Source organism: Phoenix dactylifera, unplaced genomic scaffold, assembly GCF_009389715.1.
Source record: "Phoenix dactylifera cultivar Barhee BC4 unplaced genomic scaffold, palm_55x_up_171113_PBpolish2nd_filt_p 000319F, whole genome shotgun sequence".
In the NCBI taxonomy this organism is placed as follows: Eukaryota; Viridiplantae; Streptophyta; class Magnoliopsida; order Arecales; family Arecaceae; genus Phoenix; species Phoenix dactylifera.
The window spans coordinates 78,172-150,260 of record NW_024067788.1 but is presented as its reverse complement, the minus strand read 5'-3'; the positions used below and the strand labels follow the sequence as shown (position 1 = coordinate 150,260).

At 41.0% G+C, this 72,089-nt stretch overlaps 3 protein-coding genes across 3 annotated transcripts; 1 reads left to right on the top strand and 2 right to left on the bottom strand.

Moving 5' to 3' along the window:
• The first annotated feature begins 23,880 nt into the window (after window positions 1–23,880).
• On the top strand, window positions 23,881–24,792 carry LOC108510949. The gene has a single exon (XM_017841155.2). It carries the CDS (start codon window positions 23,881–23,883, stop codon window positions 24,790–24,792), a length of 912 nt encoding a protein of 303 aa, XP_017696644.2.
• A 247-nt stretch (window positions 24,793–25,039) lies between these two features.
• On the bottom strand, window positions 25,040–27,843 carry LOC103712317. Its single transcript, XM_008798802.4, is given in 4 exon segments — window positions 25,040–25,387; window positions 25,505–26,893; window positions 26,895–27,414; window positions 27,505–27,843. Coding segments are annotated over 2 exon segments (564 nt in total). The 5' UTR covers window positions 27,062–27,414; window positions 27,505–27,843; the 3' UTR covers window positions 25,040–25,387; window positions 25,505–26,496.
• An 8,856-nt stretch (window positions 27,844–36,699) lies between these two features.
• On the bottom strand, window positions 36,700–67,060 carry LOC103712318 (serine/threonine-protein kinase EDR1-like). Its single transcript, XM_008798806.4, has 13 exons — window positions 66,537–67,060; window positions 64,306–64,728; window positions 63,021–63,124; window positions 59,671–60,938; window positions 59,236–59,276; window positions 57,026–57,094; window positions 56,785–56,885; window positions 47,052–47,130; window positions 46,865–46,963; window positions 41,514–41,582; window positions 41,371–41,420; window positions 37,619–37,795; window positions 36,700–37,292 (listed from the first exon to the last, which is right to left on the bottom strand). The coding sequence occupies exons 1-13, from the start codon at window positions 66,930–66,932 to the stop codon at window positions 37,157–37,159; spliced, it is 3,012 nt and encodes a 1,003-aa protein (XP_008797028.1). The 5' UTR covers window positions 66,933–67,060; the 3' UTR covers window positions 36,700–37,156.
• Window positions 67,061–72,089: the final 5,029 nt, after the last annotated feature.

The following is a 72,089-nucleotide window of genomic DNA, read 5'->3' as shown; positions in this document are numbered from 1 at the left end:
AGAAAAGAAGGGTGGGATTGGACATTCGGATAGTGCTAGGGATGCTATAAAAGAAGTGAAAGAAAAAATAACAAATTCTAAAAACCTTATTCCCTCTGTTTTATTCCCTATAATTTTTTTAAATCTTTTTCTTTCCCATTAGCTAAATAATCTCTGATATCATTTGAATGGTCTTAATTAGTAGCTCACCAATGCTACCACCACCATCTTGAGAGAATTTTTTTTTTTAGTGTAGAGGCAACGAGTATATTGCACCAGCTCAAAATCTAGTTTGTCCACGTTGAATTGCCTCCAAAAATTTGATGTCCAAATAAAACTCTGACACATCTATAATTAGTTTAGTCTTAATTAATCTAACTCAACTCAATTAGACAAAATCCTTACTCAGACCTATTCATTTTAGATATATTCAAACGATGATCTTTTGGGTTAGAAATTGCCACTCTTGGTGCTGATATTGTTGTCATTGGTTTGAGAACAAACATGGTGCCATTGATACCTACAACATCAGCATATAGATGGCAGGCACTGATGGACTCACCTAGAGGCTGTCACATATTGCTATCACTGTGGACTTTCTAGGCTTTGATATTAGAATGGAATTCTGAAAGGGAATAAATGTTCTTGCTTTTTATCTTCAAAATGACTAAGATGTGAACAAGGTGAGAATTGAGATGGCAAAACCTATGCATGCGTAGAAATGACACAAAATTGAGAATGTCCATTTTGTTTCAAGGCAAACACATATGGTTGGTAGATGATGGAGCTAGTGATTGTGGTCATGGAATCAATTCAACCCATGTTACGTACTGTTTTTCTTCTCAAACCTAGCGTACTTCCTAATTTTGATGGCTTCTTCCATTTAAATGAGTGGGAACCTTGAAACTTCTAGTCAAAAAAAGGTTAACAACCTAATCCGATACTTCAGTGGACTCGGTTATCAGATCATTAACCTATTGTGGGTTGACAATTATGTAGCATATTGTACAATAGCCGATCGATGAAAGGTCATAATTCAATAGAGGCAAGCCAACTTGATCTGCTAGGACGTACTTTAGGAGTACTTTTTTTCGCTTATTTTGTCGTAGATAAAAACAAAATTACATAAATCATTGATAGATGCAGCCATTAGAATCCATCAAATTAAGATATGCAAAGATAGGGAAGGAATATTTTTCTAGATTGAGCTACATTAGGAGTCTGTTGATTTGTTAAGAGGTGCAAATGAGCCGAGTAGCTCATGAGTTGCTCAAGCCCGACTTGGGCCCAAGCTTGATCAACTCGACCATTGTCAAGCTTGAGTAGCATAATACTTAACTCAAAAGCATGTGAGCCTAGCCGAATATATACATTTTTAAAATATTATATTTTTTATAATATATATTATTAATTTAATTTGAAAAATATAATATTTATATTTTTTAATCTGATCTAACTTCCAACTTTTAACTATATTTTTTAATTATGATCAAGGCTCGAACTCAATTTCGAGTACGGCTTAGTTCATATTCGAATCGATCTCGAATATTACTTTTTTTTTATCGAGTTGAGCTTGAGCATGGATATTAATTTTTGATCAATCCCGAGTCGAGTTTCGAGCCTAAATATTTTGAATATTTTAGAGATACGCGACTTGTCTCGGCCTAATTGCACCCCTAGTCCACTGGCTGGTTTGCCTCCTGTAGGACAAGAGAGACCTGAAAATAATTCAGTGACTGAACGAGACGCCATATATTGAACAAGTTAGCTAGCAAGTTTTCAGATAGAAGCATTTGAATTGTCAATTCTAAAAACTAAACCTTTCAAAAAATTAACGGAGTCAGTAGATACAGTTGTCTGACTACTGGATTAAATCTTAAGTTCTATAGAAGATATGGTTGTTGTTTTTAGCTAGTTCGGAAGTGTTGACAGTAACATTCTTGTGACCACCCTCAAGCCACATGATTCACACCAAATATGTTTTGACTTCTTTGAGATGAAAAACTCTATCCAAATCAACATTCACAGCATAGGGTGTAAGCTCCAAAAAATAAAATATGACATTTATAAGCATAACTTAGTGCATACTCTAATGATGATTACGGTCAGTTGATGAACTAGTTACGACTTAATGATGTTGAAAGATTTACTTTATGAGGTCCAATAATGATCAAGTCAATGCACAGGCTCAATGATATGGGGAAAACCAACAAGAGAGCGCCATTCACAGAGATTGTGACACAGCATTAGGACAATAAAGTAAGAACCACAGTAATAAAGATGCTCTAATGTTCACCCTATCAAAGGTTGAATACTTACACCTAGCCCTTTTTCTATATAGTTCTCAATTTCCATCTTAAAGCTTCCGGCATGTCACAGACTGCTTTTAATCCTTCTTATCAAGGAGACAAGAGAAAGGTTGTGATCATTGTAGAATTGCATGAGCAGAACTGGCATCTTTAGGTGAGACTTGTCATTGTCCAGTGTCCATTAGCTTTTAAGTTCCCAATAAATCTGAAGGGCAGTGCCACACCTCTTTTTACTTCATCCATGCCTTTCCATTCTCTATAATCCAAGAGCAAGAACTTGTTTTCTCCATGGGCTCTAAAGATGGGGCAGTCTCTAGAAGTAGATTTCAGCCCCTCAGGAGTTTTAATCAGTTTTATTGAGATAAATGTGGACATCAACCAAAAACATGCATCAGAATAAAAAAATCTTTGCTTGGAAGTTGTTTTCATAAGTTTTCGATATTTGTCCAAAAAACAAAAACTAAATATTGATGGTAAGTCTATGTATCTTTAATTTTTATTAGTGAATACATTTCTATGAAATATTATGTTGTGTAATTTGTTTAGGAAGAAACTCTGTTAAAGGAACCAACTTAAGCAATAGACTAATGGCATTTCATTTCTCTAGTTCACCTTCAATAACCAAACTATCCTGATAAAATCTAAATATTGCAAAGCAAACTTAGATATCTGAAGACCAATTGTAGATGGGTGGAATTTGGTATCAGTCCTTGGAGGATTGGCATGGACTCCTAGACATGAAAATCTGCTATGGCTGACATTATTTTGACAGGACAATGCTTGGATACATAATCTAAACTTCTAGATTGATGATTCTTTCCCCCCCTTATTTTCGTTTGAGAAAATCCAAACTGATGATCTTTGATCTACTTATACCCTGTAGGATAACCTTCCTACTTCATCATGCTGTACATGAGGCAATCACAATTCTCAAGCCAAAGATCGACAATAATGAACGAGTACGAACTACTCGAGCATCGATGTCAGCATTGAGCTTGACTCCAAATGTAAACTTGAACCCAAATGCCAAGGCCAATCTGAAATGGATGGAACGAGGTTTACCATCCCATCTGTAACCCTATTTGTCTCTCTATATGCATGTTCTATATCTTATTCATGAAAGCTTTGTACCCCTCACCCTTTCTCAGGATAGAGATCGAGATGAATGAGTCACCCTCGACAATGATCCATTGCATATTATTTACAAGGTCCAAAATGGAGATTATTGGCTGCAGCTTATCTTGATGTTTGCACATAAAAGGATGGTTGTTTCTTCCTCGGAATCCTTAAACCAACCAAGGGATTATTGGCTGCAGCTTATCCCTTGATTTGTCCAAGTTGAATCAACACACGCGAGATGCATAATGAGAGAAAAACTTGCTGATTTGATTCCGAAAGAAAGAAAGCCAAGAACAATCTAAGGAGGGATTGGTTTATCCCAACCTTAGCCCAAGCCCGAAGGCCGATTATAATTGACACTAGGCCTCCCAAGCCTTTGCGGCCAACTCACACTCTAGATAGATAAAAACAATACTTCCAAGATACCTTTACTAATCCTATCCTACGCCTTATATAAACCTTATCATGGACACATGCAGAATTTTTAAATAATTCAAATTTAAATTTAAAATTTAAATTCAAAGAAAAGATGGAGAGCAACGCGTGGCATGGAATGTGGCTTGATATGTGCTGGGCGTGATCAATAGGCGTCGGTCCGTGTGGATTGCAGAATTCAAATTCAAAATTTGAATTCAAATAAAGACTGGTCGGTTGGGCGCATGGGGCAGTTGTTGTTGGATTTGATCCGCCAAGTTGGTGCGGCGCAATGCTTGATTTTAATTGCTGCAGTGCTTGATGGCTGCAAAATTCGAATTCAAATTTGAATTTAAGCTGCTATGGGGGCTGAATGCGATGTGTTGGCGTGTGCTCATGCATAGGGGGGGCAGAAATCTGGGCATGGTCCATAGTGGAATTTGCAGGGGTTCTTAACACAGCATTGCGTCAATCCCGAATCCATTCAATCACCGTAGCCGAGTCTTCCTCGTGGAGAATGCGGTCCGCACCCAAAACAAGCCTCACATAGATAATGCCTTCTCATGCTACTCTAAGCTCGGCACTGATGATCAAAGTATCGAAGATCCGCTGACTCTAAGCAGACACGTGGTTCTCCCAAAAAAAACCTCCGAAGTGATGAGCTGCGTAGAAGGCAACCCAGTCAGCAGCACTGCTCGTCTTTCGATAGATATGAGTGCTCGAAAAAAGTCATACTCTCTCAAGAGTCTGCACATGTCATAGAACAGCATCATCCTACCAATAGCGCTACGCCGACCCCGAATCCACTCGATCATCATAGTCGAGTCCCCCTTGAAGATGATGCGATCTGCACCCAAAACATGTCTTGCATAGATGATGCCCTCCCATGCAACTCTAAGCTCGGCATTGATAATCAAAGTATCGAAAATCCACCGACCCCCGACCACTACCAATCTGGTGTTGTGATCTTTGATGATAAATCTACACCTTCACTGTCCCTCTCTCGCCGATACTTCCGTCAAAGTTCACCTTAAGAAAGCCAAGAGATAGAAGCTCCTAGAAAACAAAAATAGTCCTAATCGCTGTGCAGAGTGAAAATCCTAGATGTCTCTAGCCATCCCAAAGCAAACCGTCACAGTCGTACCAATAATCTCTGCCTCATGAAGTAAAGCACCATTCACCACCACCCTCGAATACATCCTGTTATCCTCGAAAATTCGAAAGGTCCTGCTCTCGTGAATATATAATTTAAAAGTTCAAATGGATGCATCAAGTTGCGACCATATACTATGATATTTATTTGAAAAGAAATGTCAACAGATCAAACAAATGATAAATAACTTGATGTCTCCTGTCTCCATCATTAGAGGCTAACTTTTTTTTTTTTTTTTTTTTTGCATCTACATCCTTCTGTTTTCCCTAACATCACGCATACTCTATCCGCTCAAACTTCAACACGCTTGGTTACGTTTTGATAGCAGCTTTGGAAAGTTTGCAGATTATTTTGCTGACAACACCGACACAGGCTTAAACACAATGTTCCTACCATCTTCCAATACGTAGCATGACTACTTCCCAACAGGTGGCATGATTCCATGCAGTAGTCACGCATCAACATGGACACTAAAGCCAAGATTATTTACTGAAGCTGTCCAACGACACTTAAGACGCCACCAGTAAAGGTCACAAGCATTTCTCTGAAGCATTCATACCAAACACCACATAGACACCAACCAAGCCCCTAAATGATCACAATCACAATAATCATAAAAGGCGATCTAAACGCATCCATATCCAATAAACCGATTATGGGAATCAGTGCCACTGGAACACGGTTCACTTTAAAAGATAATAATAATAATAATAATAATAATAAATATTGAAAGGATCTGTGGTTTGCACACAACCCAGAGCCGGCCCGAGCCCTAGGCGACCGAGGCGGTCGCCTAAGGCCCCGGGCCAATGAAAGGCCCCCGGAAGGCTGACCAAAAGGAAGCAAAGGCCCCATATAAAACGGGATCTGGAGCTGGCTATGAGTCTTCCCCCTTGATGGAAGGGAGGTGGAGAGTTTCCTGGCCTGCGGAGGGGCAATTTGGAAAGTTGGGGACAGTAGTTTTGTTTTGGGTGGGGAGAGAGAGAGAGAGAGAGAGAGAGGAAGGAGGGGTTTGGTACGCTTGATAGACGCCTGAAGCCACTCTTATCTTTCATCCCTTCTCTTTTTTGGTTTTGGTCTTGGTTTTCCTTCCATCACATTACTCCTGATCCAGCTGGGCCATCCGGAAGAAAGATAAGGGAATTGGAGATGGACTTCTTGAAGGGTGGAGATACTTTTAGTTTTCTCCTCTCGGTTTCTTCTCCCCTCTTGGGTGGTAGGGAGAGAAAAGGTGGGAGGGGGTTGAATGGCTGCTGTGCTGTTACCTTGGCCATGAAGTGCCATGGGACGACCTTTTCCTATTCGGCTCTTGCTTGACATGGTAAACAGTATTGCCAAGCTTATTTAATCAATTTCATAGCCCTTCATTTAGAGTAATTATTTTTATATACTTCCATTCAAAAATTATAATAAATTTTAAAAATTATATTAAATTGAGAAGCCTAAAATTCATGTATCTTTTGTTGAAATAGTATACTTAATAGCTATCTATTTTTATATATTTTTTAAATATTTTATATTTATTAAAAAAATATTATTAAAAAAAAAGCTCCGTTGGATTCGCCTTAGGCCGCAGAGCCGCCCCTGACACAAGCACGTACCTGGCACACGAATCCAACTTCACTAATCCATGTAAACGATGGCTCAGGAGTGCATTCTCATATCAGTGAACTGTGATGTCCTTCTAGGTGAGTGAGTGCTTTAATTTTCGTGCGACCTTGGGCGGTCTCACAGGGATTTTCCCGAACGAGTGGTGGTCGGGGGAGATGGCGGAGCCGGAGGTGGGGAGGAAGACGGGGTCGGTGGATGGCGCTCCAACCCGTCCAAATCGGAATACCGTGGGGGGAGTGGCGAGGGGACCGTCGTGGTCGGAGGTGGCAAGAGGCGCCCCGAGGCGGCCGCATTGGACGACCCATCGGATCCCTGATCGGGAGCTGGAGGCGATGCAGAAACGTTTCGATGACGAGGTGGAGGTTGACGACGATAAGCTGGAGGAGATTAGGAAGCCATGGAAGGCCTCAGCGGTGTTGATTCGGAGCCTGGGAAAAGTCGTCCCTGCTGAATGGGTGGTTAAAGAGCTTCGGCGAGTCATGAAGCTACCTGAACTTCCCGAGATCTTCCCACTGTTGGAGGGCTTCTTTGTGGTCCGGTTCTCCTGCGAGGAACACAGGGAGAAGGCATTGAGCTGGGGGCCATGGTTGGTGGCAGGGCAGATCCATGCCATGGAGCGGTGGAGGCCAAATTTCAATCCCGGTGCAGGTGGGCTAAATAAGGTGATGGTCTGGTTACGAATGCCCGGGTTGCCATTGGATTACTGGGAGGAGTCCATCATCCTTCAGTTGGCGGCGAAGGCCGGTAAGCCGCTGGCGGTGGATGAGACAACAGAACAGGGCAAGAAGCGGGGTTTTGCGAGGGTCAAGATCGAGGTGGATCTCCAACACCCTCTGAGAGGAGGCACCTTTGTGAAGGGGAAGGCACAGGGGCGGGAGGAGAGAGTTTGGCAAGGATTCATTTTTGAGAACCTTCCAAATCCGTGTTGCAGGTGTGGCAGAGTTGGGCACGGAGAAGCTTTCTGTGCGGCGGGTCCGACCGTGTCCCCGGTGGATGGGTGCAGTGAGGCAGTAACGGAGGAGCCGAATGGTACATCGGAGATCCCTTCACAGGGAGGGGCCGGTGGGATCGAACCTCCGGTGAACCCAGGGTATGGGCCGTGGTTGGTCACCCACAGGGTTCGGCAGATGAGGGCCGGGGAAGGGAACGTGAAGACGAGGAAGCCGATGGCGTCGGAGAGTGGTCCAAAACCTGTGGGCACGCCTCCTCGGACGCAGACATCTCCGGTGGATGGGGAGACGATCCCCTCTGTCTCCCCTGTGGATCTGGATGGCTGGCAGAAGCCATCCAAGGTGGCCCGGCGGAAATCGCCGGAGAAGGACAAGGGAGGAAGCTCCAGTGGCAACTCGGGAGGCGATGTGAGTCAACTGGGGGCGCGTTTGGAGCACTGTCCGAGTCGACCAGTGACCCGGTGTTGGCTGAGAGGGGCCGGCCCTCGGGAGTTTGGGCTGGCAACGATACGCGGCCCATTCCTACTGTGGATAGGCGGGCGGGATCTGGCCCGCTTAGTCCGAAGATTGGGTCGGGTGCTACTGGGCCTGGTGATGGGCTGGGTCCAATAGTGGTTGGCCGGGACCTACCTATGTTGGATGCGGGTCGTGGACCGGGTTTGAGTCCGCTCAAGCGCGCCCGTAGTCCATCTAAGAAGGGTTGCTTCGTCGACATCCCGTGCCCAGCAGGCGGTGCTCGTCCGGCAGTGGGCTTCCGGAGGTTGGTGGCGGTAGGGCATTGGAGAAGCCGGAGCTCCCCTCCGCCGGCGGCATCGTCGAGTTCCAGGCCACCTAAGGCCGGCGGCGGGCGGGAAGCAAACAGCGGTCGACCCCCAGGCTGGAGGATCTCCCGAGCCACCTCGGTTGGGGATCTCCCGTCGGTCATGAAGGCGGCGGAAGCGACGATGGGTGTGGTGCAGGCGCCGGATGGCCAAGAAGCGTCCGCCCGAGCTGAGGTAGATGCAACATCGAAGGGAGTTTGCGGCAAGGAGGGAGATGGTATTGTGGACACCTTGTGCCATTTGGCACGGGGAAACAGTACCGCAAGCCACAGCGAGCTCCTGTCCCAGACTTTGGTAGCTGTGCAGAAGGGGAGTCTTGAGCCTGACTCCAGTATGGGAGTGAATGTGGATAGTGTGGTGAATGTGGACAATGGGGTTGGCTCTGGGAGGGAGAGTCGAGCCACTGAACTTGGTTGTCAATGAAGTTAATCCTTTGGAATTGTCGGGGGGCCGGAAAACCTTCGTTCGCCCCGGCGTTTCGGAGGTTGGTGCAGGTGCACAATCTAGACATCTGTATTTTATTTGAGACCCGGTTGGCCGGGAGGAGTATTGTAAAAGCCAGGAGGGCACTGCCACGATCCTGGGGTTTCTATGCTGTGGATTCTCAGGGGTTGTCGGGTGGTATCATTGTAACGTGGAAATTGGATGGTGGGAAGCTGGATATCTTTAATGTTAGTAGCCAAGAAGTGATCATGGTGATATCTGAGGGGGTGGGGAGGCCATGGATTTTTTCAGCTGTGTATGCTAGCACCGATTTCAGGGCTCGGAGGTCATTGTGGGAGGAGGCTTCCAAGTTGGTTGATCAGGGGCAGCCAATGTTGATTGCAGGAGATTTTAACTGTATAGATGATCCACAGGACAAGATGGGAGGGAGGCTATTCTCCTATCAGAGGAAGGTGAGGGAGTTTCAGGAGTTTATCTCTACAAATGGGCTGATAGATCTGGGCTTCACAGGGCCCAGATTCACATGGTGCAACAATCAGCAGGGTCCGGCTAGAGTTTGGGAGAGGCTTGACAGGGCTTTTGCTACAGCTGGATGGATCCAGGAGTTTCCAGACTATCATGTCAAACACCTACCGAGGATAGCTTCAGATCACAATCCAATACTGGTATGTACTGACAGACCCATCCCTTTTCATTGCCCCTTCAGGTTTGAGAGGTTATGGTTGTGTTACCCTAGGTCTTGGGGTGTTATGAGTGAGGCTTGGAACATGCCGGTTCGGGGGGATGCTATGTATCGGGTTTCTCGCAGACTTGAGTTGGCTAGGAGATACCTTCGGAGGTGGAACAGGGTGGAGGTAGGGAACATATTCCGAAGAATTGAGGAGCTAGAGGAGGCTATTGCAAATCTTGTTGCCCAAATAGACAACCCAAGAGGGGGGGGGGTGAATTGGGTTTTTAATATAATTTGGCTAATTAAAAACTTTGTGGATGATTAATTAAAAACTATAGCAAGTTATTTAATTAAAGCCTAGTGCTGTGAGTAATGTGCGGGGAAGAAGATGAGAGACAATGCACTATAAACACAAAGTTTTATAGTGGTTCGGAGCTAACCCTTGCTCCTACGTCCACTCCCCAAGTCTCACTTGGGAATTTCACTATAACCCCCTTGGATTACAGCCGGTTGTTTTGCAAGCTCACAACCAAACTTGTTGTTTTACGAGCTCACAACGAACTCGGTCGGTTTTTCCAGGCTCACCGACTAGAACCAACCCCGATTATTTTCCCGGGCTCACAATCAAACCCTTACAAACGTTGGTTTTAACTTGGCTCACCAACCAACCTTAAACCCCTTGATTCAATCCCCCGATTGAATCAAGTAAATACAAGAGATAGAAGAAAATAGAAAATAGCTTCTCAAAAAGCAGATTTAAGACAATATAATCGTAAAGGAGTTAGAAGCCCTCAAACGCTTTTAAGCTGGTGAAGAGGTATGGCTTCTGGAACTCCGGTCTCCTCTTGAAAGAGTGGTCGACTTGAATGCAGGAGGAGGAAGCTTTGATTGTTGGGAAGAAGTTGTTGGAGCAGTAAATGCAGATCTCCCCTTTTTCGTTTAAGAGCACTTGGAGAGCTTGAAAACTTGAATGCTTGGAGTGGAATATCTGTTCTCTACCTTGCTACAGTCCTCTGAGGCTATTTAAGCCAACCCCCACGGAAACTAGCCGTTACTCTGCTTTTTCTGGCCGTTCTGCACACTCTGCGCAGCCTGACAATATGACCGTTGGTGGGTTGGAGTCGACTCGCGCGATCAGGAGTCGACTCGGCTGTAGCAGGAGTCGACTCACGCTTTTCCGGAGTCGACTCGGCAACTGTTCCAAATTTGAATTAAAGTTGCCGTCTTGACTGGGAGTCGACTCGTCTTGACCTGGAGTCGACTCGCCAACTTCTGGAGTTGACCTGGCAATTTTTGGAGTCGGCTCATCCACTGAAGTCCGTGGATCCAAATTTGAATTTTGTCCACTCGAGTCGACTCGACTGTCCTGGGAGTCGACTCGAATCTCAGAGCCCGAACTCTCGATTCTCTGTCGTTTGGCTCATCCAGTCTTGGAGTCGACTCGAACCTCCTTGGAGTCGACTCGGCTCTCAGTTTCCGAAAGTTGGTCTTCTGCCTTTTGACGTATAGCTTGTCTTGGAGTCGACTCGAGCTGTCTGTGAGTCGACTCGAATCTCAGAGGCAGTAGCATGGTCTTCTGTCTGTTGATGGTCGCTCAGTCTCGGAGTCGACTCGTGTACTGCGGGAGTCGACTCGAATCTCAGAGTCCGAAAATCGTTCTATGACTTTTTCTTTGTGTTCCTCTGAGAGTCGACTCTTACCTTCTTTGGAGTCGACCTGCCAACCATCGGAGTCGACTCGCGTTCCACTGGAGTCGACTCGAATCTCAGACCCGAAAACTGCTCTCTGACTTTTCTGCCTGTGACTGCTTGGAGTCGACTCTTACTTCCCTGGAGTCGACTCGGTGAACATTGGAGTCGACTCGCGTACTTCAGGAGTCGACTCGTTGACAGGTTCTGAGATGAAGCTTTCTGTTCTTCTTTCTGTTCTCAGTCGGAGTCGACTCGTACTAATCTGGAGTCGACTCGAGCTCGTGCCAGTGAACTTGATACGCTTGGAGTCGACTCGTGATACTCGGGAGTCGACTCGAGTCTCAGACATTGGTTCATGCAGACTTCTTAACTTATCCAAAATACTATGAACCAAGTCTAGAAACACTTGGACAGGTTTTTCACTGAAACGCTCAATTGAATTCATTAGTAATCACAAGATATACTCAAATGCTTTGAGCTCATCAAAATCAAATGGGGTTTTAATCAATCATTCCACAATCTCCCCCTTTTTGATGATGACAAAACTTTGAGTATATGTAAAATGAATTGCTCATAAAACAATGAAGTAAAATCCATAAATGAATTCAAATGTCTGATAATTTAATTTATCCAAGTTTGAAAGGAGTGAAACATTAAATTTCGGAGTTAAAGCTCCCCCTTTCATTTGGAATTATATAAGCCTTCATATTATGCAATCAATTGTTTGGCTTATATGTCATTAATGATTTAGCTTGATTAAAATTCAGATTCTCCCCCTCAACATATGCATTCAACTATATTTTGATTTTCTGAATTTCCTCTTCATGCTTTGAAGTTTTTTTTTTTTGAACTGAATTTTATCTTTTTAGAGGAAAAATCTGTCAATTTGTTCTTGAGTAGGATTCAGCTAATCTCCGAATATCCCTTGAATAGATTCTGGAGATTACTCCATTAGGAGCCCCAAAAGAGAGATAATGAGCCTCGAGGTACCGAATCCACTTAGAACAAATTTGTGTGTGTTTTTAAGAGTTTATCGTTTTATTTATTTCCATTGATTTCTTTTACATATTTTTTTTTAATATTTCTCCCCTTTTACATATTTTACCATATTTTATACATATTTCTCCCCCTTTTTGTCATCATACCAAAAAGGAGGTAATCACACACAATCAATGGCACAATCAACAAATGGCACATCAAATGGCACATAATTGAAGATAAAATGTCTACTCATTGTATTGATATGAATGTGAATACATTTGAGAATACAATAAGTAAAGCAAAACAAGACAAAACACAAAAACATCTATGGCCTCCTCGAGGATGAGGCTCCCCCTCTCGAGGATGCATCTCCTCCTCTGGAGGATGTGGCTCCTCCTCTCGAGGATGTGGCTCCTCCTCTCAATCGGCTCTGCTCCATGAGGAGGGTGACTGCATCTGTCGCATGGCCAAGCTGTGCGATGATAGACGTGGTGGCTCTGCTATGTGTAGTGGAGAGCTCTGTCACCGACGCCTGAAGCCCAGTCACCGATGTCTGAAGTGCGTCCAGCTTGTCGATGAGTACATTCGACAAGCGCTCGGCCCCCTCGGTGGTGGTGTGCATGTCACGACCTATCTCCTCTCGCATCTGTCGAGTGGAGCTCGTGACCTCACTCATGCTGTGGAACTGGGCCTGGACCAAACTCCGGATATTGTAGATCTCTTCCCGTACATGAGCCGTCATGTCAGTCACGGCTGTCAAGGAAGGGACCAACTGAGAAGATACGGGTGCAGGAGTGGGAGCAGGCACCGCACCTCGGAGCTCCCGAAGCAGCTCGTCCCTCAGATCTCGGACGATCTCCTGCCGCAGCTCCCGGAGCTGCTCTGGATCAATCCGAACCTCCATAGATGGTGTAGCTGAGGAGGAAGGTCCGGCAAAGGTGGTAGGAGCAGGAGGAGTGGATGGGAGGTCTGGATGGTCTGGAAGGTCTGGGTAGTCTGAATCTGGCTCAGGACTGGGTGATGGTCTGGTGGTCTGAGCAGTGAGAGTAGACTTCCTAACCCAGATCCCTTCTCTCTTCCGAAATCCCATCCTGTGCATAGTCCCCGTACACAAGCGATCAGTCCATCGCAAGGCACGAGAGGGTTTCCTCTCAGGAATGGAAATCTCGTACTGCCTAAAAAGAAGAGTGAATAACATCCCGTATGGGAGTGAGAGCCTAGGTCTATCTAGGGGCTCACACATATACCTATAAATGAGCTTTGGGAAGTTGATCGGGGTGTCCTGAAGGATATAAGACATAATAGCTAAGTCCCTCTCATTCACAAAATCAAATCTCCCTGTCTTAGGGAAGATGGACCTGGACAGAATGCTCAAAAGGATTCTTACTTCAATAGGAAGTGAGCTAGCAGATACCTCATCTAGGGGGGACTGAGGTGGATGCCCTAAGACGACCGTAAGAGCCGCAACTCTATCCTCAGGGTGTGCGGGAGCCACCCCAACTAATGGAAGGTAAAGGATATGGGCAATGAGGTCCTCTGTGACACGCAACGGGACACCTACTACCGTACCCTCGATACCTCCATCTCCCCGATGGACGGTACTGTAAAACTCTTGAACTAGGCCAGGATAGGTGGGAAGGTCCAAGGTGAGGAAGTACTCTAGGCCCTGGGCTCTAAGCCTATCGCCTATGGTGAACCCCTCCCGGGAGAGATAGTCGAAATCGACAAACCTCCCGGAGGTGACGGCCTTCCCGGCCAACGGCCTAACGAGAACCACCCTAGGCGGGGAACGATCCGGAGGTGGTTGCCTCGCGGGATCGTGCCGCGCCTTGGAGCGTCGCTCGGGACCGGCCTTGGGACGGGACCTCTTCCTAACGACGGTCTTACGAGGCATCTTGACCTAAACGGGAAGAAAAATACCTAGAGGACGGTGAAGAACCGACAGAGGAAGCTCGGGATGGACCGAAAATGACCTAGGAACGGACGGAAACTCAATGTCCGGCGAAGAATCGACGGGAAAAGGGCTTGGAGACGATCGGGGATGACCTAGGAGTCGGCTCTAGGGCTTTGTGAACAGTGGCGGCTTGAGGAAAAGTGTTTGCGAAACGACAAACCTAGGGTTAAAAAGTCGGATCCCGACTGCGAGTCGACTCCCCTGAGTCGCGAGTCGACTCGTCCTCGAGTCGACTCCAGAATATGCGCGAGTCGACTCTCTGTTAGCGCATGTAGACTTCGAGTCGACTCCCGACAGTGTGCGAGTCGACTCCCCCTCAGCTGCCAACTTTGCGAGTCGACTCCCGCAAATGCGCGAGTCGACTCCCCCTTAGGAGCCGGCTCTGAAACTTACTCGAGTCGTCTCTAACCTTGGCACGCACCTAAAAGCCATGCCATAATCGTGCCAAATGAGGGAAAATCACCTAATTAAGGACTGATTTGATGATCACTGCATAGAAACTCTATTTTAACCTCATTCTAATCATCAAAATCAATTAATCTAGTGAAAAACTCCCACTAGGATGGATCAATCACTCCTAATCTCCTTCTAAGCACACTAAACCTCTCTTCACTTAGGGGTTTTGTAAAAATGTCTGCTAATTGATTATCAGTACACACAAATTGGAGTGACACATCACCATTCAATACATGATCTCTTATGAAGTGATGTCTTATCTCAATGTGTTTAGTTCTTGAGTGTTGAATTGGATTTTTAGTTAGATTTATGGCACTTGTGTTATCACAATTAATGGGAATTTTATCTTGTTTAATACCATAATCTTCTAATTGTTGTTTAATCCATAAGATTTGAGCACAACAACTCCCGGCTGCAACATATTCAGCTTCTGCAGTGGATAATGCAACCGAGTTTTGTTTCTTGCTAAACCATGAGATTAGGTTTTCTCCTAGAAATTGACAAGACCCGCTGGTACTTTTTCTATCAAGCTTGCATCCAGCGAAGTCTGAATCTGTGTACCCTATTAAGTTTAGGCTAGATTCTTTAGAGTACCACAGCCCTATGTTCTTAGTTCCAATTAAGTATTTAAAGATTCTCTTAACTGCAGCTAGGTGTGATTCTTTAGGATTAGCCTGATATCTAGCACACATGCACACACTAAACATAATATCAGGCCTACTTGCAGTAAGATACAGTAAAGAACCTATCATACCTCTATAAAGCTTTTGATCTACAGATTTACCTGATTCATCTTGGTCTAACTTGCATGATGAGCTCATGGGGGTGCTGATTGACTTGTTTCCCTCCATATCAAACTTCTTGAGCATCTCCTTGATATATTTTGCTTGATTGATGAAGATGCCTCCTTCAGATTGTTTGATTTGAAGCCCGAGGAAATAGTTCAGCTCTCCCATCATGCTCATCTCAAACTCACTCTGCATCAAATCAGCAAATTCCTCGCAGAGGCGATTGTTAGTAGCACCGAAAATGATATCATCAACATAGATCTGTACTAATAACATATCCTTATTTTTCTTTTTCAGAAATAATGTTGTATCTACATTTCCCCTAGAGAATTCATGTTCTAATAGGACTTTACTAAGTCTCTCATACCATGCTCTAGGTGCTTGTTTTAGTCCATAAAGCGCTTTGTTCAGTTTATACACATGATTAGGGTATTGATGATTTTCAAAACCAGGAGGTTGTTCTACATACACCTCCTCATTAATAAACCCATTTAGAAAAGCACTTTTTACATCCATTTGATATAGCTTGAAGTCCTTAGAGCATGCATATGCTAATAGAAGTCTAATCGCCTCAAGTCTAGCTACGGGAGCAAAGGTTTCATCAAAATCTATGCCTTCTTCTTGATTATAACCCTTTGCTACTAGTCTAGCCTTATTCCTTATAACAATTCCATTTTCATCTAGTTTATTTTTATATATCCATTTTGTACCTATTATTGGATATTCAGAAGGTCTCTCTACTAGATCCCACACTTTGTTTCTAGTAAATTGGTTTAGTTCTTCTTGCATTGCATTTATCCAATTTACATCATTTTCGGCTTCTTCTATATGTTTGGGCTCAAAGTGTGAAACAAAAGCTAGTTGGTTATTCAAATTTCTAAGAGATGCTCTAGTCCTAACCGGTTGTGATGGATCATCTAGAATTAGTTCCTTAGAATGCCCGTGAGCATACCTCCAAGCTTTAGTTAGCCCATGATCCACTATAGGCTCTTGGTTTGATGATTCTCCTTCAATCAACTTTTGATTACCATCTTGTAATCCCACCTCATCTATCTTTTCTTCAAGTATTTCAATATCATCATCAAGATTGGCTTTCTTACTAGAGGAGATGTCACTAGAGTCATCAAATACAACATGTATAGATTCTTCTATAACTAGTGTTCTTTTATTAAAGACTCTATAGGCTTTACTAGTTGTAGAATAACCTAAGAATATTCCTTCATCAGATTTAGGGTCAAATTTTCCTAGATTATCTTTCCCATTATTATGTACAAAACACCTACATCCAAAAATATGAAAATAGTTAACCTTTGGTTTTCTGTTTTTCCACAGTTCATAAGGTGTTTTCTTTATGATGGGTCTTAATAGAACTCTATTTAATATATGGCAAGAAGTATTAATGGCTTCTCCCCAAAAGTACTTAGGGAGGTTACTTTCACATAACATCGTTCTAGCCATTTCCTCTAGTGTTCTATTTTTCCTTTCCACAACTCCATTTTGTTGTGGTGTCCTAGGTGCAGAAAAATTATGGGTTATCCCCTTTTTACTACAAAATTCATCAAATAATTGATTTTCGAATTCGGTACCATGGTCACTTCTAATGGCTATGACTGAAGACTCTCTAGCATTTGTTACTTCCTTATGGAACTTTTTAAACATGGAAAATGCTTAGTCCTTATGTGCTAGAAACATGACCCATGTGTACCTAGAGTAATCATCTACTATGACTAGACCATATTTATTTCCACTTAGGCTTGTTGTTCTAGTTGGACCAAATAGGTCCATGTGTAATAATTCTAGAGGCCTAGAGGTAGAGACACATTTTATGGGTTTAAAAGAATTCCTAGATTGTTTGCCGAATTGACATGCTTCACAGATTTTGTTCTTTTCAAATTTTAACTTTGGCAAACCTATCACGGAATCTCTTTTAACTAATTTAGTTATTGTGTCCATGCTTGCATGACCTAACTTACGGTGCCATAACCAACTAGCATCATTATCTTTAGTTTCATTAACAACTAAACATTGGTTATGTTTTGCAAGGTCTTCTAGGTCTACCACATATACATTTCCACGTCTAATCCCTTTAAAAACTAAACTATTATCATTAGTATTTGTTATAATGCATAGTGATGGTTTAAACATAACATCATATCCTTTGTCACATAATTGACTAATGCTTAACAAGTTATGCTTAAGACCATCAACATATCTAACATTATCTATAAAAGTAGAAGGGGTGATTTGAACTTTACCAATACCAATGATGTGACCTTGGTTGTTGTCTCCAAACGTCACAGCACCTCCCCTCTTAGCTTCAAGGGTGAAAAATTGGTCTTTATCACCCGTCATGTGCCTTGAGCAGCCACTATCCAAATACCAGCAATTTTTATTGACCTTGGCTGCAAGACACTCCTACACAAGCAAATCATGTCATCTTAGGTACCCAAGTTTTCTTGGGTCCTTCATGGTTAGTCAAGTTGGTTCCTTTTGGAACCCATACCCTTTTAATTTTTCTTTTAGTTTTACTTTTCCTAAAATTACATACATTTGCTTTATGGCCTACTGTACCACAACAAAAGCAGGTTATTTTCTTAGTTTTTGTTTCTCCAGCTTTAACAAAGAACTTACTAAGAAGTTTTTGCTTATTCCTTGGTTTATATCCTAAACCGGCTTTATTAAACACTGCACGTTGACTATTTAGTATCATGTTTAACTTTTCAGAACTATATGTGAATTTTTCAACTAAGGGTTTGTATTTGTTAAGTTCTTTAGTTAATGTTTGATTTTCGGCTTTTAGATCATTTAGTTCTTTTGTTAGACCCTTGTTTAAGACTTGTTTATGGTTTTTGAGTTCTGAAAGTTCCTTAGTTAGTTTTTCATTATCTTTAGTTAAGGTATTAGTTTTCTTAATTAAGAGTTGGTTGCTTGTCTTAAGTTCTAGATTTTCTTTGGTAATAGCATCTTTATCCTTAATTAAAGAATCATACTTACGGATATAAGTTTGGTTAGTTACTTTTAGTTCCCTGTTTTTAACATTAACATCCTTATATTCAATCATTAGTTCGTTAAACGCATCATAAAGTTCATCAAATGAAAAATCATAGTGCGTATCGGAAGTTACCTCATTTTCGTTGGCCATGAAACAAAAATTGGCCTTCTCTTCTTGTTCTTCATCCGATGATGAAGATGATGCGTCGGAGTCCGATAGGGTGGTGACAAGGGCTTTCTTCTTCTTCTTGTACTTGCTGCTCTTTTTTAGTAAGGGACACTCAGCTCGGATGTGTCCCGGCTTTTTGCACTCATAGCATCCGATCCCCTCACTTTCCCTTTCCTTACCTTTGTCCTTGCGGTAGGAATTTGAGGGGCCTCTCCTTTGATGATAGGACTTCTTGTGGTTGATGAATTTCTTGAACTTGCGCACAAGAAGAGCCTCACCACCATCTTCCTCATCTTCTTCTTCTTCACTGCTGCTGCTGCAAGACAAGTCCTTGTTAGAAGAAGTAGATTTTAAAGCTATTACCTTTTTCTTATGGAAGGACTCTTCCTCGTTGTGTTGTTTCATGGTAAGCTCATGCGTCATAAGGGATCCAAGGAGCTCTTCAAGTGGAAGCTTGTTCAAGTCTTTAGCTTCTTGGATTGCCGTCACTTTAGCTTCCCACGACCTTGGTAGACACCGAAGGATTTTCCTGACAAGTTCACTGTTAGTATAGTTTTTGCCAAGGCTTTTTAGGCCATTGACAATATCAGTAAACCTAGTGAACATGCATGTAATTGTTTCGTTAGAGTCCATTTTAAATAGTTCATATTTATGAACCAAAATATTTATTTTGGACTCTTTCACTTGATTCGTGCCTTCATGGGTCACTTCAAGTCTGTCCCAAATCTCTTTTGCAGAATTGCAAGTAGAGACCCTATTGAATTCATTACGGTCTAAGGCACAATATAGCACATTCATAGCTTTAGAGTTTAATTGTGCCTTCCTCATGTCATGTTCATCCCAATCCTTTTCTAATTTGGGTACCTTAACACCCTCTACATATGTGGATGGGATGTATGGGCCATTCACTACAATGGTCCACATCTCATAGTCTTGGGCTTGGATGAATATTCTCATCCTAGCCTTCCAGTATGAGTAGTCGGATCCATTGAAGAAAGGGGGTCTTTGAGTGGACTGACCCTCAATGTGAGAAGATCCAAATGGGGTTGTCATTTTGATCTTTTAACTCTTGAGTGGAAGAGTTTTTGGCTCTGATACCACTTGTTGCCCAAATAGACAACCCAAGAGGGGGGGGGGGGTGAATTGGGTTTTTAATATAATTTGGCTAATTAAAAATTTTGTGGATGATTAATTAAAAACTATAGCAAGTTATTTAATTAAAGCCTAGTGCTGTGAGTAATGTGCGGGGAAGAAGATGAGAGACAATGCACTACAAACACAAAGTTTTATAGTGGTTCGGAGCTAACCCTTGCTCCTACGTCCACTCCCCAAGTCTCACTTAGGAATTTCACTATAACCCCCTTGGATTACAGCCGGTTGTTTTGCAAGCTCACAACCAAACTTGTTGTTTTACGAGCTCACAACGAACTCGATCGGTTTTCCCAGGCTCACCGACTAGAACCAACCCCGATTGTTTTCCCGGGCTCACAATCAAACCCTTACAAACGTTGGTTTTAACTTGGCTCACCAACCAACCTTAAACCCCTTGATTCAATCCCCCGATTGAATCAAGTAAATACAAGAGATAGAAGAAAACAGAAAATAGCTTCTCAAAAAGCAGATTTAAGACAATATAATCGTAAAGGAGTTAAAAGCCCTCAAACGCTTTTAAGCTGGTGAAGAGGTATGGCTTCTGGAACTCCGGTCTCCTCTTGAAAGAGTGGTCGACTTGAATGCAGGAGAAGGAAGCTTTGATTGTTGGGAAGAAGTTGTTGGAGCAGTAAATGCAGATCTCCCCTTTTTCGTTTAAGAGCACTTAGAGAGCTTGAAAACTTGAATGCTTGGAGTGGAATATCTGTTCTCTACCTTGCTACAGTCCTCTGTGGCTATTTAAGCCAACCCCCATGGAAACTAGCCGTTACTCTGCTTTTTCTGGCCGTTCTGCACACTCTGCGCAGCCTGACAATATGACCGTTGGTGGGTTGGAGTCGACTCGCGCGATCAGGAGTCGACTCGGCTGTAGCAGGAGTCGACTCACGCTTTTCCGGAGTCGACTCGGCAACTGTTCCAAATTTGAATTAAAGTTGCCGTCTTGACTGGGAGTCGACTCGTCTTGACCTGGAGTCGACTCGCCAACTTCTGGAGTTGACCTGGCAATTTTTGGAGTCGGCTCATCCACTGAAGTCCGTGGATCCAAATTTGAATTTTGTCCACTCGAGTCGACTCGACTGTCCTGGGAGTCGACTCGAATCTCAGAGCCCGAACTCTCGATTCTCTGTCGTTTGGCTCATCCAGTCTTGGAGTCGACTCGAACCTCCTTGGAGTCGACTCGGCTCTCAGTTTCCGAAAGTTGGTCTTCTGCCTTTTGACGTGTAGCTTGTCTTGGAGTCGACTCGAGCTGTCTGTGAGTCGACTCGAATCTCAGAGGCAGTAGCATGGTCTTCTGTCTGTTGATGGTCGCTCAGTCTCGGAGTCGACTCGTGTACTGCGGGAGTCGACTCGAATCTCAGAGTCCGAAAATCGCTCTCTAACTTTTTCCTTGTGTTCCTCTGAGAGTCGACTCTTACCTTCTTTGGAGTCGACCTGCCAACCATCGGAGTCGACTCGCGTTCCACTGGAGTCGACTCGAATCTCAGACCCGAAAACTGCTCTCTGACTTTTCTGCCTGTGACTGCTTGGAGTCGACTCTTACTTCCCTGGAGTCGACTCGGTGAACATTAGAGTCGACTCGCGCACTTCAGGAGTCGACTCGTTGACAGGTTCTGAGATGAAGCTTTCTGTTCTTCTTTCTGTTCTCAGTCGGAGTCGACTCGTACTAATCTGGAGTCGACTCGAGCTCGTGCCAGTGAACTTGATACGCTTGGAGTCGACTCGTGATACTCGGGAGTCGACTCGAGTCTCAGACATTGGTTCATGCAGACTTCTTAACTTATCCAAAATACTATGAACCAAGTCTAGAAACACTTGGACAGGTTTTTCACTGAAACACTCAATTGAATTCATTAGTAATCACAAGATATACTCAAATGCTTTGAGCTCATCAAAATCAAATGGGGTTTTAATCAATCACTCCACAAATCTACAACTACGAGAGGCCTCGGGGGGAGGACTATCACATGCGGAGTTGTCGGAATTGAGGTCCTTCCTATCTATGCATGATGCTCTCCTTAGTCAACAGGAGATCTTCTGGAGGCAGAAGTCAAGAGTACAGTGGATTCAAGAAGGGGACAGGAATACCAAGTTTTTTCATCAGTCTACATTGATCAGGAGACAGCGGAACAGGATCAGATCTATCAGGGAGGAGGATGGACAATCCACAGAGGACCCGAATATGATATGCAGGGTGATTGAGCAGTTCTTCAGGACTAGGTGGACAGAGCGGACAGGGAGTGGGATGCATACTGAGCTACCCCTATCATCTGAGAGGATTTCCGATGAGGACTCTTTAGCACTGATAAGGCCGGTATCGGGGCGGGAGATTCAGGAGGCGATGTGGTCCCTAGAGGGGGACAAGGCACCCGAGCCGGATGGCTTCCCACCCGTGTTCTTTCGTAGGTATTGGTCAATTGTAGGACTCGACGTTGTTGAGGCCATTCAGCAGTTTTTTAGTACGGCGGTGATGTGTCTGGAGTGGCAGAGGACCTTTATTGCATTGATCCCCAAGCGCCAGGATGCTACTGAGCCTGGACACTTTAGGCCGATCAGTCTATGTTCTACCTTATATAAGATTACGGCAAAGATCTTGGCAATTAGACTGAGAGGGATTTTACCCAGAATTATCTGTCCAGAGCAGGGTGCTTTCATAGGGGGGAGGAACATTTCAGATAATGTCCTAATTGCCCAGGAGTTCATGTTTGATCTGGTGAAGGCTCCTGTGCGGCGCTGCCTTATGGGGGTCAAGCTTGATATGGAGAGGGCATACGATAGGATGTGCTGGGAGTTCCTTCGACATTCCTTACAGAGTTTTGGCTTCCATGAGGTGTGGATCAGGTGGGTCATGGGCTGTGTAATGGGGCCCTCCTTCTCCATTCTGGTAAATGGCACACCCTCTCCTTTCTTTCATACATCTGTTGGACTTCGCCAGGGGTGTCCGTTGTCTCCCTTGCTCTTCATTATCTGTGCAGATGCACTATCCAGAGCTCTCCGAGCTGCAGTGGGTACACAGACTCTGGAGGTTTATAGGCCAGTACAGGGGGCTGCGCCGATTTTCCATCTACTTTTTGCTGATGATTGCTTGCTGTTGGCTAGGGCGACCAGGCAGAATACCCATGTGATTCGGAGGATCCTCTTAGCCTACTGCTCGGCTTCTGGTCAACGGATCAACTTGAACAAATCTTCTATCCTTTTCAGTCCGAAGACCAAGGTTCAGATAAAGGCCGGAATCATGAAGACCCTGGGAGTGGGTGAGCAGGTGGGTACCTTGACATATCTGGGTGTGCCGATTCTTGGGCGGCGTATGCGTAGTGGAGATACCATCTCTCTTGAGCATAGCATCAGACACAGACTGGAGGGGTGGCAGATGCATTCACTATCCATGATGGGCAGAGTCACATTGGCACGGTCAGTTCTTAGTGCCATTCCGATATATCTTGTTTCCCACACTGTCCCTCCCGTAGCCTCTCTGAGATCAGTTGAGCGGCTTATCAGGGACTTTATATGGGGGAGGCGTGGTGATAGAGGCAGAGTACATCTAGTAGCTTGGGAGGTGGTCTGTCAGCCGGTCAGATTTGGCGGCTTGGGAGTGCCGTCACTAGTTTCGCGACGGGAGGCATCGGCTTTGCGGCTGGCAGCTAGTCTCATGTTGGAGCCTGAGAGTTTATGGTCCTCACTGATGAGGGCTAAGTACGGGGCATTGACGGTTGGTATTAGGGCGGGGCGGCTCCACTCCCCTATCTGGAGGGAGATCAGTGCTAGGGCTTCGTCAGTGCTCCCGGCCATCCGGTGGGCCATCGGGGATGGTATGTCGGTGGATGTTCTTGAGGATAGCTGGGTGACTGAGCTACCGATCAGCAGGCTACCGGCCATGGTGGATACGAGCAGGCTGTTGGGACGTCGTGTTGGTGATCTGCTAGTACCGGGGGAAGGGAGCTGGGATGAGGTTTTCATCCGAGAGACCTTTGGGGAGCAGCTGGTGGAGAGGATTCTGGCATTACCGATTCCGTCCCGGGCGGAGTCTGATAGACTGATCTGGTTACCGACAGGCCGATCGCGCGTACGAGCCAGGGATATTCATGCGTGGACTAGGAGGGAGCCGGAGAGACGGATTGATGGTGGATGGATTTGGAGGATGAGGGTGCATCCCCGGGTGGCGCTTTTTCTTTAGAAGGTAGCCTGGGGATGCCTTCCGACCAGGAGTGTGTTGGCCCGGCGGGGGATGAGGATGGGTTCGCTCTGCGAGGTATGTCTGGATGCCGAGGAGACGGTCGGCCATGTTCTTCTTCGATGTCCTACAGCTGTGCAGTGTTGGAGATTGGCCTCGGCACTACTGCCGCCTATATGGGAGTCGGTGGAGGACATGCTTCGGTTCCTGAGTGAGTCTATTCGGAGGCCGAGTGATGCTGAGACAGGTTCTATTGTGGCGTACCTAGCCTATCACATATGGCTAGCCAGGAATGACCGTCTATTCGAAGGTGGGCGGTTGACCCCACGGGCTGTGATGGAGAGAGCTCTGAGGCAGGCAGCAGAGATATCTATGATGACCACGTCGGCACCACCTGGGAGAACTAGGGATATCTGGGGTACCTGTACTGCTGTTTCAGCGTCCAGGTTCAGTTTCTTCTCTTGGGTACCCTCACCCCCTGGTTATCTTAAGGTGAACTTCGATGGTGGTATGGCGGAGGATGGCGCCTCTGGGGGCGTGGGTTTTGTTATTAGGGACCACCGGGGCACTTTTATTGCTGCTGGGGGACGGAGCACTCTCGGCGGTTCGGCGATGGGAGCAGAGCTGCAGGCTGCTTGGGAGGGTGTTTGGTTTGCGAGACGAGTCCTGGGGGCTGAGAGACTCGTTCTCGAGGGTGACTGTTCTACGGTGATTGACTGGATGCGTGGTGTGGACATATATGGTGATGACCACCCTCTTATACGGGACACTCGGAGTTTGGTGCAGGAGCTGATCTCCTGTCAGGTTGCCCATGCTTACCGAGAGGCGAACAGTGCAGCAGATTGGATCACCTCTTATGTTGCCCGACACACTGGGGAGGTCTTTTGGTCTAGTTTAGATTGCGTTCCCCACGCCTTATTTTGTTTACTTTTCTTTGATATGTCTGGCTGTACTCACGTTAGAGGTATATGAATGAAATACCGTTTTGATTAAAAAAAAAAAAAAAAAAAAGAAAAAAAAAAAAAGAAAAGAAGAAGAAGAAGAAGAAGAAGAAGGAGGAAAGAAGAAAGAAAAGAAAGAAGAAGAAGAGGAGGAGGCTCAGGAGTGAGCTGCTGCCACTTGATGTGCAGAACTTGCATGAAACAAACTCCATATCTATTTTTTTCTTTCTCAACGTGAATGCACCAACGTGAAGTCATAGAAGTAGACATGAAATCACTGATCAAACATGGTGCAGCAAATACTTATATTATCAAATAAGCATAGACAGCAATGAAGTTTTATAGAAATACTGATATAATATGATAACTAATACTAACGAAAGTGAATACTACATAAAATAAGCTACTCGTGTCTTTGCTACAAATTTTCTACTCGACGGCCAAGAAGTCTTCACCGACTGGGTCATCACGACTCCGAGACAACAGTTTTTAGATTACATAGAAATTAGTTGTGGAGTGCCGGCGCTAACAGAAAGAAACCAGCCATTGACGAATTAAACCATCCGTGCTGAATAAACCATCTGTTGAGATGCCAGCAAGTTCCTCAACGCCATACCAAAATAGAACTGTTCCAAACATAGCAGACATGGAGAAAAGAAAGGAAAATTAGAGCGTTCACTAAAATGCCACACAAAGAACTCGCTTTGAAAGAATATTATATAAAAATTTAAGGGCATCAGTACCTTGTTGCAGATCATAGGTTCAGTTGCCTCCCATGGACACCGTTCAGCTACCTCTCATGGATGGTATGCTTCGCTAAACAACTTACAAACTTCTTGTTGACAACTTATGAAATATGAGACTACACTACCTGACTCAGCACCCACTACTAAAGATAAGCAGACAACCTAATGGAGCTTAGCACATACAGATAACATGCTATACAAACAACAGCTAAAACCTGCACGCATTGAGACAGACAAAACAAGTGGCAGAAGGGAGAGAGGAGTTGTTGTTCTAGTTCTCCTCCCAACTTCTTCCTCCAAAAAACCAGAAGAAGTGATGAGGCGAACTCGATGTCCTTGCGAAGGACCAGAGCAAGTCAGAAGTTAGACAAACAACAGTAGAGAAGAGAAAAGATCCGAACTTTAAGTGTTCGAACAGACGAGAGAAATATCTCTAGAGAACGCAGGCTCTTCGAGAACAGAAAAGCAGATAACCTAAAGACACAAGTCAAAGTTCCATAATATGACTCATCTATGGAAAATTTGAAGCACCGAACCTAATTAAAAAGAGCAAAGGACAGCATCTAAATTGAACTTGCCTAACCAGATAGTATAACCAGTCCAGAGTAATAAAGCTCAAAGTGTCAACCCAGGGAAAAAAGAACTACCCAGATAACAGGCAGCACTGAAGAAGAGTAGTGCTTAGCCATTGTCTCCAATGCTTCCCCACATTCCCCACTTCCTTTCCAATAAATTTGATTAGCTTCATGATCAACAACTTTCTTCTTCCCAGCCTTCCTCCAACGCCTACCTTCTCAAATGCCAAATCATATTTGATTACAGCCATACAGCCTCATTTTTCTTCATCCCCAACTAGAGAATTCTAAATCATCTTCTTCCAAAGACACTATCCAAAAAGTTATTCACTACCCCTATACAAGTAAACAAACGTCAAAAGCCAACATCAGTGCAGCAAATATTTACAGAACCCCCCAAGTCCTGCATCAAATTCAGTCATCAGCGATATCCAAATGGAGAATCCGTCTCAAATTCTCCGTAGCAGTAACGGTGTTGAGAAAGAGGTCATTGTCAGACGAACCAGACTTTCTGGTGGGAGAAGAAGGTGCCGACTTGGACAATGGATGGAGAGTCATTCCAGATGAAGGACCTGGCAATTCCAGAGAGATGCTGCGTTTCTGCCGAAGGGAAAATGTCGGGATGGGTAGAGAACTCGGAGGGGGTGAATTTGAGTAAGCCGGCCCTGCCCAGAGCTCAGAGTAAGAGAGTTCATCATTGAAGCTTGCTCCTTGAGGAGACGGTGAAGGACTTATCGGAATGGGTTTGCTTCTTCTACTTTGTTTGGGTGGTTCCGAGTAAAAGCACGGCGATCTCGGCTCGGGGGAGCTGGGGAAACGAGGGTAGCCGGGGCAGAATACCGGCACCGGACTGGAAAGTCCGGCAATTGATCCCTTTGAAGCCTCTTGAAGGAGAAACACCGAACCTATCGGAGATCTGAGATTTGCCCCTGTTGTAATATTGATTCCGATGCTGAGCAACCACAACCAGTGTCTCCATCTCAAAATCCCAAAACTCCTTAAAGGATCCAAAGTAGGATTTTTTTTCCCAATCAAATCCAGTGACCTTCCGACAATAAACCCAGGAAAGTACAAGGAACACAAAAATCAACAGGGGAAACAGAAATAAATAGCTCCAATCTATTGGGAAAACACTCCATAGCTCAAAGGATCAAAATCTAAGGATCTGATGACATACCAGGCAAAATCGCGTTTCGAGTCTAGATCCGAGGGTAAACAACAGCGGGTTCGAGGCACACCTCGATCTAAACACTGATAGCCAACAATAACAAGCAAATCCAAATCAAAGCCCCTTTTTCTCTTCCTCTTCAAACAAACCCCATAAAAGAAGACCTGAAACCACAGATCGTGCACAAAAACCATAAGATCGCTCCAAAAAACAAAAGGAACATGAAAACAGACTAAACACCAAGCTCAACTCACCGTCTTATCGAAAGAAGAGGAGAATGCTCGCAAAGAAGCTGATAGCCTCCGCCGTGGTTGAATCCCTGGGACTCGATCGGAAACAAGCCGAGATCACCATTTCCGGGGCGGAAATCCTCGTAGAAGCGGCCAAAATCTCAACGGGAAAAGCCAGCGCAATCGCGAAGGCGATATGGATCGATCAGAGAGGCAATCGAGAGAAAATGGGAGGATTTCATCAGAAACTTTTGGAGATTCTCTTGGGGAATCAAAGATAGGGTTTTGAGCAGCCTTTGGTCTTCCTCAGTGGGGAAGCGAGAGCATGAAACCCGGAACCGACCACGGATCCGAAATGACTCGCAGTCGGATTTAAATAGTCGGCGGACTGGTGCACGCATTCCACCCCCTTTCAGACCAAAACGGAAAGAGACGAAACTCCCCCTCCAAACGAGCGTACCAAAACCTTTCTGCGGGCGTAATATCACCCGTCCACACTGCCTCAAGGACTACAACTACAGCAGATCATGATCTCTCATAGAAACGTTTATGCGGGTGTCGACCGACAGTATTGATAGATATGCCCTTATCGGGGAGTGAAATAACGAGGATTGCCACTGCTCGACAACTCCCCCCGAATTTTGATAATAAATGGATTAAAAAAATATTGCTGCTTTCAGATATTTATACGGGGCGGCGCGTTGTATGGTAGTCCTCTGTCTCAGAGCTGTCAAGAAAAGTGGTACTTGTTATCTATATTTATTTTAAATAAGTATAAATGAGATATCAAAAATACAATAACAAATATAGATATAAATTAAATAATTAATTTTATGACTCTAAAATTAAAAATATTAGTAAGTAGGTGATCAACTCAATAGTATGTTAATATGGTCATTTATTTTTTAAAAAATTTTATGAGTATTATATAAAATTAAATAGAGTTATAAATAAAATTAGATGTTCGGATACGAAACGAATAGTTATCTCACTATGTCCATATCTATTTATTTTGACGAATATAGTTACGTATATGAGTATTAGTTGGATACTTAAATTTCTATCCATATTTGGATAGTTTCGGATATAAAAGCAAATCTGGATAAAAATCTAAGTTGTATAACTTAGATGATGTAATATGAGAAAAGGCCTTCTGCTAATCAAACATCCTGCTATCTTTATATTTATTCTTAATTTATTATTGTTTTTACTCTTTAAATTCTATACTTTAGTTTCTTAACAGAATTTTAGTTTACCCGTAATAGTATGGTAGACTCATAGCGCCCGCTACACCCAACCTTCTCCTCTACTGAGGAGGTGGTGTTATGATAATGAAAGTTCTGGAAGGTCAAAGAATCTGGATCTACGCTACTATCATTTTCTCTTATCTTTCTTTCTAACTATCCGACACCAGTGGCATGTCCGTGCAATCACTTGACCTAATTGCAAGCTCGTAATCCTGCCTCTCACAAGAGAGCAAACACCTACATAATTTACAAATAATAGGTTTTTCTACTAGAAATACTCCTACTAGGATCCATGTAGTGATAGTGTGATAATAGTTGAAGACAAGCAGATCATGCCCACTTAATTATCAATTATCATATCTCAATTTTAAGTTGAAATGTACTAAATTACTTTACCACAACATCTACTCTTGTGAACAAAGTATAGTTAGGTTACAAGAAAATTCATGCAGACAAGGCCGATGATAAATTGCTTAATAATTAGAAATTCTATTTGAGCTTTTTCAAAATGAAAAATAGCATTTTTTTAGGTGTTTTAATAGACTAGATCAACAAGATTATCTTTAAAATTTCAAATTTTATTACGTATTATCTATTGGGTTGTATATTTTAATTTAAGATTTCAGAATTTGACACTTATGAAACCCTAACAAAGCTAATGTCCAGCTCAATTTGAATATTGATGTAGCTGGCACATTTTATCGTTTTCTTACAGAATCGCAATAATGAAGCTATCAATTTCTCCCTCTCTATGTGTATACCCTACAAGCCAGTGGTTGAAAAGGATTGCAAAAAGGCAGCTCATCACATAATCCTTTAAAATGGCATAATAAGATATGGAGTTGTTAACTTATCTGTGATTAGAGATGGAGCGACCAATCTTGAAGATCTTGAGTGCATTTTGCTGAAAAAAGCAATGGTGATGGTCAAAACCAAACTTCATGTCTCATGGTAGTATTCATGACCCTGTTAGTAATCTCTAAGGACTCATTTGGTTAAAAAAAAGAGGCAGAAAAAGTGTAGTCAACGGAGAAATAGAGAAATGCCTCATGTTTAATAAGAGTTTTCAAAGAAGAGAGTTGAAAAAGTAGCCTTCTCATAGGAATAAGATTTTTACATTTTATGGACGCAAATCCATATGGGACATGAAAAAATCCAATTCCCCTCGGTTGAAAATTGGAGAATTTTTTTTTCCAAAAGTGTCCTTAAGCTTTTGGATAGAATGGGATAAGATAAAATCTTTTCATTTATTAAGGGTATAACAAGTATTTTATATAACTTTTTTAGAAAAGTAGATGCTCCACCAAATATAAGCTACTCTGAAATATGCCACTTTTCCATGATCAACCAAATATGCAAAATTACTTTTTTAGATATTATATACCCAGATAGAATGGGTATTAGATATTTTATACAACTTTTCTAGAAAAGTAGATGTGCAACTTAAACATAAACCACTTTAGAATATGCTACTTTTCCATGGTCAACGAAATATGCAAAAGTCGCTTTTTTAGGCATCATATACCCACGTATTAATTTTTCAGAAAAAAATTCTAGTGAGAAAAAAATTCTTTTCAGAAACCAAATAAGTTGAGAAATGATGTTGATGGTCCAAGAAAGGACCATGCCATTGTAATGTACCCATTGTAGGAGATGCTGGGAAGTTTCAACGGATTTAGGAATGTTTCCATCAATGAAGACAAGCTTGTCTTTGGCTTCCAAATCATGTAGATATCATGCTTTCACATAAGGTAGTTATCTCTTTGAGTAAATTATAAAAACCTCCCTTGAGATTAAGGGTATATTTTACTAACACCCAATAATTTGAAAAATCTATGCTTATCTCTTTGAGGTTTATTTTTATCTAATATTTTAACCCATATGCAACTCAACAAAATGTTAATCAAAATATTTAACCCAAATACGACATCAGAAGAAAAAAAATTCAAAAATGATCAAAATAATCTTAAGTGATATAATAGCCATCCAAAGATATAAAAAAATATTTGCATCATCCTTGATACTTTAGAGCAATTTCAACTTTTATATAAGGTAAATAACTTTATTAATGCCATTAATTTAATTTGGTGTATGTGTAGATTTTATAAATTATTGAATGTATGTATAATAAATATAATTTACTCTAGCTCTTTTTATGGTCGTGAAGGTAACATGGGGAGCCACCAAGGTGATAGCCTGATGGTAAGGGAGCGATAATTTCATCCGAGTTGTTCGAGTTTAAAATGTGCGGACGTCGATTAAATTAGGCGACCGGATATCCCACGCCCGGACGGCTCGTTGGCAGATATGCTTTTTTTTATCTGTACCGAGGTGGCGCTGGGGTGACAAACCCACGCGTGAGGCGGTGAGCCCATGGGCTAGGGAAGGCACGCGAAAATCTGCGCTCTGTATCGAACATTCTCTAATAGAATGAGAGCTCAGTAGTAAGAATTAATGGGGAGGGAGGAGGAAGAATCATTGGTAGTAAGGCTGCTACATAGATGGGCTGGTCCCCCCCCCCCCCCCCCCCCCCCCCCCCCCCCTTCTTTTTTTAATCCAAAAAAAAAAAAAAAAAAAGGTAACATGGGGAAGAAGAGTAATAGTTTGTTGAATTAATGGGGAGGGAGGAGGAAGAATCATTGGAGATGGTGTGGTTGCCGCTGCCATTGGAGAACCAAAAAGCTAAAGATGATTAAAAGAGGATACTGTTAGGACACGTGGTGGGTCCAAGAATCTTTTCAAAAGCATTGGTACCATGTTAAGAATAAATTAATAGTAATATAAGTAGAATCTTCTTTTTCCGTATGAAGGTCCCGAAAAAATAAAAAAAATAAACCAAAGGAGAACGAAAGAAGGCGCCACTCATTTGAAAATTTTCTATCATGGTTAAAACACAATTTAATACTGAAATACGACAAATTCGTAGCAACAACGATCGAGAATTCTCCAATAACAAAATCTTTTCTCTCCTATTCTTTCTTAGGTGGGTATTATTCATCAAGATAGGGCTCGTTTGGTTCGTAGGAAAAGAAGGAGGAAAGTATGATCCACGAAAAAGTAATGAGATGTCTCTTGTTTAGTTGGAGTTTTCAAAAAAGAGAGATGGAAAAGTTGTATTTCCATGAAAATATGATTCCAACATTTCATGGGAAGTCTTTTCCATGAGAAACATGGAAAAGTTACTTTCCCATGAGGCTCACTCCATTTTTATTTTTTTCCAGAAAGACCTTTCAGCATTAAAGAAGCATTAAAAAGGCATTAAAAATCTATTTTTTATTAAAGGCATAATAGGAATTATATATAACTTTTCCAGACAAGTGGATAGTCAACCAAACATAAGCATTTCGGAAATTTGTCACTTTCTCATGGTTAACCAAACATGCTAAAAGTACTTTTCTAAGCATCCTCTTTCTAAAAATCTGTTTCTCAAAAATCATATTCTGAGATAGGAAAATGCTTCCCGTGAACCAAAGGAGCCCATATGGACATAAAATAGGGTGGTTGAGCAAAAGCATCGGAATTTACTCAATATTGTTTGTGCTCTTCATTTCCAAGCCAACCTTCTCTTAGATTTTTTTTTAGAGTGCGTTCACACGATGGTGTATCCGATAAATTGATTACTTACAAAAGTATTAAATGGCAAAAGTACATTTGAATTGTTGTTTCACCAAACTCCAACCGACAGTCATCTTCCCATTGTTTTTGGTACTTGCGGTATGGTCATAAGTTTGATAATCCTGCCAAACAAGGTGTTTTCATCAGTTATCCTTAAGGTTGAAAAGTGTATTAAAGTTATCATCTCCAGTCTCAAAACATTAACATACGCAAGGATGTCACCATGGAACCTTTTTTTTTCTTAACCATCTATACCCTCTCCTTTTTCTGTGCAGAGCCGGCTCAACCCTTATAATAATTATATTATAAGCATAATTTGTTCTTATTATTATTTTTATTTATTTTTTAGTGGGATTTTTTGTTCCTGGAATTTGTTTTCATTATTTTTTTCTTTATAATTTTTTAGTGGGATTATTGTGGTTTTATTAAAATTTCTACATCTCAGACACGCTTTTTTCAAATAATTTTCTTTTTATAGAGTCTTCTTATTTTTCTTTCTTCTCTAGTTTTTTTTATAAATGTTTTTTAATTTTTTTAAAATTTTGGGGAAGGCTCTAACTTTCTCTTCCTCTTTATAGGTATATAGAGATGAAATAAATATGTACACATCCTACTTAGGTCCTGTTTGGGGGAGCTTTTAGAAAGCCAAAAAGTACTTTCTGGCCCTCCAAAAGTACTTTTAGATGAAAAAGAATGTTTAGTAAAAATTTCGGAAAGCTGTTTTAGCTTTTCCAGAAAGGTGAAAACAGCTTTTTGGGAGAAGCTTCATTTTGGAGTTTTCCGAAAATGCTGTTTTCAACTTTGTCGGAAAACTGTTTTTTAACCAAAATACCCCCATTTAAAAAGTCCATTTTTCCTCCCAAAACCCTCCATTCTACCGCCTCTTTCTCTCTCCCAAAACCCTCCATTCTACCGCCTCTTTCTCTCCCTCTCCCTCTCTATCTCCTTCTCAACGTCGCCGGCTGTTTGCTTTTTTTTTTTTGGTGAACGGGTGGTTGCCCACGGTGGCAGCCACCACTCGTGGCCAGCGACCCCTCCACAAGTCGTTGCGACGCCACCCATAGCTCGTGGCCAGGCTTGGCCGTGGGGTGGTCGGGCTTCCACTAGCTGCGGAAACACGACGTCCCAGCCGCGGGATCAGGGAGGCGAGCCGCAGCGAAGCCCCCATAGAGGCCGGCCGTGGGGTGCTCTTTTGGGTAGCAGTGTCCGCTCGCGGCAACGTGCGCCCGTCGTGGAGCTATGGGGGTGGCGATGTCCGCCCGCGATGGTGGCAAGCGAGCCACCTCGGCTCCCTTCCGCCAAGATTGCGGCAGCCGCCGTCAGCCATGGCCTGACCACCTCCCGCGGTGGCCGCGGCCCGGCCCCCTTTCGGCGCCGCCGGCCTCGCGGGAGGAGAAGAAAGGAGAAGAAGGGAAGATAGGAAGGAAGGAGAAGAAGAGAAGAAAAAAAAAAAGAAAAATGAAGAAGAAAAGGAAAGAGAAAGAGGAAAAAGGAAAGAAAATAAAAAGAAAATAAAATAAATAAATAAATAAATAAATAAATAAGGAGAAGAAGAGAAGAATATAGAAAAGAAAAAGAAAAGAAAAGAAAAAAGAAGAAAAGGAAAGAAAAAGAAGAAAAGGAAAAAAAAAAAAGAAGAAAAAAAAGAAAAGGAAAGAAAAGGAAAATAAAAGAAAAATAAATAAATAAGATAATAAATTTATATATTTCAATGAAATAAAATAATAAATAAATAAAAATAAATATTAGTAATTATTTAACCAATTTTATCGCCTATCTAGAAAATTTGTTCGAGAGATAAATGGTCATCAGAAGGGTGAATTTATACTAATAATTATAATATTTATATATTTATTATTGTATTATACTATAAATATAATATTATATTACATTATATCATAATACATTGATATGTTATGTTAAATAATTTAATATTATATTAAATTATTATCCTGTAGTATACAATGTTATAGTATTATATTATAATAATATTATATTATAATAATATTATATTACATTATATTAATATTATACTATATTATATATTTATATATTAATACATATTATATTTTGTTATGCTCTGTTGTATAATACTAGTAATGTTCTTTATGGTCATTTTGTCATACCCATTACTTTCTCAGTTTGTTTACCAAACACATATTAAAGTGCCACAACATTTTAGAAATATAATTACCAAACAGCAAACAGCTTTTTATAAAAGTTCTACTTCCAAATATCGGATTTTGCATGATACCCTTCTAAATATTGAATTTTGCGTGAATACCCTTCCAAAATTGATATTTGCATGTATACCCTTGTAAAATACTTGTTTTGCTATTCTATCCTTTTTTATTTTTATTTTTGCATATGTACCTATGCCATCTAACACCATTAAAAAATTAACGGCTTCAAATTAAAATGACTAAAATACCCTTAATGGGTAGGCATGCAAATAGAAATTTTTATAAGGGTATACAAGCAAATAGTAACTTTATAAGGATATTCATATAATTTTCTATATTTAGAAGGGTATATACGTAAAAAAAATCTTAGTAGATGGAAAGAATTTAGATACATTAATTAATGTGATAGCCTTTATAATTCTGTATTTATTAGAAAATGCATTTGGTTCTATGACGAGAGGCATGTTTCTTTATCATGAATATAATAAAAATATATAATAGGATTTATGCTCAAATAAAATATATGGTATGCAGTTAGAAATCAAAAAATAGAGCTTCAATATAGATTCACAGCGAAAAATAGAAATGAAATAAAATCAGCTGCAACAATTATTATTGTTCTTCTAACATTTGTAATGATTTTTTTTCAGATTAATAAAATAAAAATAGTATATCAACGAAAGGGAAGAGAGGGTAAGATGATTTTAAAATATTTTTTTTATGATCAACAGATAGGAGAGATCTAAAAGATTTGAAAGATAGATCGCGTTGACGACTAACTTTTGGAAAGGATAAGTTTAGTAGTCAGAAGAATTTTTGTTTATCGTCGATTGGATTACAGAACAGGGAGGAAGAGGAAGGAGATTGCGAGCGAACTGCATCACGATCTCGCCATCGCGAACGCCCACGATTGTGATCTCGCCATCACGAACGCCAGCGATCAGGATCCCGACACGCGAGGGGCGGGGGGGAAGCCCACGGGGATAGGGAAGCCGGGCAGCGGGGGGGAAGCCCGCGGGAGGGTGTGGGGAAGCCGGGCGCCCGGGGGGAGGGGGCGCGTGGGGGGGAAGCCCGGGAGGGGTGGGGAAGCCGGGTGCCGCAGCGGGGGGTGTGTGGAGTAGAGTGAGGATTATAACTTCATTTCAAATTTTAATTTTAATTTTAATTAATATAAATATGATTTTCTTAATACCGTTAGAACAACCGTTATATTAGGGGTATTCGTACAATAACAGAGTTTTACAAGGGTATATATGCAAATATCAATTTTGGAAGAGTATTCACGCAAAATCTGATATTTAGAAGGATATCCATGCAAAAAACCCTACTAGTAATGTCCTTTATGGTCATTTTGTCATACCAATTACTTTCTCAGTTTGTTTACCAAACACATGTTAAAGTGCCACAACATTTTAGAAATATAGTTACTAAACAGCAAATAGCTTTTTATAAAACTTCTACTTCCAACAGCTCTACTGTCAACAGCTCCTCCAAACAGAACCTTAGCCTTCACAAAACCACAATAACGAAGACTGAAGGTATGATAGAAGTGAGTTTGCAGAACAGTTGACCTTCTAACTTTTAACCACTTATATTCCACATAACCCGAACAAAATTATTCAACCAAATGGTCGGATAGATTTATTGAAACTAAATCTAACTCCTCCAGTTTTCCCCAAACTTGTTCTGTTATCCTGGATAAATCTACTTCCGAACCAAACCGGGCAAAAGTAGTTTACCAATTAAGGACTGCCTTTAGAGGTCCAAGAAGACGTTAAAATCTTGGTTGGCAAGTGATGCGGGATTTTCACCCCGACACCAGCCCGTACACCAGCCGAGCAGGAAAAGCGACTGCGTCCCTCCCGAGATATTGTCCGCTCTAAAGTCCTGCTGGCGCGGAGCTCGCGCAGGGTGCACACCAGACCCGCGGGCGCGGAGCTCACGCAGGGCGGCTTAGGCGCTCCCTCACGGTTTTGTCCTATAAAAAGACCCTCGTGAGAAAAGGTTCGCACCTCCTTATTATAAGGCACAGACCTTTCCGCTGATTAGCCGATATGAAACTAAAGTTCGGAACCCATCCCACAACAGCAAGCACTCGTATCAAACTTTAGCGTCTATTTACTCTTGGAAGATGAAATAAAATGCCACTTTCTGAACTGCTTGGGAACATGAAGTTTACTCCAAGATACACCATATTGATAAATGATTCTTTTTTTCTTTTTCCTGTCACTCAATAACAAGATCCAATGGTTGTATAATAATACACTATTTGTATATTGACAGACTTAACATTTATATCAAATGCTTTCACCAGAAAGCGCCATCACTGACATAAAATACACCTCCCCCCTAATTCAGGGTACTATTCACTAAAGCTGGCCGGTTTCTGGCAAGCACAAACCTAACAAAAAGCCCTATGCAATTCTCTTTTACATGGCACAAGGTTTGGACTTCGAAATGCTATTGACACCATCTCTGTACAGTCACCGCCACAGATCTTGGGCATGGCAGGAACAGGGGACAGTCAAGTACGACTAGCCCAAAGAACCAACAAACACAGCACCCACATTTCCAACTTTTAACCCAATCTTACAAAAATCACGCCGCTACTTTTCTTCACGGTCCAAGCTCTTAGGGTGTAGAGTTCAATGATATCTCTTGCGCCACCGATGGGCTTTGTGTGTCTTGATAGGAAGGGATGACAAGCCGCTGCAAGGACTTCAGAGCAGTTGTTAGTTGTGCAAATGACGGACGCAAGCTTGGATCTCTGTTAGCAAAAAAACAATTCAAGCCACAAGTCAGAACAGCTATAAACCAATCAAACAATTGCATTAGTAGATATTAAAGTACCAATAATCTATATCAGGGCATTATCTAAATGCACCTAGAGTAGATCACCATGGCCATTAACTTGAGGCACATTTATTCCCATCTAGAAACAACTGGATTGTTTTGAGCTATTAATGGTGATCTGTACACCTAATCATGTTTTCATATGGCATTCATATCCACAACCTTAATTACAGTGAGAAAGGCCTGGCATATGATTCCAATATTAGAAAGTTAACATGGGTTTTCTTTTTAATCACTCACATTTGCCAGCATTCCCAAATAATCCTTGCAACCAGGGGATCAACTTCTTTTGGGATATCAAGACGTTGGTCCTGGAACCCAACAGCACCGACCACCTGCATTGGATTCATCCCACTCCACGGCATCCTCAGTGTCGCAAGCTCCCATAAGATCACTCCAAAGCTATAGACATCGCACCTGTACAAATTTCAGATTTAATTTATAAGAGGGGGAAACAGTAGCCTAATGTAGATCATTTATTTGCAAAATAATAAAAAGAATCATTTCTTCTACCATACATCTATTATGTTAAATGTCTAAGATTAAATTTTCACACAATACAAGTCCTTATTTTTCAATTTTTAGAAAATGCTGTGAAGACTGTTCTTAACAGATGCATTCTTAAGTTCAAAACCAATACTTGTTCCTATCATCAGTCGCACGGATTGTATAGTAATTTTACTGGCACGAAGGTAGCTATCCTTTTTATTTTATTTTCATGTCACAAGAAGGTAGCTATCCTTCACCATTTATTTACAAACTATGGCTTTTAGAAAGAATTTTTAATTTTATGATACCCAATAAAGTAGTTTCAGACTGCTTTGCACCAACAAAGTATAATAATGGAACAAACACAACGCTCCATGCATTACATAATTGTAAGCAATATTTGCCAAACCAAAACAAATCAGGCGGTTTGGCTAGTACAGAACCGAACCGATATAAAATCAGGATGGTTTGGCTATCTGGGTCGACCCGGCTTACCACCCCCCCCCCCCCAACCCTAACCTTTCTTAATTACTCTCTCTCTCTCTCCCCTCAAATGACGCCAACCAAGGTTGTTGCCATCAAACGGCACCGAAGACGATATCGTCGCCCTCAATCAGCGCCATGGGGGCCCTTGCCAACATCTCTCCCTCTCTACCTCTCTCTCTCTTCCTCCCTCTCCTCCTCCCTCCCTCCCTTTCTCTCTCTTCCTCCCTCTCCTTCTCCCTCTCCCCTCTCCATAACCCTCCCTCCCTGCCTCTCCCTTACTGCCTCCCTCCTCTTTTTTCCTCCCTCTACTTCTCCCTCTCCCCCCTCCCTCTCCCTCCCCTTGGTTTGTTGTGCCTCATATCGGTAGGATTGGTATGCTACATACCAATACCATACCAAATCGGTGGCCAGCCGATATGACCCCTAGTGCCGGTCCGAGGAACCTCGATTGTAACAGTGGTCAATAAAGGTCATACTAGCCATTAATGATTATACATGTGTTGGTGTTTTCATTAGAACAAATAGCATTCATAACATTGTTAAATCACCATCACAACCTAGGATCTCAGATGTTATGAGAACAATAAAGGCTGTCTTAGGCAAGCTATCACAATTTTTAATTAAATATATATTGCTTTTTTCTAATGTGTTGTAGAAGATTAAAAGATGTCTACTATATGCAATCAACAAGTAATTGAAATCATGGTGTCCCTCAACCTTGGAAACTCCCAAATCCTCAAACTCTCCAATCTACAGGATACAGTGCATCAGCAACACTAATGGTAGCACAATCTAGATCCATATGCTGCCCCACCAGCTCCATCGCCACTCACAAGGTGATCAAGAGCAACAACACAAATATGGCCAATGGCCAATGTCCAACTCCATCACCGAAAAATAGACCATCGCATCATACCAAGCAGCATCTCATGAATAGTCACCAGGTCAAGATGCCGACTTCAGCAGGGATTATATCATTGCATGTGTTCTGTCAATTTAGTGTTGTAGAATCATTCAACTAGGGGCAAAAGTTCTGAATTCCAAGGAATAGAAACAAAATACTAGCAAAATGTTCAAAAAGACTAGATAAAATTGTAATTTTGAAGAAAAATATTAAAATATTTACAGATTTATTCATTTGAAAACAGGCAGAGGAAAAAGAACAATAAATGAGAGTAAAAACAACATCACGACCAACAATAAATAACATCATTCATTAGTAAAATGTCAAATATGTGAATTATCAAACAATTCACAGTTAATAACACAAGCATAACACAGAGAATCATTCAACAAACGGAAAAAATAGACAACAATTCAAGAATTTTTCAACTGTTCAAGCAAACTGTTACTATGTCCACTAAAAGATTTGATTAGAATTTTCCTTTTTGTCGACACTGTCCTACATGAGCCTATTGAGTTCATTGGAATCACTACGTAATTATAGCTATACCTGTGACATTTAAACCTTCAATCTTAGCATTCTCGAATTTTTCCTCCACTGCTTCCACTTCAAGAAGAATTTAAGCTAGTAGTATTATTAATTTATCCTCAAGTGCATCATCTAGTGCTTTAAGCCTCAAAGAAGCAGTTTCTCATTTGAAACCCCATGTGAGGGTAATACCATTGACAGCTAGGGCCTGCTTCAATCATTTTGCCATGATTTGGATAGTTCAGTGGTTAGCGAGCAGTTTTGGTTTGGTTCAGTAGCAGTTCGAGTATGAACTGGCATGCTGCTACAACATCTTAGTACAGGAGTTGTTTGGACACAGAATTGGTTCGAAAGCAATTCATGAGACAGGACAGAGGGAGAAGAAGAAGAGGGGAGAGAACACAAGGGGGAGAAGAAAAGAAGTAGAAGAAGAAGAGAGAAGGCAGAGGGAGAGAGAGAGTAGGAATTCTAAATATTCTGTGATCTCAATAATTCAAGTTGTATTCTCAATAACATTGCAATGATTTTATTTAGACAACTCAAAACCCTAATAAGAGTCCGCATAAAAATAAAATACTTGAGTCCACAAACAATTCTAATTCTAGAGTCCACAAAATTCTAGTTCTAGAGTCCACATAAAAAAAAAAAAATCTAAATTCTATATTTGCACCTAACATGAATCCACTTAAATTCCTTAACAGGCACAACATGTGCCCAGTTCAAGGGCATGGTTCAATGGTAGATGGGTTACATATTACTAATACCCCAAAAGAACCCGATCACCTGCTGCAATTACGAAATGCTTAGAGGTCACATTCCTAATATCACAAACTAATACATCATCAGATTAACTAGCCTGATAGATCACACTTTCTCAGAGAACCAACCACATAGCTAGTCCAAATATATCTGATGATTTAACAGTATCTGTTAGCAAAGCTAAATGCAACAACACAACAAATTACTTCATTTCTCATAAGTGGAGCCCTGAACTATTCTTACCATAACTTCTAGGCTGCTGTTTCAATAAAATGTGGGATAAGGAGACCGATATCTGAACTTCCACTGTCCCCCACTTCAACTTCTTTCCCTGACTAACACATGGTGTACAGTAATTGTTACAGAAAATAATTTCATTAATAATGCATCTTTTCTAGAAATTTTTTGAGTGAAAATCATAGTTACTTTTTCATTGGATTAAGGACCTATTTTCCTGCTGTTGTTCATGCTATTGATTAAATATCCAGATTCAGACATCCTACATTTTAAAATATTCTAGGATGACATTATTAAAAGACAGTCCTAGTTTATCTTTATCTGTACGCTGCTTTGTAGTAAGCCATAATTGGCATCATTACTTTAGGATGCTAGAAGCATGTATCAGTTAATCAAGCACCTGGTCTTACATAAATGGACAAAATGATTCTATTTCAGAGCACTTGCTCCATCCTGGGAGATATACAATTAGAAACTAAAGCAGAGAAAACGGGATAAAGTCTACCAAAATAAAAAGATGACCACATAATAAGAAAAAATATATATAATTAGAAAAGGGCCTTAAAGTAATAGTAGATAGGAAACTCACTTTTCATTGGACGGTTCATTGCGTAATACCTCTGGTGCCATCCACTCAGGCTAAAACATCAAGAGATAAATGCAGAGATATGGTCAACCATTGACCACAAAGTATAAACAGATTTTTTTTCTTTTTTGATGATAATCACATACCGTGCCAGCAGTAGACTTGGATGATAAAAATGTATTATGCTTCAAGCGTGAAAGTCCAAAATCACAAACCTGCAGTTTTTTTGGGATCAAAAGATGCAAATTAAGATGTATGGTAGTTATATGTGACACCATATAAAAGACAAGTTTTTTCAGCTGGGTTATAATAGCTCTGATTATAATATATGAGAGGGTTAAGTAGTTCAGTTTTAGTAAACTTAACTGGATCATTATATTTTCAGTGTGCAGCTAATAGTTTATAAATTCCAAAACTTAGGTCTAATGCAATGAACAGGTAGTTTATATTTTCCCACTAAGACTCAAGACCTGCGGGTTCCCTCAATCAGTGGTACGTACAAGAAGGCGGAGATCTAGTTGGTTCAGGTAGTATTCGGTTAAGTCCGTAGGGGTTGTTGGAACTAATCCCACCGAGGGAACCAACGGACTTTCCTTCGGGAAAGCCCACGCTGACCGACCGACGCTGGCTCCATACTGTTGTAGTGCTATATGGAAGCTTTCTAAAGTTTTGATTTATGAATTCACCGTCGAGATCTGGGGAAGGGAAGGTTTCCCCTCCCCCGAACCATAGAAGACAAAAGGAATAAAATGAAATAGAAGAAAATGGCAACTGGCTTAAGGTAGGGGTGGCAATGCTTAACCATCTAACCTGTTTAACTTGATTCAAACTATGGTTTGCCGCACTGGCCCGGACCAGACGGTACGGAGCATACCGTATAGTACCGGTTCAGTACCAATACCCAATACGAATGGCGTACCAACACTCGATACACTGTAAAGACTTCGAACCGTACTGTATCGACATAGTACTAGTGTGGCATCGGTATGGGATCCAGTACCGAAATGATGAACCTTGATTCAAACCAAGGTCCGCCATACCAGTACCGGTCGGCGTACCGGTGGCGGCCGGTCCCATACCGGTTCCATACCAGTTCTAGATTTCATGCTGATCCAACGCTGATCCACGCTAATCCCATACCGGTCCCATACAAGTTCTCCAACGATAAGCTACCAGTATCAAATTCCACGCTGATTCGGTACCAGTCCCAGGCCGTACCGGCCCATACTGGCCGGTATGGACCAGTTAGGCAGACCTTGATTCAAACCATTGTAGGTTAGGATAGGTTACCTGTTTAATAAAATGGACAAATTTGGTTCTGAATTTTTGACCTCTTTAATAAACAGTTCAGATTCGAGTTAACAAATTTTCGATCTATTTTGTATCCGATCCAACCCATATCCGGTCCGACCGGGCCCAATTGCCATCCCTAGTTTAAGGTGACAACATGATCATCGTCCCTTTACAGCAGGCTGGTACTGGACACTAAGGAAAAAAAAAGAGCAAAGTTTGTTTGGTTACAGATTTCTTTACAAAATTAAAATTAAGATAGGTTCCAAATCCATTGTTTGGCCTCTTCAGTGAGAAAGCACTACTTAAATCATGTAATTGAATCCATAGTTGCACATTCATTGGTCAGGAATGTGGCAACTCTCCATGATGCATCCGAACAAAGTTAAACGAGTCATAAAAATGTTATCATATTAAGAAATACATCTGATGACACGAATCCAAAGTGGATATCTTAATAAAGCTTGGAGCCTTGGACAGCTCCATGAGTGGTTCAAGCTAATTAAGTTTTTTTTTTATTCTTGATGAAAAATAAGTAATGCTTCGCAAGAAAATTTCCGAGGAACTGTACATTAGAATAGTGCTCCATGGCACTGGTAAGTATTGGATCTATGCTAGACAAGGCTTCAAGTCCCACAAGCAATGCAAGTGGTCTATGCTTTTTATAATGCTAAGATGTAGTCAACCAATGAAGCTCGTCTACAATAAAAGTAGATAAGTAGGCAGTGTCCAGGTATTTAGTAATGAAAAAAGAATGTTTACGCTGAGAGGTAGATTAAGTGAACAAGATTGGATGCAAGATTTGTCGTACCGCCCCATACCGCCCAGTATAGGGCATACCATACCGTACTATACTGGAAGAAAACCCGTACGAAACACCTTCAAGTCGGTACAAGCCCTATACCGCCTGTATCGAGGCATGTACCAATCCGTACCAAAATGTACCGAGATAAAAATTGAAAAAAAGGTTAGAAAACTATTTCGGCATAGATGTGCACCATACTGTACCGAACTGATGAGGTACCAATACGGTACCCGGTACCAAGATTTCGAACCTTGATTGGAAGTGCAAGTATTTGAGTGTTTAGAAAAAAAGAAAGAAAAGAGTGTAAAATATATACACTCACATATGCATAGACAAACATAAAAATACATGCATCCGCATATATGCAGACTCATATGCATGCACAAGAACAAGGGCTTCAGATTTGGTAGACACAAGGCTTCAATGCACCAAGTCCACCCAACTATGAGCTGTTACAACACTTGCTTTCCATATTGATAAGCAATAGGAAGAGATCAAAAAGCTCCATTCCTGCAAAAGTGGAGGAAAAAGACATATCTTGCCCTCTCAATGTTCCACCTTTCATTGTCCACTCCCAACCACCTCCCAGAGATGTCCAACATCTTGCCCTTGTCCTCCTCAATCCACAGTCTCCTGCTCATGAATGGAGAGGAAGGAAATCAAGAAAAAAAACATATTTTCTCTCTTTTTTTCCGCTCTATCTTACACCTTCTCTCACTCCCACACTCTAATAGATTGGATCATCAAGGAGGGGCGGCAGCAAAGATAGTGGAGAGGATTCTTTTGGCTAATGGCTCGAGCAGCCTCTGCCACCTGCCTTCAAGTTGAGTTCCCAGATCATGGAATTCATAGCATGGCAGAGGAAAAGAACATCCCTAGGATCCCGGCCACTTGAGAGGGAGACAAGGGAGTCTTCGTGGCCAAGATTAGAGAGGTGGACGAAGGCAGTGCCACCACTGAGGGGAGGGCTCAGCTATGAACTTTCTTTTTCCTTTTCTCTTTTTCTCCTCTTTCTTTTTTCTTTATCCCTGGTAGAGTAATGGAACAGTGCGAGATGAATCCCAACTAGTAAGCAAACAAGAGAGTGGGAACAACCATTGAGGTTGAACGGATATAAAGATTGTTCAATCAAGGATGGACAAGGGGTCAGCGATGATGGAAGGTGAGGAAAGGGATATGGAGCAGTTGTGCAAAGAACAGTTCCATTTCCAGATATTTTCCGCCTCTGCATAGTAATTGAATGTGCTCTCACTATCATCGGATGACATAGACTGGTAGCACATGTGGCATGCCTCCTAGTAGGCAGATTTCAGGGACTGCAAGTGGCAGGGTCCACAAATCTACACCCCATGCACACCCACAAACGCATGCATGCATGCACAAACAAGTAGATAATGGAGATGTGAAGATTGCTCGATCATGGATTGATAAGGGGGCAGAGATAATGGAGGGTGAGGGAATGGATATGAAGTGGCTGCACAAAGAACAGTTCCACTTCCACAATTTCCCCCTCAACATAGTAATTGAATGTACTCTCACTATCATTTGACAACGTGGACTGGTAGAATATGTGGCATGTCTCCTATTAGGCAGATTTCAAGGACTGCGAGCTCTAGGCTCCATAAATCTGCGCCCCATGCACCCCCCACAAAACACATGCATGCATGCACAAGCATGCAGGCACAATACCTCCACTGATCCGCCCACCCACATGCCTCTTAAGGGGCAGTTTCGGTGGACAGACTCTTATTGGCAGGTTCAGTGGACAGCCCATGTGGTCCACCAAATCACACCTCAGCATGTACAAAACACATACACGGCAGCACACACACATATGGTAGACCATATCACACCCCACATATGCATAAAACACCCATGCATGTGCATGCACACACATGTAAAAAGATGCCTTAGCTAACCCCCATCAATTTCTAGCTAACCCCTATCAATTTCTAGCACAATCAGGTTTAGTTGTGGCACATTGCTTTTGGGAAGGCATGCAGTTCATAGGGAATCCCATAGCCTTGGCAAAATTCAAACTCATATTCAAACCTCCTAAAACAACTAGATAAAATTTCAAAGTCAACCATTGACACACTAATTCTTAAGAGCTATTCTTCATTCGAAAAATTTATTAAGAAACAATCCTCGACTAATCATAAAAAACTGTCTTTCCTATTAACCGAAAAAAGGTTGTCATTCCTATTTTCTTTTTGTCAACGAAATTGCATAATAGCTGAAAAGACATTAGTTATACACCCACACTAGTTTCCTATTTAAGAACACATGAAATCCAAGTGGACAATTACTTGCAAGTAATTCCAAAGGCCAAGTGAATTTAAATCGATTTTGAAACTAAGGGCCCATTCTTTGGAGGGTAAAATCATAGCCAGCAATCTGTATTTTCTTGGGTAAGTGTTTCCCAGGCAACATTTAGACAAAAAAATAATTTATCCATGTTCTTTTATGCATTGGAAAACGGCTCTAGAATCTATTGCCCATGTTCTTTTGTATTGCTACTTTCCTAGATAAGTTGCTAAGATTTATCCATATTTCTCATAATACCCTTTATTATATAAATATTATATTATCTTATATTATATATAACGTAATATATCATAATATAGAATATAAGATGAATAATATATATTATATTATCTTATATTATAATACATTAATGTATTAGACTATATTATTTTAATAGAATATATAATAATATTTGGTATAATATATAATATATTATATTGTGTTATATTATAATAATATAATATATATTATATCATTATTATTATATTATTATTATTATTATAGGTTAGGGCTATTTAGAAATAAAATAAAAAGGTTATTTTTCTAGCTAATGGGACCATGACTTACCCCACTTCTAGGTAAGACTTTTCCTCCATTTCATGGATATTTGCTACCCATGGGAAAATAACTTACCCACCTAAAAAAGCACGAGAACATGGATAAGTTGGTCAATGAGAAAGTTGACCAACTTTTTCATGATACTTACCCACCAAAGAATGGGGCCCTAAAAGACCATCCATTTTATCTAAATAATTTAGTCAAAGATGTTGGCTTTAGTTTGCAAAAACTTAAATCAATCACTCAGTTTCCCCTAGATTTTAACTGAAGTGAGTGTATTGCATACTTGTATGAAAGCAAAACACAACAGAATCAAAAATAAGGTGTCCTAGTTGGTCTTTGCAAAAGCATGTTAGAAAAATGTTTGCACCGACCTACTTTGATATTAAGAATTCACAATTAAACCATTCTCTAGTTGACTTGCATCAACTGGCACCAGAATTATTTCGAAACAGCTAATAGAATGCTATAATAATGAATCATAAAATGGCCAATAATAGGTTAACAAAATTCAGCATTGGCAAGACCGCTAAATACCTTAACAGTCCAATTTTTGTGTACCAATAAATTTGGCGATTTTAGATCCCGATGAACAATTGTTGGTACACTAGTATGCAAACAATTCATGCCCTTGGCCTGAGAGAGAGGCAGGGGAGAGAGAGTTAGTAGCTTGCAGTAAGAAGGGTTATCAAGAAGTTTGTACACAACTTTTCAGCCTTCATACCACATCAAGGGCCATCTTTATCCTACGCTTCTCATCAATTTGGCAATATGGACGATGAAGAATTCTGTACAAGCTTCCCCTAAAATTCAAGTACAGAAGTTATGAATGAAACATGCCAAGTTAATATACACATAAGATAAATAAAAAAACTAGTCAAATAGTATTTACAAGAAAAATTGGAATGGTGACGAACTTCCTTAATCACCACATGAGAGTACATTTGCCCTTTATAAAACAATATGCAAAGAAGTATAAATAGCACATGGTCAGTTGTACCCAAAGCAAAGAGAAAAAACAGTTCCGGATCACAAAACATTCCAGAAAAGTTAAGTCCATAGAACAAAATTTTCAAAAATGCAGTATTAAGAAAGATTACTTCCTCTGAATTATTGTTGATCATGTTATAAGAGATGGATAAAAGAAATCTATCTCCAAACTAGGATATACTATTCTTGTTCCTACAACAATCATCCTAAAAAAATAAAAAAAAATAGTAATGCCACCAGCACCTGATGGGACACCCGACATTTATATGATTTTTACATATCTATATTATATATAAAAGTACCCATAAATTTTTGTCCATAGACGATTATAATTGTTGGATTTGGTTAAGAGGATAATAGCCATTGAGATAACAACTCAAAACCTAAAAGAACTCGGTCCTAGAACTTCTTCAATTTCAGATTTAGTATGATTCCTGATGATTACCCAAAACTGACTATCCAAACTAAAACTATATTCTAATTATTTATATGATTTTTACATATCTATATTATATATAAAAGTACCCATAAATTTTTGTCCATAGACGATTATAATTGTTGGATTTGGTTAAGAGGATAATAGCCATTGAGATAACAACTCAAAACCTAAAAGAACTCGGTCCTAGAACTTCTTCAATTTCAGATTTAGTATGATTCCTGATGATTACCCAAAACTGACTATCCAAACTAAAACTATATTCTAATTATTTCATCAAAGCTGTCCAACACAAAACCACTTCTAATCCCAATTGATTATGTTTTTTTTACTTCATCTCCTTTCCAACACTGTGTTCACATGCCTTTGTTTCACGGGAGAAAGCATAGACAAGAAAGAATTGGAAAACATGTTTTCATGTCTCTGGTCTATTGAGAACAAATATTAGAAAGATTTGAGAAACAAGGTTTGATACTCCATACTCTGGTCCAACTCCCTTTAATCACCCCATCCAATTTTTTCCCTTTCCCCCTTCTTTTACCATCATCTGTTGAAACCAGATCCCTTCTCTGCCTCCTCAGTTCAAAGTAAAGATATGTCAAGACCTGCACCATTAGAATTTTTAGATTTCTTTGATATTTTAAATGATTTTCATATTTTTAATATTTGTGAAGAGATTTTCAGTACGACACATGGTGTTATATCCAGTCTACTTGTAGGTTTAAATTAATGGCTATTGTAATGATCTCAGAAGGAGCCCTTAATTTTTATACATTCAATAACATGAACTTAATTACTGGTCATTGTTTAATGGTTTTTATTTTATGATGGCCATTATAAATGCAACAATGGTTATTATTTATCACATATATACACATAAATAAAAAAAGGGTTTTTTGCATGATACCCTTCTAAAAATTCAAATTTGCATGAATACCCTCTTAGAATTTATATTTATTTCTGTACCCTCATAAAACACTATTTTAGCACAAATGCCCCTAATATAACGGTTATTCTGACATTGTTAATAAAAACCATATTTATTTTAATTAAAAATAAAATAAAATTTTGAAATTACTTTTTTTGTCCCCCATTGTGATCATCATATAAATATTCCTTTTTACATATCTACTTATTAAAGGTATTTTAGTAATTTTAATTTGAAACCGTTAATTTTTTAATAGTGTTAGATGGTGTGGGTACATAGGTAAAAACAAGGATAAAAAAGGGCAACATAGCAAAACAAGTGTTTTATGAGGATATATATGCAAATATCACTTTTGGAAGGGTATTCATGCAAAATTCAATATTTAGGAGGGTATTCATGCAAAAAACTCATTAAAAAAATTCAAAATTTTGTTTCAGCTGAAAATTTATTTTTTGTTGTGGAGAAAGATTTGGGCCAGTAACAGGATTGTAGTAATTGTAGCCATGTCCACATATAAATAGAATAAAATGAAATAAAAAATCGTTAATCAAGGGATCGCTTGTGTTTTTCTTCACCGTAAGGCTACCCTAAAGTTAAGAGAGAGAAGGGAAACTAATCCACCATCATATGGACTACAAAAGGAATGAAATCTGCGACCACGGAAAGAGAAGGCAAGAGAGTGCCCGACCCACTCTCTCATGCCATCATGATTTTGGTGTCATAAGTGCAAGGATTTGGTGTGGGGGTCTTGTAGCTGCATATTGATCGAAAGCAGACTTTGGGGTACCATTTAAACATAAGATTCCTTAACAATTAGTATAAATCTTTTCCTTTCTAATCATCATTTGGCTTATTCTTGATAAAAGATTAAACCTATTTATTATTATGGATATAAACTGGGCAAAACAAAGGATAAAACAAAATCAGTGAGAGGTTTTCAATGTCCACAAAGCTCATAGTTTACCAGTGGATGATGCTTGCTGAACCTAAATATGCGACAGATTGAGGGACAGCTAATATATTATCAATTTTTTCATCCGCATGACATCAATTGGGCCACAAGTACGTAAAAAATGTAAACCAGATCAACTTTTCTCTAAATCTATCCTTGTTTCTATGGTTTTGCTAGCATCGCACTCAATCAACTTAAAGATGCCAAATTTAGGAAGAATAAAGAATTTTTTCCTTAAAAGAAAAATAGATTCAACAATCCTAGCATGAAATGGATCTAGACCCTGCCCACTAACTATAATTACTACTATTCACTAAAGATTATATTTTTAGTTGTTTTTAATTGGATCCAAAACAAAACATACCTAACTCTGATCCAACATATTCTACTACAATTTAATTAATGTCATATATTGAGATAAAAGCTATACCCAAAATACAATGCGTTGATCCACTTTACACATGGCTATTTGGGCACATATAATTTTGATAAAATTGATAATCTAATACACACACACACACACACACACACACTAAAATTGAGGCTCTGCTTCAACAGAGCCCTCCATTCGCCACCTTTACAGATATTAGAGCTTCACATTCGCCATGTGTCTAAACATTATTTATTTTCAACACCCATGACAGGCATCGACCGACTGTCCACTCGTTGGCACATGGAGGGACAGTTTCAGAAAATAAACTCAGTGAGAGTTTTTCAATGTACACAAAGCTCATAGTTTACTGGTGGATGATGCTTGCTGAACCTAAATATGACGGATTAAGGGTCAACTAATATATTATCAATTTTTTCATCTGCATGACATCAATTGGGCCACAAGTATGTTAAAAATATAAACTTGGTCAACTTTTCTCTAAATCTTCCTTGTTTTTATAGTTCTACTAGCATCGCACTCAAGGTTCACCGTCTCAATATAAGACCCCATACCGGTGCCACACTAGCACTGTGTCGGTGCGGTATGGAATCTTTTCAGCATACCGAATGTCGGTACACCTCCCGTATCGGGTACCAGTACCAAACCAGTATGGTATAGTATAGAAGATACCGTCCAGTTCGGCCCGGTACAGCAAACCCTGATCACAATCAACTTAAAGATGTTAAATTTATGAAGAATAAATTTTTTTTACTCTTAAAAGAAAAATAGATTCAACAATCCCAACACGAAATGCATCCACCCCCTACCCACTCACTATAATCACTACTATTGACTAAAGATTAGATTTTTAGTTGTTTTCAATTAGATCCAAAACAAATCATACCTAACTCCGATCCAACATATTCTACTATAATTTAATTAATGTCATCTGTTGAGATAAAATTTATGCCCAAAATACAATAAGTTGATCCACTTTACATATGGCTATTTGGGCATATATAATTTGATAAAATTGATAATCTAATGCGTGCGTGCACGCACACTAAATACAGGCTCTGCTTCAGTTGAGCTCTCCATTCGTCTCCTGTATAGATATTAAAGCTTACCGCTCACCACATGTCCAACATTATTTACTTTCGCGCAGAAACACTTGTGACACGCATCGACCAGCTGTCCACTTGCTGGCACGTGGAGGGGTAGTTTCGAAAATACGCCATAAGAGAAGGGAGGTCTCCTGTTGGCATGGAAATTAATCAGCACGCGTGCCACAGCATCTAACTCCCCATGGGCCCCACCCCATGATCCACTCTCTTCCTATCGCAACTCACCTTATGTTTTAATGACCTAAATAACCCCCAATAGCAACCCATATATCCATCAAGACGATCAGGCAAATCCGTTGTTAGAGAGGCCAATGAGGGTTATTTTAGAAAATGAGGGTCATTAGGCAGATGGTCACAAGATCTCCCATGTAGTCTTGGGTGGAGATAATGTGCGCTTATAATTGTGTAGATGCCTTCACGGGCAGCGTGGGCAGGGAATGAACCGATAGTTTTATCACATAATATACGTCAATCGTCACACCCATCTTCTCCTCGGTAGAGATTCTATATTCAAAGGCACGAGTGGTACTTCCTCAAATATCTAGTTAGACATGAGTAATTTATCTTGGGGTGGGTCTTCTCTCTCTAAATATAAATAAATAAATAGCCTCTTTCTCTTTGGAACTCTGGTCTGAGAGGGTCCAATGAGCCATCTGGCATCCATAATTCAACACATTCATATCCTAGCAACCAACCTTACGCGTTCTTCCAGTTGGGCCTTCCTTAAATCTAGCCAAATGGGGTTGGAATCTCAACTCTTCACCTTTTGTTGTGCTGAATCTCTAAGTAGATTGCTATCCTTGGGCTGCTGGATCCAATTTGGGCAGTTACATGAGTGGGCATTACATTCCCATTTCTTGGACTTTGGACCTAGGTGGTTTTAAGTAAGTAAAACTAGAGGATTTGCACCCATTAGCTTCAGACAGGGACACACTTACATTCGCAAAGAAAACTTATTAGAAAATTTGCTCCCACTAACCTCAAGGTGAGATGAAGGAGATGTGGCTTCAAATTTACATTATCTACAGGGAGGGCAAACCTTCTCAGCTTTTCTAAATTTTTTGTTCCGGCATTCAAGAAATTTTGTATTCGATAATTTATATAAAAATCAATGTTTTTAAAACCATACAGAATCGGTCATTTCGACCAGTTGAACCGAGAATTGTTCGCCTGTCTTGTCCAATTATATTAAAAACTAATAAAAGTATATATTAATTAACTATATATTTTATATATTAACAAAAAATATATTATTTTCTAAATAACAATGTAATTAATAAAAAAATAAAATTTTAAGGTTGGCATATATGGACAAGGAAATTGCTTGTGAAATTTTTTTTTGGCTAAAAATGCCAAGTATAGCAAATCACAAAAACAAATGTACTTTAACAAAAAAGGTACCGTGCACATCACACAGGTTAAATGCTAGTTTAAATTAAATCTATGTGCATTTGCACATATATTTTACCAGTATGTTAAAAAAATATCCATGAGTCATATGGAGTTATCGCAATAGCATAGTCATAACCCATGGATGACATCAAGATACATACTCCATCATTTTAGTCATCATTAAAATCTATTACAGTCCATACTCTCTAAATAACTTCAACATCACAAGCTCTACAATTAGTGATTCTCATGTTCGTAGTTAAAAGATCAACATTCATCGATAAAAAAGCCATGCTTCCTCTCCTCCCTAAAGGTAATGGGAAGCGTATATGTCCATATGGAAGTATCCATAGCCTTTCTTAAATACAATAATAGGACAAATTCAAGTATCAGACATGTACCCAACTGTGTGGGGAGATTTTTCACTCTATCAGCAGACTATTGGAAAAGCAGAAACCTCGGTCAGGGAATCTGGGTTGCTACTTTATTTTCTCCTTCCTATAGCTTTTCAACACTGACCTTTGTTTGCTGGATACCCACACAACTTGAGTACCTCTGGCAGGGCTTCTTGATCCATGATCAGCAAGCTAAACTCTTACCTGCTGGTTCAATTCCTCTCCATGATACATCTGTCACATCAGCTGAATTCAGAGCTTCCAGGGAAGGAAGCTTCTATGCTATGAATTAGTTAGATGCCACAGCAATCTGGCTAGAGGGTGATTCAGCATTGGTGATAATGAATTCAAGACAGAGCCAAGACTGGATCTCATCCTTGCTTTAACGGTCTAAGTTTAGATAAGAAATAAATGCTCCAATTCAGAGCCACCCACGTTTTCAGAGAAGGCAATCAGCCAGCTGGCTGCCTGGCCAACAGAGCAAGCACCCTGAGGGAGCCAACAGAGCAAGCACCCTGAGGGAGATATAATTGTAGACTTAAGAGTTTACCATCTGATTTAGTCAATCTGTGCTTGATACCCAGGGATCATCAAATTCAACCATAGAATCCTGAATGTTATGGATATCTAAAATCATTGGAAATCTTACAATCTTGAATAAAACCTCTCAAAAGTTTTATAGCATATCACTATATGTTTGTGTTGTCTTCTTGGCTCACATGGTGCAATTACCCCCATTGAATAACCAAATGCACTAAAAACCATTGTCAACTGAATATGGCATGTAACAGCGGATGGGATAGTGTCAGCTAGATCCCTATGCAAGAAAAGGTTGGATCATTAAACTTTTGTAACAGTGTTTAGTGTGGTGCTGCTGGAATTCAATGACAATCAAGATGGGACAGTCAAAAGCCGCATTGACGAAATTTGAATAAGGTTCTGAATCAATGACATAGACTCAACACAATAATCACATGTATCACCATAAAATTCCAAGACAAGTAGGATGAGCTTAATGGATAGGGTAATCCGCTACTAGGAACAATAGCAAAACACCAACCAGTTACACTAGATCCACGTCACAAAAGAGACAACAAACATTACATGTAAGCACAATGTATATGCTAGCACTGTACAGGAATTATGACCATCTACAAAATCTTTCTCATGCCAACCACTCACTAAGGAACACATTGAACATAGAATTCATACCCAGGATGATCGAAATTATGAAGAATCAAGTTCCCAAAACTATCAATCCTTGTCCCAAATATTTGGGAATACCTTTATGAGTCCTTCATTGCCAGTCATGCTAAAGAAGATGGAAAGTTTTCAGATCAGATTGACCATAATTTGAAGTTTCAGCTGAAATCAGAATGTCTTGGTCTCCGTTGGAAACAATCTGAGACTAGGGCCATTTGGACTTTTAGGGAACATTGACTCATGAGGCCAAATCTATTTTATGTACGTGTGTTATTCTTCATTTCTTCAAATTCAAAGTAGCATTTCATGATATTTAAATTTGTATGTGTTGTGCGCTAGCAGGCATATGTGCATGCATGCGTTTTGTATCTCATAGACGTATAGCAAATAATTTGTTAGATTCCCATTGATCAATGAATGATACATGACACCCTAAAATATCCTAAACATGACTTTTCTTTCTTCTGTAATATGATTCATTATAAATAAATTTTGGGTGTTTAGGAACGGAACACTGAAAACAGTACATCCAATAGTCCAAACCATACAAAATGATGAGATTTCCTTGATTTATATTATTTCTTCCATTTTTCTATATCTTATTTATTATAATTCTAACTTTCTGCAATTAAATGTCCAAATGAAGCCAAAACTCCCAAAATAGCTGAAACTGCCAAACCGAAACTCACATGGTAGCTAGGAAATACAAGAATGATACCATGTTTTTGAACCTGGAAAGTGAAGTGTCATCATAATTGCCAGAAATAAAAACAAAGCTGGAAAGAAGGCTAAGTTCATCACGCTTAAGGAGGACAGCCAGTGCCTGAGAAAAAGTTTATAAAAAAGAAGGAAAACAGAATAATCTTTTTTTAAGCCATCAACGGTCATTCCTGAGTTCAACTGCTTCATCATCACCCCTTACATATTCAAACAGCATGAGTATGTTGTTATTGACGTGAAGAAGAATTCCAATATATTTTGGACAGATGAAGGCAGACAAAGATGAAAAGGTCATCTTTGGAACATATAAGTTCAAGTAAAGTCAAAGATAACTGGTTTTCAAAGTAATCATATAACAATGCTTGGATTTAGAATAAAATAGCTGCTTCAAATCAACACGATGAAGAGTCAGCGTATGCATGTTCCGGTTTCAAGAAACTTGTACTGAAACACTAGAGGTCCTGAATTCAGCTAGATAATAGCCGCCTGAAATCAATACAATGAAGAGCCGGTGTGCACGTATATTTAGGTTTTGAGAAACTTGTAATGTTAGACTAACCACTGTGATCTTGAACTCAGAAAAAGCTTTGGTGCCATTTTCGAAAGTAGACCACATCCTATGCAACTTGAGTCACTGCCCACAAAGGGCCCACTTCATGCTAAGGCTTTAAATATCAATTGCCCCTATGTCTCTCCACCTGTCCCAGCTTCAGTGGTTTTTCTATTGGTTAATCAGACCAGAAGCAATTTTCAGTGTCTCCTTATCCAGCTTCAGCCACTGCTGTATTCCCAATTCTCTACTCAAGTATAGCTCTAAATTCTTGGAAACTAGAAGCTAGCTGCCCCATAGGTGATCAATATACCCAGCTTATCTCACTAAATTCCTCAATCAACTCCTTGTTCTAGCAAATGCCACCCACCTTCCCAGATCTCCCATGCTCTCCCAGGTTATTATGGATTCACATCCACAACTGCTGAAACATTATCAATTGTCCACCAGACCGAAAATAGACTCCAATCACTTCCAAGACTGCAACAGACCCAGTAAAAATATTTCTTATGTACCTATACTGGGTTCTCCAAATTCAAACCAGAAACAAAGGATTCACTTGGCTTAAGACAAACACAAGTCCTACAGATCCACCGTCAATAGATGGCATGTGAACCATGAGTTTACAAACCAAGATGGGTTATATGAAGACCCTGCCCTCAATGAAATCGCAGCCAGGTGTGGCATTGTTAGATGATCAAGTTTGCCGCAAAGACCAACTGGTTCACAATGAACAGGAAAAACTACAACTTCCATTGAATCACATGTCTCACCATTTTTTGCCCCTCCACTGTGCATCTAATAATTTAGATAGTTACGCCTATAAAGGGATTCTCCCTTGCACTCGTATTTACTTTCAGAAAATAAAACAGGCGCTAAATCATTATTAATCTATCAGACAGATAAGAGGAAGTTTACTTGCACTAACAATAAAGCCCGTTCAACATGTCTCACTAAACATATTGCCACTACCAATGTAGGATGGTTCTACCAATACTATTCTGGTGGACATTCATCAACATGTTAAAATTAAAATAAAAAGGAGATGCAACTTTTAAGATTAGGTGTCCAAGGATTTCTCTTTTGTGATAATGAAAATGATATGGTGCTGCAAAGGAAAAGGTCCTCAAGTGGTGATCTTCATTTTCAGAAGTGCAAAAAGGACAAGGTCTCGTTTCAGAGATTACTAAGGAAAGCTAAAAGTCAGAAAAGAATGTCTAGAACTATAGAATCTTCACTGGCTCCCAAGGTGATCTTCAGCAAACCAAAGTTAATGCAGGACCAGGTTTATCTTATCTTCAGTGTCCAGTAATCTCTAGACAGTTGAATTTAGCAAGTTCTTTCATAATACTCTCCATTCAAGTACTGTAAAATACAATGGAAATTTGTCTTACCTTGGGAGAAATTCTGTAACAATGGAGAGATTTGGGGGCCGAGTAACAGCACCCATGAAAAGAACGACATTTGGATGACGCAACCTGCGCATTATCCGCACCTAACCAAAGAAACTGTCATATTAGTGAAATGTTATTCATTATTAATGTATAATAACAATTTAAGCAGAAGACCATGAAAAACTTCAAGAAGAACGGTTGTGAACATCGAGTACACATTTAGAAAAAAAAAGACACTTACTTCACTCCGGAATTCATCCAAAGCATCTTCATAGAAATCTTGATCTAAAAATTTCTTTACAGCTACTTCCTGTCATTGAAAAACAAAAGGAATGCATGTCAATTAATAATTAACTGATATTGAATTGGCACGTTTTAATGTTTAACTCTGACTATACCATTAGCTCTTTCAGAAATGATTAATGAAAAATTTATGATGAAGTTTAACGATTAGGAATTTAGGATAGCTAACCATTACTGGTACATGAAAAATGTGCTTCAATTCTGCCTATTCATGAGTCTATATTTCAAAAGTCCAAATGTCAGAACAGTGTAGTTCAAAGTGTTTCCTGATGACCTTCCTTGAGGTGCTATAAAAAAGTATTTTACTAATGAAGTACAGTCAAAATGCCTAGCAGCCAGCAGAAAACAGAAAAGACATGCCCATTTGTTTACTTTCAATCAAGCAATTCAAAGAAAGAAACCAAAGTTTGTCGTCTCGGTACCGGACTTCGTACTGGTGCCATACTAGCACAGTATCGGTACAATACTGGTGCCACCATACCAAGTACCGGTACCGAACCGGTATGGTACGATACGCCTTATACCGTCCAATTCGGGCCAGTACGATGTACCATGAAAGAAACAATCATTCTGCACTTAACTTGAGTGTCTCTATCATTCAAACCAAGGTTCAAAGTCCTGGTTACGATGCCAGTATTGATTGGGGTCCAAGTCAGTGTGGCACTAAGATGGTATTGCACAGACACTTGTGACACATTGGCATCCCAGTACACACAAGGATGCCAATTTTTCTTTTGTTTTTCTTTTCGTTGTTTTGATGTTTTAAATTGCTGTCTGTGGTGCATTTTATGTTCATTTTTGGTCATAAATTAGGGTTAGGTAAGGTGTTGATGTTTTCCTTCATATTGATTCTTTAAATTTTTCTATTGCTGCTTTTTCCTTTCTTTGTCCTCTCTTTCTCTCTCCCCATTTCATCCCCCTGCTTGAACACCAACAGCAAGCAAAAAGGAAATAAGGTGCCTTTTCTGCATGTCTCAATTGGTATCAATCCATAATGATTACTGTCAATGCCCATCCTACTTGGTACCAATTAGTACCAACCAATACCAAGAACAGTCCGGTAGTGGGGGGATCAAGGTCCAAAGTGTGTCTAAGGGCCCAGACAATCACGTCTGATCCAGGATTCCCGGTACAGAATCGTAACTGTCGTGCCCAAAATCATTCCCTCAACGATGGCACTCAGTGAAAAGGAATCTGGTGCAACCACTTATGGAAGTTCAAGCCTAGTACATTGGGTTACCAACACCCAAAATTCAACCACTTTCTAGATAACCTTTACAATGAGTGAAGTGACAGGTATAAGAAGGTGTCAAAGTACATAAGAAAAACTGCCTGTACATTACAAAGTCACAACTAATCATGTATTAGAGAATACAGATTAAAAGGCAGAGTTGATGGTGGGAACGAAGAGAGAGCACATTGAAACTGCATATTTCTTGAGGTGACCACAAACACTGAAACTCATTCCAGTTCAGCCAAATAGAAACCAATCATCCATTTTTCATCTTCTGTTCCATGATTCAATTAGTGCAAAGATACAGAGTATACCACAAAGTCATCATTAAGTCAAAGGTAATGGTACTATGATAATGCAGTTTTGAGAAGAATGAGAATACAGAATTAGCACAAAAACAGCCAAATGTAGCAAAATCACTCATGCCAGTTTGGACATGTCCGATGTCAGCATAACTGCAAGGTTGCCACTTATACGACCAACCACTAAAGCATTTAAAAATGTAACTACCTGCCTATCAGGTACACCCATATTCAAGAATTTAGCTCTAAATAATTTGAAATATCTGAAATCATAAAAGACAATGAAGAGTATAACCAGCCTCTTTTCAACCAACAACAAAAAGACACTGCCCTCCCGTCCCCCTCTTCTTTGTCTGGTGCTTTTTCTTCTTTTTTTTTTTTCTTTTCAAAACTGATTCAACGGCTAAAGAGAGCAAACTATTACATAACAAATTTGGTCAAAAATGACAATGGAAAACAAGCTGATCCTGCAATCACTTTCCCACAAAGAAAAGACTAACCAAGAAAAGAAATTGAAAATAGAACATATGATTTTCCTCTCTGTTCAAATCATTTTTAGGAGGGTGTATCCTGTTAGAAATCACTACACTCAATACAATACAGACTACTCACCGTTCCATTCCAATCAGCACGATACACTTCCCCATATGAACCTATTCACAAAATCAAGAATGGCATTTCATTAGTTCCTCAAAAAGAAGACATTCTTGAATGTGAAAGAAAAGCCCACTCCCACCTCCATTTTTCCCATGAGGCAAACAAGAGTTAAGAATATGAAAAACATTACAGAAGCAGTAGAAAGAACATTTTATGCAAACAATAGGGGGAAATCTCAGAAAATATGACCTCAAAGTGGTTAAAAACTAAATTACCATATTACTTAAAAGATAGCTGCTATACAACATCCTTGGAAGAATCTAGTTTGGGATTTCTGGGTTAATAGGCTTCATGTGAGTAATATAACTTTCAATAAATAAAAGTAAAGAGCACCCCAAGAAGAGGTATCTATCAAAATTTCCTCATGCTAAGCTCCAGTTAAGAAAATACCTAATCCAATCCTTTCGCCAATTACAAGGTCTTCCCATGGGATTTCCAATTCCGATACCTCATCTAGCATAGAATCAAGCCTGCTCGGCCTCATTTGTGATGGAGAAGCTGAGGATTCTTGATCCCTTGATTCCATAATTGTTCCCATAAATCTATCATATTGGCACTTCTTCAGAACATGTTTGCCAATTACATTCTTCCCATCTTCCTTTATTTGGTGCAGCATGCTACTTTGCAAAAGCAACCCACTTGCATGATCTTGCCCTCTATGTTTGTCTCCGGATGACTGAATAAGTGGTTTATTTGCCCAGGCATTAACATAGCCATGATCCAATTCACTATGCTGATTCTTTTCTGAACCAGTGCTTGAAGTACTAAGCTCAAAGGAAGGGCAGCCTGTAGTTTGCGTAGAACTAGTAGTCATCTCATTGCCAGGCGTAGCTACAACAGCAGAGCATGAAATACCAGAAACTCGAGCAATATTGTCATCAGAACCTTCTGAATGTATATTTCCAGAAGAGTTTGGCACTTGAGATGATGATGCATTAAGATCATAATTCTTCCGTGGCAAGGGGCCCTCCACAAATTTGTACTGCTTTGTGTTAGAAACCTCATTGCATGCAGACTGGCCTTTCCAAACCAGTGGACGTTGAGGTCTCCCAGGGCCTGAGACAATGTTCTCTCTACATCTCTGGTATCCAGAGTTTCTAATATCAGTTGCTTTGAATGGTGTAGAACTTTTGCCAACTCCAACTACCTGGAAAGGGTTCAGATCTGCAAAAAGGTTTCTGGAGTCCACAGTATTTTGTGAATCTGGAACTGTGCTCAACTTTTCATTCCTTGAACTATCACCATCCATGGGAACCTCAATAACCCCTTTCTGCTTTGAAGACATTGCACTGGTAGAACATGGTAACTGATTTGATTGGCCTTGTGAAAACAAACTCATATTGCTACTAGAACTGCTTCCACTGAGAGTCAATGCTGTACCAGTATAGGCACTTTGAACAGAAGGTACTGGTATTTCTTTTTCTTGTCTAGCATCTCCAAGCTTATTGTCATTTAAAGCAGAAGTGCTATTTCCACCTGAAAAATCACCAAATGAAGATTCTTCTCTAGATAAGTCCTCACCTGAACTACTTGCTCTCCAAGGAGTTACATTTTTGCTTAGTATTGGCTTATAAGAATTCATGGCAGAATCTTTTGAACTGAGTACATCTGCTGGAATCAGGGTGCCTGGGGCAGCCATAAGATCAACCAGAAAGTCCCTAATACAGAATAGTACCAATTAATAATGATGATTGGCACTTAATTCTGACAATTATCATACATACACCTATTTGAATGTTAATACACAGCTTATATGTGAACTACCATGCTTTTAGATTTTTTTATAAAACTAAAGAATCAATGATGCGAATCAGTAAAACAAACTGTAAAGTCTATGTCAATTATGCACAAGATTATGCAAGAATAATATCGTCTCAATGCAATTCTTCTATCAATTATTATGTCTTAGCAAACAAAGGCTTAATTGGTTCTACACGATTAACTGCTTAAGAATGGAAACAAGGAATAGATTAGTCCACTAGGGGTTGAATCTAAATAATTGTTTGAAACTATTTGAAATAAATTGAGACAACATAGTGGACAATTTTTGGGGGTTTTTTTTACATGGATACCCTTCTAAATATCGGATTTTGCATGAATACCCTTCCAAAATTGATATTTGCATGTATACCCTTGTAAAACTCTGTTATTGTACAAATGCCTCTAATATAACAGTTGTTCTAATGGTGTTAAGAAAAATCATATTTATATTAATTAAAAATAAAATAAAATTTTAAAATTATGCTATTGTCCCTGTCTTTTTCTCCTGCTATTGGGATCGCGATCTATTTGCACGTCTACCCATTAAGGATATTTTAATCATTTTAATTTGAAATTGTTAATTTTTTTAATGTCGTTAGATAGTGTGGTTACATATGCAAAAACAAAAATAAAAAAAGGGTAGAATAGCAAAACAAGTGTTTTACAAGGGTATACATACAAATATAAACTTTGGAAGGATATTTATGCAAAATTTGATATTTAGGAGGGTATTCATGCAAAAAACCTTTTTTTTATATTTTTTGGAAAAGTGAGCACAATGCTCAAAAAGCAAAGAAGACGGAGCATATCTTTATATCCAAGGAACAAGTCACTTTATGCCATGTGGTTTTAAAGCCTATAATACTTGAGCAGGCAACATATCCAAAGATTGTAGGCCCATAATCCAAGGCTCATCATTTTTTTTTTTTACTCACTAAACTTGAACCAGGAATATTGGCAATAGTAACATGATGGTTAAGATTTCAATGCAATAACACTTACAACGGAAATACTCAACTAGCTAATTTCTTAAGTTGAAGACCTAAAACAAGTTAGTCACCCATAGGAGCAAAGCTATTAATGATAGCAAAAAGAAATGGGGTATGCAACACCCAGGCATCAGCAGGAAAACCCAAACAGCAGAGAGCATGATAAATTTCACCAATTACTTTTAATATTCACAATCTAAAATAGACTAATAAATCCAATTCCCATCATTTCTTTGACCCCGCCAAAAAATCATTACTCAAGAAAACAACCCATTATTTTAATATTAGTCATTGAATTAGATAGGTTTAAAGGTAACGGTTTCATATTACTCAAGAAAACAACCCATTATTTTCAACAACTTGATACTCATACCAATCTTTAGTAACTCGGGAACTTTGTTCTCTTCTCTTTCCAAAAATCAGAAAAAAAAATCTTTTGCAACCATATTTTAATATAATATAAAATATATGTATGTATATATATTGTGTATAGATATACATATAAGTATATATGTATGCCTAACTGTGTGTATATATACACACACATACACAAACAACATATATACATACCTACAAAAATTTACAATGTTTGCATCTCTATCAATATGAGCACACAAAATATTCAATAAAATAAACTATTTTATAACTATAATGCCAATGACATATTATTTGATTTTATGCAATGTGGTGCATCTTCAAAAAAAAAGATTAAGATAAGGAAAAAGTATCTTGGGCAATACAAAATACTAATGACACTTCAGTGTTCTAGTAAATAAAATATAAAGAATGGTTGAAAGATGATTTTATCTTGAAGCTATCATTCTTGAACTTGAAATTAAATTAGAAATGTCGCTATTATAAGAAATAAGTACCTTGCAAAGAGACTTATTTTCATATAGGAAAATTTCTAAATGATGTATAACACTACATCTTCGAAGTAACTAAGGCAATGAAGTACATGAATAACACATAATAGATGCAAATACAAACCTTCCATCACCCAACATAATTATATTGACAGCATCATCATCAACACCAGTGTAGTGGCTCCCTTTAACAAGTTTGCATGGTATGCCAACATAATCTGCAAGAATCTGCATTCAAGTGTGGTAGTGATCAGATGAGATTAAGCATCCACTAGACAAAGAAAACTGAATGTGAGATATTTGGCCAAAATATCTAGTTCCTAACAAAAGGAGAGCTTCATCTTTATAAACTCATAGAAACAAAGATCCTTCTTGAAACATAATTCCACATTAAAAAGTTGTAACACTGCAATACAGACAACAAATAACAAGTCTCTTTTCCCATCTCTGCGAGCTCTGCTGACCCTGGAATAAATGAAGAGCTTCCAGAGTTTCTGTCCCCTAAATGTTATTTCTTTTCTTTTTATCTCAATCTTGCAGTTGCTGTAAATGAATGGCACTAAATTGTTTTTGTGCATCGAAGAAAAAAATCTGTTATACACTGTTTTCTTTTCCCTTTTCTCAATCCATGAAGTCCTCGTGCTCTATAGGGACAGTTCAGTATTCAGCTAATCAGCAATATATACATATTCACTGCACAAACAAAATTATATTAAAGAAATCTGGAGACACATTTTGTATTCTACAATTTGATTCCGATTTCTGCTATAATGGCCATAACATACAAACCCTTCAAAAAGGAAATGGATGAATGATCCTTGTCATGGAGTATATGGTTTTAATGCATATTTAAGTGATGCAGTGTTATAACAGAGCACAAAAAGAAAAAAGAAAAAAGAAAAATGATGTCAAAGTCAATCCTTAGAGCAAATTTCCAAGGCTGGCACGATACCATTTCATTTTGCAGGCATGCAAGTCAAACTATAACTTTTCCGTTTCAAGTTGTATAGATGGTACTTAAAACTCTTTCTTGGCCATGGCATGCCATGGTACAAGCCCGTAATAGCGTAAAGGCCCCAGCTACTAATATCCAGGGTGTTTACCAATGCACTAATGCATCAACATCATTTCCTTTATTGCAACTTAAATGTAGGGCTTCTTACAATCTGAAATTACTAAAACTATTTTTGTATATAAGCTCTTAATAAAGTTAGGTTATACTAACAAATGCATTGCCTTTATACATAATATAACACTGACTGTACAGTTTCTCATGTCACCATTGGTTATTCCAAAATATTATAACAAATACACAAGCAACTAATATACCAAAAACTGCTATAAAGTGACTTGTAGACAGGGGAGCACCAATGTAACCTAAAGAGTCCATAAGAGAAGGGAACACTAACCTTGAAAAGTAGTGCACGGTGACGAGATAAACCTACTTTTATGCAACCGATCGGTAATAAACTAGTCTGCTGTGACGTCCGTAACTCAATGCTTTTCTCCATCCACCTAGCTAACATGTCACTTGCATCCCTTACAGGACCACCCATATGATCTGTAACAAGCTCAGATATCCTTTGCACCAAAATCCCAGTCTCTGCAACAGGGCAGCCTAATGAAATGCACTGTGCAATTTGCTCCAACTCCACAAGGGCAGGATCGATTGCACGGTTGACTATAATAACTTCAAAACCAAGATCTCCAATGCTTGTTTCGAGATCCACAAGTGATGGCATCTTTCTTTCGCTTGAATAATCAGTTGTGAGCACAAATATGTCATAGAACCCATCAGCAACCTTCTCATTATAGTCAAGCACATTATAGTCCTAGAAGACACAGCAGATGCAAATCAAAATAGACGAAAGTGAATCAATAGAGAAGATGCAAACAAAAATTCAAATGGGCTAGCAAGTCAACATATTGGGAAAAACACTACAGTTAGTTCCATAAAAGAAAGAGCCTTATAAGGAACATGCTGTTCACAGATGTCAATAAAATAAAGATACACAGATGCACATGACGATGCATCCATAGACGAATAGATAGATACCTGCATGCCAAGAACATAAGCACTAGTATTGTAACCAACAGTTGAATTATTACAGTTTCAGAAAACTCTTTTAAATTCATGAGGATGCTCCATCCATTGGAACATTTTAAAAAGATAATCTGGCCCCATTTGGTAGTGCTGTAGATAGTAGGGCTTTTGTCAATAGAGCTTTTGGTATTAGAACTTTCGCTAACACAGCTTTTAATAAAAAGTTGCTTGTTGTTTGCTAACTACATTTTTGAAGTGTCATGAAACTTTAACATTTGTCTGGTAACCAAACTAAAAAAGTACTTTTAGTATTAGAAAATAACAATAAAAGAAATTGTATAGTCCTTCCAATTGTCTAACTGTTTATACTATTTAAAACTATTAAAGTATTCTTAATTTATAAATTATTTATTTTTATATTTTCTAAATAAATAATATGTAATATAACAATATAAAAATATTTTTATATTATTATAAAATAATATTATTATAAAACAACAATATATGTCATTTTTTATAATAATATTATATTATAAAATAATATTGTGTTCTTAAAAATGATAATCATAATCTGATAATAAAGTAATATTATTGCACTATACAATATGATTATATAATATAATGTAATTTAATAATGATATATTGTTTTAATATATTATAATATCATCATATTATTATATTTTAATACTAATATTATTATATCATACTACACTATATTATATTATATTATTACAATGAGTACTTTCAACTTCCCAATATGTCTTAGGTAGAACTTTTGCCGGAATTGGAGATTTTTCCTAGTAGATTTTTTCAACTTTGGAGGAAGTAGAAAGTTGTGTCAAAATTTTCACCAAACACCTCAGAATCATCCCAAAAAGTATTTCACCCTCCAAGAGCAATGCCAAATGCCGTTTTAAAGTGCTAGTAGCAACCACATATTATAAAGTGAAAAGAGACGTGAAGACAGAAGTTTCGACAGACCTATCCTATTCTAATCAAATTACTATAGGATCTTTCGCCACTCATGTTCCTATTTCACTTTCTTCAAGAACATATATAATGGTGTTGTCCTTTCTCCTGGTCGAACAGCATGCTAATTAATAAAAAGAACCAGAATTGGCAAGAGCTTGTACAAAGTTTATTCGAATCATGCATTAAAGCTAGTCCAACATGAAAATGTCAACAAGTATTCTACTTCCATCGATTTCAGCTCACTATTTCATCACCAAGAGCATAAATTAACTACAACAGGATGCAAATAAGCAAGCAGAACCTAAAACCTAAACAAAATTTTAATTATAAGGCGTGATATCATAGCCACATATCCAGTCAGACTCGAGGTTCAGGGGAAAGACGAGTGTTATTAAAACGTGAAGCAACATCTCAGAAACCACAACTGTTCCAAAATGCTCTCAATTGCTAACCACAAAAATAAAAATCTCGTTTCTTTAAGAATTAGGTTGTGAATTTGACCCCAAAACTTTCATCTTTCCCTAATTTATAATAGCAACCCCATTCCCAAACCCTAATTCGAATTCATAGTTTAGAAGTCCACCCACGATACCAACAATAAGAAGAAAAGATTCAAAAGCTCACCCGATACTGCCGCGAGAGCGAATCCGCGGTCCCCTCCTCCTGATCTTGATCCATCCCGTGCCTTCCCAGACTCGGCACACCATCGGGATCATTCCTGAACTCCTCTTTGGACGCGCTGATAGCGAGGGCCAGCTGCACCTGGAACTCCTCCGACGACGACGAGAAATACTCCTGCCGGTCCCCAGGCGGAGGCCGCGCGGTCTCCGCCGCCGGATAGGGCGACGGCTGGGAGGGCGTCGCCGCCGTCGAGGCGTGCGCCGCAGCACGGTGGTCGGAGGCGCATGAGGGGGACAGGGAGGAGGTCAACGGAGACGCCGGCGAGGCGGCGGCGGGGGGGGACGGGTTCTCATTGGATCGGTGGGGGCCTTTCCTGTGGATTTTGAAAATATTCTTCATCGGGTTCTCTTATCTTCTTTTCTCCGGTTTTTTGTTATTTTTGAGAGCGCTGGGGTATATCTGGGGATTTTTTTTCTCTTCCCTCGCGAAGAGGTCGGAGGTTAGGACGAGAGAGAGGATGGCGGGTGGGAGGGAACAATGGCGGAGAACTTTCCATTAGACCGCGACAAACTGGGGTAATTAAATGGTCTTAGCTTTTGAGTAAATTACTTAAGTAACCAAGTTTTTTTTTATAATTATCTATATTTGCAGACCCATTCTGTACCAGAAAGTCGACTATGGTTAGGGTTGGGAAGTTGAATGAGAGGGTTGGTGTTTCCGGTTTGGATCCTCTGCAGTCCATCATGCACCAGAGGTATATACACCTTGATGACTGCCGTATTATCTAATCATAGAGATAGATGGCTATCAAAAAGGCATAAGATCCCAACTTAATATGTTGTTAAATTACATTCTGTATATACTGTATCGCTTTTGAATATTTGGCAACCATCCATCTCCGTGATCGAATGATGTGGCGACCATCAAAGGTGTGCAGATCTCTACAATGCAAAACAAGCAATGCATAGGATCCCAACTTAATATGTTGTTAACTATAAATATTAGATAATTAATTAATTAATTAATTAATATGGGCTTCTAGTGGTGCATTGCATGTCGGGTGCTTCTCTGCAACATATCGATGTGTTACTTACAAGGGGCACTTATCCATGCCTTTAGGCTACATGGTAGCATGGTTAGATTAGAGTAAACATGTATAAGTGTGAGAATGACACGGGCACTCTGGATATTCGTTGGTGGGCCTATGCTAGGTTGGTCTAGCATTATTAGGGGTACAAATAGATAGAGTCGGGTCTTGAGTGATTCCGATCCGGTTTTTTGTTCGGATCTTAATTCTGGATCCAAATTCAATCCGATTGGAGATCGGATCGGATCATGTTGGATTTACGGCTATAATTTTTGATCCAATAGGTCATTCGAATCAGGTTGGATCCATGTATAATCCAGATCCGATCCAAAAAATTTAGGTCCGGATCAGGTCTGGTCGACTGGTCCGAGTCGGATTCGGATCGGGTTTAGTTCCTGATTGGGCCCTTCCAAACTATGAAAAAATCTCGAAACATTTGGATGCAACGGTGACAAAAACTATCTTTAATTAATGTACTTTCAAAATTTAAATAAGTAGGGAGATATTAGATATGCGTGATGAAAATTCCAACGGCAGGAAAGAGTGTCGTACTACTAGCCAGTAGCTCATACACAGCATCCATCCGTTCTGCAAATATGACCGTTATTCCAATCCTGCAGCTTGAGCTCTTTCGGGCATTTCCTTCGTGCCATCTTTTAGTTGTACAAGCCGCAGGTCTTCCCATTGGTGAGGTGTCCTTCTGCCGCTCTAAATTACCAAAAAATAAACTTATAATCCCATCCACCAACCGAACACATGTGACAAATAAAGAGTACAACTGGCCTTACGGGAGCTGCAAACCGTGAGTGGGGAGTGGGGAGGCGTCCCATCATTATTAAGGACAACGTGACATTCCGCCATGGGGAATAGGGAGTGGGGAGGCTTTGTAGAACGGATGAAGAGTGGGGAGCGAGAAGCTCTGAGGAGAGAGAAAGCGCTGAGGAGCGAGAACCCAACGGCTCTCTTCGCCGGCGGTCGGTGAGCTGCTGCTGGCCGTGCCTGGGCGGTGAGGAGGGTCTGTCGTTTTTCGGTTTGCTTACTGTGTTGCAGGTCTCCCATGGCCAGGAGGAAGGGGAAGGAGCCGATGGAGGGGTCGACGGGTCCGGCAGGGGAGCAGTCATCGGGGCCGTCGTCCGCGGAAGGCAAAGACCCGACAGAGACGGCTGCGGCGGCGACGACAAGGACGTGGGCGGAGGTTGTAGCGCAAGGCAAAGGTATGAACCTGGTAAAGAAAGGGGAGAGACCCGCTGGCCGGCCGCGGCCGGCTCCATGGGTCACTCACCGGTTGACAGAGACGGAGGTGGCTCGCCTGAGCCACCACTTCTCGTCGGTGTTTGAGCTCCCGGTGGAGCCCATTGAGGCTGCTCGCCGGGAATGGGAAGGGTTAGCGCTCGTTGGCCGGAGCCTCGGTCGGCGGGTGCCGGTCGAGTGGGTGGCCAAGGATGTGGCCGCCCGACTGAGGAAACCAGGGGAGGTGGTGGCGGTGTCTTTAGCCGACGACCACTTTGCCCTGCGTTTCCGATCGGTGGAGGTTCGGGATCGCGCCCTATCGGAAGGGCCCTGGGTGGTGGCGGGGCAGCTCTTAGCCATGGAGCCGTGGACGCCGGATTTTCTACCTAGGGAAAATCCGGTGCAGAGGGTGGCGGTCTGGCTTTGGCTGCCTGGGCTCCCTCCGGAGTATTGGTCGGCGTCGACTCTTCTGGAGATCGCGGCCAAGGCAGGGCGACCACTGGCGGTGGACCGAGTTACAGAGGAGCGCCGATCTATGGGGTTTGCGCGGGTCAAGGTGTCGATTGACGCTTCTGAGCCCCTCCTCCCTGGCATCCGGATACTCGGGAAGACGAAGGCCCTCTGGCAGCCTTTCGTCTTCGAGAGTCTACCGGACCTTTGCGTGCGGTGCGGGCGGATCGGACACCTTGAGTCAGGGTGCCGATTTGGGGCTCCGGCACCGGCGGATGGATGCCCTTCGGGGGAGGAGATCCCCGGGCCGATCTACGGTCCGTGGTTGGTGGCGACCCGTGCGAGGCAGACGCGGGAGAAAGATCCGCCGCAGCCGCAGCCGGGGAAGACGACTGAGCCTTCAGTCGGAGCGCCCCCATCTCGGCCGCCCTCGCCGGTTGCCTCGCCCAGGCTTTCGGTGTCCCCGCCGGATCTTGAGGACTGGCAAAAGCCAAGTAAAGTGGCCCGACGCCATTCCCCGCCGACGGAGGGGGTCCCGGCTCCCGGTAGGCAGGAAGAGGACTCCCGAGTCGACATGTCCGGCGACTCACTCGTGGGACGAGTTGACTCGGAAACTGGGTTGATCCTTGGTTCCAAGAAACGGTCCAGATTTTCTGGGTCGCTGCTTGATGCGGGCCACGGGGGAGGTCGCGGGGCACGTGGGTCCCGCGGGAGGCATGGTCGTTTCCGCGCGATGGGCTCCCAGGCTCGTCGCGCGATGGGTTTGGCGTGGCCCTGCTTGGCTGGGGCCCGTGCGGAGGATTTTGGGAAGGCCCCTGTGGGTGGGGGCCTTCCACTGTTCCCAGCCCATGTGGGCCCTATGGGGTCCACAGATGGGCCCGCTATTGGGCCCGATCCACGGGCCGAGCTGGCGGGTGAGCCTGGGTTCCAGTTCAGTGCCCAGGCTTTGGGGGTAGCCTCATCGTCCGAGATCCCTCCTATTCGAGGTTCCCTAGCGGCGGATGTGGGACTAGGGGATGGTGTCTCGAGCGGGCCCGATTTGGGCACCCCGACCATGACCAGCACCTGTGTAGATTGCCCGATGCGGGATGCGCCTGCACCTGTAGAGCCTGGGCTAGGCGACTCGAGTGTCTCCGAGGAGGCGGTGAGCAGGTCTACGGACCACTCGACAGTCGTTCAGCGGGTTCGGGCGGCAGTGTTGCGTGTTGTGTCCGGGCCTAGTGTGGATGAGGGTATGCGGGATGTTCCTCATCACGAGGCAGCGATGGACCCTACGGCCCAGAGGGTGGATGTGCTTGCGGCCGACCTCTCGGACTTTTCCCCATGAGGATTCTTGCGTGGAATTGTAGAGGGGCGGCTAAGCCAGCTTTTATGTCATCTTTCAGGAGGTTGGTTCAGATCCATAGTCCAGAGATCTGCCTTCTCTATGAGACACGACTGTCTGGTAGAGGTCTGGATCGTGTATTACGGCGGTTTGAGGTTGAGTGAGAGTCATACGTGGTTGAATCCCAGGGGTTGTCCGGGGGCATTGTGGCTTTGTGGAAGCGGGGTGTGGCCACAGTCGATGTTTTCCATAACTGTGCCCAACAGGTCCTGATGATTATTTCGGAACCTAATGGTGCTCCATGGATATTGAGCGGTGTGTATGCTAGTACTGACCATCGGACCAGGAGGGTGCTGTGGGATGAGCTTACCCACTTGATCGCTCAGGGATTTCCGACGGTGATTGTGGGTGATTTCAATTGTATCTTGGAGAGGAGTGAGAAACGTGGAGGGAGGGCGTTTACTGATTCCGTGGACAGGAGGGAGTTTCGCGACTTCATCTCGAGAAATGGCCTAGTTGATCTAGGTTTTTCCGGCTCGCAATTCACGTGGTGTAATAACCAGTCTGGTTGTGCCAGAGTGTGGGAGCGGATTGATAGGGCGGTTGCTTCTGCTGACTGGCTCACTAGATTTCCTTCCTACAGGGTTAGCCATTTACCCCGTATTGCTTCGGACCACTGCCCGTTGCTGGTTTTGACGGCAGCGGGCTCTAGTCACCAGTGCCCCTTCCGCTTCGAGAAGGTTTGGCTGTCTATCCCTCAATCCTGGGACATTGTCCGAGGAGCTTGGGGTCTGCCGGTTCGCGGCGACGCCATGCAGAGGGTCTCACGTAAATTGGAACTGACTAAGCGACGGCTGCGGCGGTGGAATCGTGAGGTTGTGGGTGATATCTTTAGGAAATTGGAAGGTGTGGAGGCTGCGATTGCCGACCTTCAAAGAAGAGAAGATCAGGTGGGTGTGCTCCCTGAGGCCGATATGGTTAGCCTCCGGGGACTGCTCGCCTCTCATCACTCGATCCTGCGTCAACATGAAATCTTCTGGAGACAGAAATCCAGAATCCAGTGGGTCAGAGAGGGTGATCGGAACACTAGTTTCTTTCACCGCTCAACGGTCATCAGAAGGCAGCGGAATATGATCCGGTCCTTGCAAGATGACCAGGGCCATCGGGTGGAGGGCGATTCAGATATCAGCCGTATTCTGCTCGATTTCTTTCGATCTCGTTGGACGGAGGACAGTGGGTCTTATGTTGCGGGCCAGCTCCCGAGGGTTGAGTCCCAAATTGGTATGACCGAGAACGCTATGTTGGTTCGACCAGTTACGGAGGGAGAGGTGCGTGAGGCCATTTGGGCTCTAGGGGAGGATAGAGCTCCGGGCCCAGATGGCTTTCCACCTTTCTTTTTCCGTAGATATTGGGGTATCGTTCGGAGTGCAGTGGTGGAAGCGGTCTTGTGTTTCTTTAGGCGGGC

Bases quoted from the DNA above. Each gene is read 5' to 3' on its own strand.
- LOC108510949 (XM_017841155.2), top strand. From the start codon at position 23,881: ATGGGTTCGCTCTGCGAGGTATGTCTGGATGCCGAGGAGACGGTCGGC.
- LOC103712318 (XM_008798806.4), bottom strand. From the start codon at position 66,932: ATGAAGAATATTTTCAAAATCCACAGGAAAGGCCCCCACCGATCCAAT. The intron at 60,939-63,020 runs GTTTGTATTTGC...ATTCTGTATTAG, and splicing joins ATTATGTTGGGTGATGGAAG to GGACTTTCTGGTTGATCTTA. The intron at 59,277-59,670 runs GTATTTTCTTAA...TTTTGTGAATAG, and splicing joins TGGCGAAAGGATTGGATTAG to GTTCATATGGGGAAGTGTAT.